The 56,092-nt window shown below is 43.6% G+C and overlaps 4 protein-coding genes and 1 long non-coding RNA gene across 5 annotated transcripts; 2 read left to right on the top strand and 3 right to left on the bottom strand.

Annotated features, from left to right (window-relative positions):
- Positions 1-1,767: 1,767 nt before the first annotated feature.
- Positions 1,768-10,247, bottom strand: LOC124038611 (rho-related GTP-binding protein RhoU-like). The gene is made up of 3 exons (XM_046354671.1): positions 9,132-10,247; positions 8,695-8,753; positions 1,768-2,749 (listed from the first exon to the last, which is right to left on the bottom strand). Exons 1-3 carry the CDS (start codon positions 9,379-9,381, stop codon positions 2,297-2,299), a joined length of 762 nt encoding a protein of 253 aa, XP_046210627.1. The 5' UTR covers positions 9,382-10,247; the 3' UTR covers positions 1,768-2,296.
- Positions 10,248-11,089: 842 nt separating this feature from the next.
- pdcd2 (programmed cell death 2) lies at positions 11,090-18,622 on the top strand. The gene is made up of 6 exons (XM_046354668.1): positions 11,090-11,456; positions 16,577-16,816; positions 16,922-17,062; positions 17,215-17,315; positions 17,749-17,862; positions 18,134-18,622. Exons 1-6 carry the CDS (start codon positions 11,168-11,170, stop codon positions 18,290-18,292), a joined length of 1,044 nt encoding a protein of 347 aa, XP_046210624.1. The 5' UTR covers positions 11,090-11,167; the 3' UTR covers positions 18,293-18,622.
- On the bottom strand, positions 18,312-27,624 carry LOC124038610 (TATA box binding protein). Its single transcript, XM_046354669.1, has 8 exons — positions 27,512-27,624; positions 26,825-27,032; positions 26,381-26,706; positions 26,114-26,201; positions 21,918-22,009; positions 21,663-21,830; positions 21,391-21,485; positions 18,312-19,822 (listed from the first exon to the last, which is right to left on the bottom strand). Exons 2-8 carry the CDS (start codon positions 26,873-26,875, stop codon positions 19,743-19,745), a joined length of 900 nt encoding a protein of 299 aa, XP_046210625.1. The 5' UTR covers positions 26,876-27,032; positions 27,512-27,624; the 3' UTR covers positions 18,312-19,742.
- Positions 27,625-33,837: 6,213 nt separating this feature from the next.
- Positions 33,838-36,045, bottom strand: LOC124037326 (proteasome subunit beta type-1-B). Its single transcript, XM_046352039.1, has 6 exons — positions 35,847-36,045; positions 35,376-35,483; positions 34,973-35,054; positions 34,730-34,859; positions 34,487-34,593; positions 33,838-34,227 (listed from the first exon to the last, which is right to left on the bottom strand). The coding sequence occupies exons 1-6, from the start codon at positions 35,942-35,944 to the stop codon at positions 34,042-34,044; spliced, it is 711 nt and encodes a 236-aa protein (XP_046207995.1). The 5' UTR covers positions 35,945-36,045; the 3' UTR covers positions 33,838-34,041.
- A 14,893-nt stretch (positions 36,046-50,938) lies between these two features.
- On the top strand, positions 50,939-53,988 carry LOC124037325. The gene is made up of 5 exons (XR_006839158.1): positions 50,939-51,252; positions 51,360-51,923; positions 52,781-52,850; positions 53,167-53,328; positions 53,474-53,988. It is a non-coding gene; the product is annotated as an uncharacterized LOC124037325 (long non-coding RNA).
- The last annotated feature ends 2,104 nt before the right edge of the window (positions 53,989-56,092 follow it).

Below are 56,092 nucleotides of genomic sequence, written 5' to 3'. Positions count from 1 at the left end.
CCATACTCGTCCTGAGGTGCATTTTAGTTGGCTGGTGAAAAATGTGCCAGCCTCACGCACCAGGCCTCCTGTGTACCTACCTAGCCTTGCACGTCCTGTGCCAGTCCTGCTCTCAGGCTCTTCTAGCCACCTTCACAGTCCAGTCCATCCTGTGCCACCTCCGGTAGCAGCTCCCCGCACCAGGCTTCCTGTGCGTGTCCTCGATCCTGTAGCACCAGTTCCAGCACCACGCATCAGGCCTACAGTGCGCCTCGCCTCTCCTGTGCTGTCGGAGTCTCCCGCCTGTTCAGCGCTATCAGAGCCTTCCTCCTCTACAGCGCTGCTGGAGTCTCCTGTCTGTTCAGCGCTATCAGAGCCTTCCTTCCCTCCTGCGCTGTCGGAGTCTCCCGCCTGTTCAGCGCTATCGGAGTCTTCCTCCTATACAGCGCTGCTGGAGTCTCCTGTCTGTTCAGCGCTATCAGAGCCTTTCTCTTCTCCTGCGCTGTTGGAGTCTCCCGCCTGTGCAGCGCTATCAGAGCCTTCCTCCTCTACAGCGCTGCCGGAGCCTCCTGCCTGTTCGGAGCAGCCTGAGCTGTCACTCTGCATGAAGCAGCCAGAGCTGTCAGTCTGCATGAAGCAGCCAGAGCTGTCAGTCTGCATGAAGCAGCCAGAGCTGCCAGTCTGCATGAAGCAGCCAGAGCTGCCAGTCTGCAAGGAGCTGTCAGCCTGCATGGAGCAGCCAGAGCTGTCAGTCTGCATAGAGCAGCTAGATCTGCCAGTCAACCAGATTCTTCCAGATCTGCCAGTCAACCAGTCTCTTCCAGATCTGCCAGTCTACCAGAAGCTTCCAGATCCGCCAGCCAGCCAGGATCTACCGGAGCCGGCTACCTACCTGAGCTTCATCTCAGTACTGGGCTTCCTCTCAGTACTGGGCTTCCTCTCAGTACTGGGCTTTCTCTCAGTACTGGGCTTCCCCTCAGTCCCGGGCTGCCCCTCAGTTCCGAGCTGCCTCAGTCCCGAGCTGCCCCTCAGTTCAGTGCGGTTCTGGGTGAGGACTATTAGGCCATGGTCGGCGGCGAGGGTGGATTATCCCAGGACGCGAAGGGGAGGAACTATTACTGTAATGGAGTGGGGTCCACGTCCCCAGGTAGTTAAGAGTTAACGTTGACTCAGCTGCAGTCAGCCCTGTACAGAGTAAGGTAGTTAAGAGTTAACGTTGACTCAGCTGCAATCAGCCCTGTACAGAGTAAGGTAGTTAAGAGTTAACGTTGACTCAGCTGCAGTCAGCCCTGTACAGAGTAAGGTGGTTAAGAGTTAACGTTGACTCAGCTGCAGTCAGCCCTGTACAGAGTAAGGTAGTTAAGAGTTTACGTTGACTCAGCTGCAGTCAGCCCTGTACAGAGTAAGGTAGTTAAGAGTTAACGTTGACTCAGCTGCAGTCAGCCCTGTACAGAGTAAGGTAGTTAAGAGTTAACGTTGACTCAGCTGCAGTCGGCCCTGTACAGAGTAAGGTGTTTGTTTAAAACTCCTCAGGTGGTGCTATGGTGAAGTGAACCAAAGGTCAACAAGTCTAGTTAGAATTCCAGCACATAGCTAGAGACTGTGACCCTCATATGAGCTTAGAAGCCATGTCCTAATGTAAACAACAGTTGGAAATTCTGAAAAACTATCTTTGAAAACAAAAATTATGTTTCTGAGTGGTTTGTACATTAGACAACAAGCCAAATGAGGCTCTCCAATATGGGCTGGAAGAACAAGCATTCAAATAATGAACGTTACACAGTACTCTCCTCGCATTATCCGATTACCGCACAGATTGTTTTTATTTTTACCATAGACACTGCTAAATCAAAGAGATGTTAAATCCCACATCGGAAAGTTGACTCAATCTCATATGCTAAATGAATCTGAGTTTACATACTGTACACTTACCATGGGAAAGGTCAGAGTAAACCAGGTTAATAAAACAATGATATAACAACATAAGCCCTCCTGGTTATCAAGAGGGCTTCATCTTCCACAGTCGTCCATGTAGAAGCTGCCCCCCCCCCTAGGATCATGGATATAAGGCAGTGGAAAGTCAATGAGTATTCTTTGAGTGAAGTCAGCTCTGTCTCCAGTGCAGCTCACGTTGGTAAAGCAAAAATAGCATGGGGTCATTGAGGCCTAACCTACACATAACTCAGATACTCCAGACCAAACCTGCATCCATATTCCAGTCACTGTTTTCCTTACTGCCCCTGAAGTCTGTTAACGTGCTGACATGGAAGCAAAATTGGAACCTTTGCGTCCGTCCTGTCACACACACAGATAGAGGCTAAACCACGCAACAGTACTTCTTCCACCATGATTTAGAAAGCTTCTTCATCTTGTCTGGAGTCCGTTTTTTCAGTCGATGCTGCTGCTGACTGTCAGAGTGCTGGATGCTGGCCACAATGGCTGCGTCAAACACCTCTTTGAGGTTCTTCTGGGTGAGTGAGGAGCACTCCATGTATGACACGGCCCTCATGTCATCGGCACACTGCTGGGCCTCCTGGGGCTCCACTGGCCTCTCTTTGTACTTAGCCAGCTCAATCAGAACATGAACATCCTCCCGCAGGTCTGACTGGGTGCCCACCAGAACCACCGGCGCCTGCGGGCAGTGCCGGCGAATCTCCGGCACCCATTTCTCTGTTATGTTCTGGAAGGAGGAGGGGCTGACGACACTGAAGCACAGCAGGAAGACGTCTGCGTTGGTGTAGCAGAGCGGACGCAGCTTGTCAAACTCATCCTGCAGGGAGGAATGGAGAGGAGAGGGGGGTTCATGACACCACATGATAACAAGCAGAACCGAGAATGGGCAAGCTCAACTCAATAGCCCTCCTTGTGAAAAGGTCTTTGAGTACACTTAGAAAAAAAGGTGCCATCTAGAACCTAAAAGGGTTATTTGGCTGTCCCCATAGGAGAATCCTTTGAAGAACCTTTTATGGTTCCAGGTAGAACCCTTTCCACAGAGGGTTCAACATGGAACCCAAAAGGGTTCTACCGAACACCAAAAAGCGTTCAACCTGGAACCAAAAAGGGTTCTCTTATGGGGACAGCCGAATAACCCTTTCTTTCCAAGAGTGTATAGGGTTGGCAAGGGCATCATCATAGCCAAGAGAAGGAAAATCCTGCCCTCATTGGCTATGTCACCATGTGCATGTCTGTAACTAGTGGCGCCCTCAGCCTCATGACAAAGTGTCTCTGGCATGCAGGAACACACAATCTGCGTCCACATCCTGAAAACCCATGACACCTGTATCAGTTTCAGTTAGCGTGACATGCCGTAGCGGTTCTGATTAGGGACAGCTCTTTCAGCGTAGCCTACAGTTGATTTGAATTTCCTCTAATGTTGCTGACTGACATGCAATTTAGTACTGAAGGTACTGTTCATGCCGACCAGCATATAATACACTAGCATGAATGCTAAATAGAAAAACTACCAATAGCTAAATTGTAGAGAAAGAGCATTGTTAAATTGCTAGAACATGACTATATTAGATTTAAATAATTACTCTGAACATAAAATATAAACGCAACATGCAAGAATTTCAAAGATTTGACTGAGTTACAGCTCATATGAAGAAATGAGGCCCTAATCTATGGATTTGACTGGAAAGGTGTGCAGCCATGGGTGGGCCTTGGAGGGCATAGGCCAACCAACTAGAAAGCCAGGTCCAGCCAATCAGAATAAGTTTTTCCCCACAAAAGGGCTTTATTAAAGACAGAAATACTCCTGAGCAACCCCCTCCCAAATGATCCTGCAGGCGAAGAAGCTGGATATGGAGGTACTGGGCTGGCGTGGTTACACGTGGTCTGTGGTTGTGAGGCCGGACTGCCAAATTCTCTAAGATGACGGAGGCAGCTTATGGTAGAGAAATTAACATTTAAATATCTGGCAACAGCTCTGGTAGAAATTCCTGCAGTCATCATGCCAATTGCACACTTCCTCAAAACGTGAGACATCTGTGGCATTGTGTTGTGTAACAAAACTGCATATGGCCTTTTATTGTCCCTAGCACAAGGTGTACCTGTGAAATAATCATGCTGTTTAATCAACGTCATGATATGTCATGATAAAGGAGAAATGCAACACCTGTTTTAGATGCAGTAAAGTGGTTCTACTGGATGTCATAAGGTTATCTTGGCAAAGGAGAAATGGTCACTAACAGGGATTTAAACAAATTAGTGCACAAAATTAGAGAGAAACAAACATTTTGTGCATATGGGAAATATCTGGGAATTTTTATTTCAGCTCATGAAAACAACACTTTATATTTTTGTTTAGTATACATAAGACCATGTACCATAGTCCACACTTTGTCTGCCCCTGGAGCGGTGACATCATTTATATCACCAGTTAAAGAGCCCCTGAGTGGAGTGGTGACATCATTTATGTCACCAGCAAGAGTCCCTGAGTGGAGTGGTGACATCATTTATATCACCAGCAAGAGTCCCTGAGTGGAGTGGTCACATCATTTACAAATCAATTTACATTACCAGTTAAAGGGCCCCTGAATGGAGCAGTGGCATAATTTACATTACCAGTTAAATAGCCCCTGAATGGAGCAGTGACATAATTTACATTACCAGTTAAATAGCCCCTGAATGGAGCAGTGACATAATTTACATTACCAGTTAAATATCCCCTGAATGGAGCAGTGACATAATTTACATTACCAGTTAAATAGCCCCTGAATGGAGCAGTGACATAATTTACATTACCAAAAATAATAATTTACATTACCAGTTAAATAGCCTATGAATGGAGCAGTGACATAATTTACATTACCAGTTAAATAGCCCCTGAATGGAGCAGTGACATAATTTACATTACCAGTTAAATAGCCCCTGAATGGAGCAGTGACATAATTTACATTACCAGTTAAATAGCCCCTGAATGGAGCAGTGACATAATTTACATTACCAGTTAAATAGCCCCTGAATGGAGCAGTGACATAATTTACATTACCAACTATAGAGCCCCTGAATGGAGCAGTGACATAATTTACATTACCAGTTAAAGAGCCCCTGAATGGAGCAGTGGCATAATTTACATCACAGTTAAAGAGCCAATGTTAAATACCAGTTAAAGAGCCCCTGAATGGAGCAGTGACATAATTTACATTACCAGTTAAAGAGCCCCTGAATGGAGCAGTGACATAATTTACATTACCAGTTAAAGAGCCCCTGAATGGAGCAGTGACATAATTTACATCACCAGCTAAAGAGCCCCTGAGTGGAGTGGTGACATAATTTACATTACCAGTTAAAGAGCCCCATCACCAGTTAAAGAGCCCCTGAATGGAGCAGTGGCATAATTTACATTACCAGTTAAAGAGCCCCTGAGTGGAGTGGTGACATAATTTACATTACCAGTTAAATAGCTCCTGAGTGGAGCAGCGACATAATTTACATTACCAGTTAAAGAGCCCCTGAATGGAGCAGTGGCATAATTTACATCACCAGTTAAAGAGCCCCTGAATGGAGCAGTGACATAATTTACATTACCAGTTAAAGAGCCCCTGAATGGAGCAGTGACATAATTTACATTACCAGTTAAATAGCTCCTGAGTGGAGCAGCGACATAATCATCACCAGTTAAAGAGCCCCTGAATGGAGTGGTGACATAATTTACATTACCAGTTAAAGAGCCCCTGAATGGAGCAGTGACATAATTTACATCACCAGCTAAAGAGCCCCTGAGTGGAGTGGTGACATAATTTACATCACCAGCTAAAGAGCCCCTGAATGGAGCAGTGACATAATTTACATTACCAGTTAAAGAGCTCCTGAGTGGAGCAATGACATAATTTACATTACCAGTTAAAGAGCTCCTGAGTGGAGCAGTGACATAATTTACATCACCAGCTATAGAGCCCCTGAGTGGAGCAGTGACATAATTTATATCACCAGCTATAGAGCCCCTGAATGGAGCAGTGACATAATTTACATTACCAGTTAAAGAGCCCTGAGTGGAGCAGTGACATAATTTACATTACCAGCTATAGGGATGATGCGGAATTGAGTTCCTGTGCAGGAACATCAATCAGCGGAAATTTCAGAGCGCCACCTATAGTTTTCGATAAAACTCAAACTTTCATTAAAACACACATGCAAGGTACTGAATTAAAGCTACACTCATTGTGAATCTAGCCACCAAGTCAGATTTGTAAAATGCTTTTCGGCGAAAGCATGAGAAGCTATTATCTGATAGCATGCACCCCCCAAAATACCTGAACGACACCTAAACAAAAGATTTTGCGGTAGACGGCGCTACACAAAACGCAGAAATAAAATGTAAAACATTCCTTACCTTTGACAAGCTTCTTTGTTGGCACTCCTATATATCCCATAAACATCACAATTGGGTCTTTTTCCCGATTAAATCGGTCATTGTATAGCCAAAATGTCATTTTATGAAGGCCAGTCTGATCCAGGAAAATTCACCTTTACAAGACGCAACGTCACTTTTTAAAATGACAAAAGTTGCCTATAAACTTTTACAAATCACTTGAAACTACTTTTCTAAACCAACTTTAGGTATTAATAAACGTTAATAATCTATCAAATTGTTCATGGGGCGATCTGTATTCGATAGCAGCAAGTCTTGAAATCATCGTCTATGTTTTCACTTTCATAACATCCTGCGGTGCGCCCCAAGACAGGAAGTGCCTATACGTCATCTCACCAAGGATAGGGATTCAAATCGGATCCTCATCTATTTTCTCTCGCCTTAAACAATACATTGACTGGCGGATGAATATTTTTTTTGTGTTTTTGGTGAACAGTTTTCCCAGGGATTTTTACTCCTAAACATGTTCTGTTATAGCCACAGACACGATTTAACCAGTTTTAGAGACTTGAGAGTGTTTTCTATACACACATACTTATCATATGCATATACTATATTCCTGGCATGAGTAGCAGGACTTTGAAATGTTGCACGATTTTTAACAAAAAGCTGAGAAAATTTGCATCATCCCTAACAGGTTTTAAAGAGCCCCTGAATGGAGCAGTGACATAATTTACATCACCAGCTATAGAGCCCCTGAATGGAGCAGTGACATAATTTACATTACCAGATAAAGAGCTCCTGAGTGGAGGAGTGACATAATTTATATTACCGGTTAAAGAGCCCCTGAATGGAGCAGTGGCATAATTTACATCACCAGTTAAATAGCCCCTGAATGGAACAGTGACATAATGTACATTGCCAGTTAAAGAGCCCCTGAATGGAGCAGTGACATAATTTACATTACCAGTTAAAGAGCCCAAGTGGAGCGATGACATCATTTATATCAGGTATAAGTGTGTGCTTATCTTCGCTAATATGTGTTTTGCTATTTTATCTGGCAAACTTATTACACAACGTTCATGTTACGTTTGCATATCTCCAATACATCTAGTTCTATAGGAGGCAAGATAACGGTGGCATTCCACTAAGATTATATTTAGTTGTTAATTGACAAAAGTGCATTCTATCACTCTCTCATCTGTTTCTCTGATACACCCAGCTTGTGTGTACCCATTGTTTCATGAGATTTTAATAGTGCATTTCCTTCCTCAGATGGTAGCAGCAAAGGGTCTCCAGATCATTTCTGATTGGCTGGGAGTTAATTAGCGGTATCAGAAACCCAATGAGGTCAACAACATCCCCAGGAAGAGTAGCTGCTGCTTCAGCAACAGCTAATGGGGATCCCAATTAAATACTAAAACATTGACAGTGAGGGATCCTGTATTTGGTATTCAGACAGTCTTCTGCATGCTTAGTATGCTAAATACATGGACGCAGTTATGCCCAGAGGAGCAGGGTGACATTGAGCATTGAAAAGGTAATAAATATTATTTTGTTGAATTGGCTCAGCCATTATCTCATATTTGTAGCACATCATGGGGTTGGGCGGGCAGGTGGCGCATGTGCTTTCACAATTATTTTGGGCTGTTTCATGAAAGCAAAATATTAATGCAAACGGAAATGTCATCTTGATTATATTTCAATGTAACCTAGGTTTAACTATGTTATAACAAAGTTATAACTATGATATTGCTTGCATTGTCTTGTAAAACATTATTTCAAAACAATTGAAAAGATCATTGGTGTCTAATGAAAAGCCCATCGCCGCAGAGCCTCGCTGCTCTTTCTGCAAAGAGACAAAGCAGAAACCTATGAACCCACAGAGCTCAGCCTCCAGCCAGGGACTCTCTCTGTGTCTAGACAGAACCGCTCTGGATCTCTCTTTGCCTGCGTTCCTGGGTTGTTTTCCACTTCGGACTCTCTCCAGCCTGCTCTGCTCCTCAGAAACAGACCCATCTCGTGTTTCCTTTCCAGGCTCAGATTCAATTCATTACACTTAGAAAGTTTCCTCTCTGTAATCCCCCCAAGCCTGTTACCCCCTCACATGTGGGGAAGACAGTATTTATCTGAGTAAGCTCATTTCTGGTGCAGACTCATGACTGGACAAAAACACTACTGTAGAGCATCAATTTAGACAGACAGATCCCTTATCTTCCCTACACTAGTAGACCATTTGAACCCATTCCGTACGTGTAGTTGCCTAGGGGGTTAGAAGACGTTTGAGACATTTAGGAAAAGCAAAAAGGTCAACTTGTTTATTTTTTATGAATCCTTTACACTTCCAGGATTGTAGCGATCATATGAAACTGTCCTATAGGTGTATTTGAATGACAAACCTGCCCTGCTGTGTCACAAAGCTGCAGTTTCACTGGCTTGCCATCAACTGCCACGACCACTGAAAGAAAAAAATAACAAATTATACATTTAAATCAGCCACTATAACAAAGAATAAATTGGTAACCACAACGCAATTAAATACTTTTAAGGCCAGAATAGTGTTGTTATGGACAAACTATTGAGTATAACAATTACCATAGTGTTCCTGTTGCCAATGTAAGGCAGCAGACAGTTGACAAAAAAAAAAAAAAAACAGATTGTTGTAAATCAGGCTGAGTTCAAATATAGAATTCATAGAGAACAATACCTGTTTTTCAGGTAACACCTATGCTGTTAAAAGTGCCAGATAAAAACAATTAATTGCATAACCCAAATAGGACGACAACAGGTCCTAATAGTCTACCCGATTTAAAAAGGCACATATTTGTCAAGTTACCTGAAAAATTATCAAAGGCAGTTGGGACATATTTAGTTGGATATCCATTTGTGGTGTAGCTGACAATCAAGCTCGTCTTCCCAACTGCGCCGTCACCGACAAGCACACACTTCACTTTGCGCTCTCCGCCACCGGGCCGACACTTGGAGCCAGAAAACGACTCTCTGCTCCGAACCCTCCGAGGAGGAACCGGTGGGACCGCCGCCGACACCGCTACAGGTTTATAATCTCCGTCGCCCTGGGGTGGCATCGCCTTGTGGAACTGTCCAGCAACCAGTTAATCCTAGTTACGCCAAACCATTCGTTTCCTAGATTTGACATCAACGGGACTTTCACAAAAACTGTCCCTTATATTCTGTAGCGTTCCATGGCTGGAAAAAGTCTTGCCTTTCTACAAAGACGATGTAGACACCTTGATGTCAATCCCTCATTGTACAGAAATAAATTCCTCAAGCAATAAATCCAATAGATGAAAATGTTTCCACCCCGTAGGATTAGAAATGTATTTCCTGAATATTTTCGAAAGTTGTAGTTTGCACTCCACTCACCTACTCAGCCCTTTGACTCTAAAAAAAAATCAGCCTTCTACTCGTGAGCAACATGACATCATCAAACACCACTGAGTCAGAAAAAACATTGCACCATTGACCAATAGCAACAAGCAAGCCCCCCGTAGACTGCACAAATATCCTACGCCGGTGGTAGAATTGGATTATTTTTGTGCAAAAATGTTTGTTTTTTTATGAACTAATTTATAAGGCTTGGTCTGTTCAATGGTTTCCAATGCTCTACTATTGATGGTTAAATTGTTACATAAATTGGGCACAATTCTTACAATTGTATCCCTCAGCCTGTTTGATCTCACCAACAATACTTCTCTCGGATGAAATGGCGAGCGATGATACAGTAGCTCAAGTCTGCCATCTTGTGGACTGTGACATGAAAGACGCTATATTGAAAATCTCTAAGAACAAATTCGTATTTACAATGACGGCCTACACCGGGCAAACTGTCCCCTAACCCGGGCAACGCTGGGACAATTGTGCGCCACCCTATGGGACTCTCGATCCCTGGTATCTTTCAAAAATAGAGTGGTGTCATCTGCAAACTCACATGATAATATCTGTCAACAATAGATATCCATTTTATATCGCTGGATTTAAAAAAAAAACAGGTAAGAAGTTGGGTTGCAAGTAAGAGGAAGTAAGAGGTCAATCAAAATTGGGCATCCTTGCCTAATTCCTCTTTTCAAATCTAGGAAAAGTGCCATGCTTTCATTTAACGGAACTGGTCCCATTCATATAAATAATTTTAATAGTGCTACAAAATAATTCCCCCAAACCAAATTTCTCAAAGGAGAGAAATAGAAACTCAAGTTCCACCGTATGAAGGCTTTATAAAAAAGTTTAAGAATACAATGAAGCTATCATGGAAGTTTAGATCAGAATAGTTAATAAGGTCTAACACCAGTCGGATATTATTAGATATATGTCTATTCCTCATGAAGCCATATTGGGTATCTTCTTTAATTGAGCCCAACATTGCCTTCCTTCTTTTTGCAAATATAGAGGCTCATATTTTGTAGTCGTTATTGAGCAGACAGATTGGACGCCAATTGTCGAGAAGCAAATATTTATTGGGCTTAGGTATTAATGTAATCAGACCTTCGAGTCAAACTGGGAGAGCATTATTTGCAATGCTTTTAGAAAAGACCTCCAACAGAAATGGGGCTAACTGTTGATAAAACGTTTGTAAAACTCAACAGATATACCATCAGTCCCAGGAGACTGATTTTTAAGGTGTTAATTTATTCGATTGAACTCTTCAACTATAATAAGGTCATCACACTGTTCCCTCTCTAGTGTTTTAATTGCAAATAGGCGATATGGCAGGAGCGCGAATTACACGGAACGGTTGCCTCCAAAAAGTACTGTTCCACTCCGGATATATTTAAAAGCGACAACAGTGACGCACGTTGGAATTTGTCGTGACAGACAGCTAGCCAGCGATTGAAAGAGTACGATCAAATTAACACTATGGCAGAAACAGGGGTTGCTCTTGGCTTTTTGGAGGAGGCCGAAAACTGGCAACTACAGAGTCATCAGTTCCCCAGCAAAGTTGGAGGCAAACCTGCATGGTTGAGTCAGTTGGACATCCCAGGTCTTCCTGAGTTAGAATGTGGGAAATGCCATCTTCCTACCGCATTTCTCATGCAAGTTTACGCTCCAATAACTGGACAGGATAGAAGTTTTCACCGAACTCTTTTTGTATTCTGCTGCAAGACACCAGACTGCTATTCACGAAACGACAGTCGTTGTCTGAAAGGTAAATGGCTGTTCGCAAACTAGCTATTGCATTCCCATCAACATTACACCCATAGTCACATGGTCAGGGAAGGAGAGGGACACACTAAAAGGCTGGGATTATCCACCGCTCCCACCAGTGTAAAGTTAGCTACAGCGGTGCAACAGTTGGAGTGGGGTTTGAATTTGCAAACCTGTTAGAGGGCAAGCACATTACCACAGATGGAGCAATGAGCCAGATATTTCACCGATTGGATGTGTGAAGCATCCGGTTGACGTTTCCACTCACTACCAAATATAGTGAGAGGAAGCCCAGTGGTCGGCAGTGGAAGATGGAGCCAGGTGGATTTTGGCCGACATAATGCCAATTTACTCAACGATGAAACGTCAATAGTTTTCTGTTCTCAAAACTATAATCAAACAGGGTGGACTAAGTTTAGTAGATTTGACCTTTTTCCAAAGGTTAAAAAAAAAATAGTTTAGAAGTAGTGCACGTTGAGTTATTTCACACGTGCACTTCAGAGTAGGCGTTCCCTAACAGAAAAATGCTAATACATGCTACAACGCACCAATAGGATCTCGCTAGCTCCTGCTTGGCTCTGCCCCCTCTGACTCATTTGCTCCCTTTTAAAATTCCAGGCTTTGGCCATAGGCGAGTTAAACAAATCTTTGACACTACCCCAGGTCGTCTCTTGGCAAGAGGAAGTGGTTTGGTAGTTGCAAAAAGCTGCTGGGATCCATAGTGAGCTCCTTATCCAGCTGAGCCTTGAGTGTAGTTATGTGCAACATGAGTGATTATATTAATCAGAGGCAGGAATATGCCCGATCCACATCAACAGGACTGCAGTAGTCAGCAATTTTAAGTTCCTTGGCATCCACATCACCAAGGACTTGACATGGACCAACACCACCACCCGTGTCAATATTTCCAAAGGCAGCTGATGAAATTTGGCATACCACCCCAGGTCCTCTCCAAATACTGCTGCACCATCGAGTGTCCTGACCGGTTACATCACAGCCTGGGACAAGCAAATTGCTCTGTCCACGACCTTCCAGCATGTGGTGAAGACAGGCCAGTACATCACTGGGGCCGTGTTCCCACCCATCGAGGACATCTACTTGAAACAATGCCTGAGGAAGTCCCACAGCATCATCAAGGACCCCACACACCTCAGCCACGAGCTGTTCATTCCCTTACCATTGGGCATACAGTATTGGAGCATGAGGACTGATACTAACAGGCTCAGAGACAGTTTATATCTACAAGACATTAGAGTAGCACTTCCGGCGCCGACTGAGATGGCCGCCTCGCTTCGCGTTCCTAGGAAACTATGCAGTTTTTTGTTTTTTACGTGTTATTTCTTACATTAGTACCCCAGGTCATCTTAGGTTTCATTACATACAGTCGAGAAGAACTACTGAATATAAGATCAGCGTCAACTCACCATCAGTACGACCAAGAATATGTTTTCCGCGACGCGGATCCTGTGTTCTGCCTTACAAACAGGACAACGGAATGGATCGCATGCAGCGACCCAAGGAAACGACTCCGAAAAAGAGGGAAACGCGGCGGTGTTCTGGTCAGACTCCGAAAAAGGGCACATCGCGCACCACTTCCCAGTATTCTTCTTGCCAATGTCCAGTCTCTCGACAACAAGGTTGATGAAATCCGAGCAAGGGTGGCATTCCAGAGGGACATCAGAGACTGCAACGTTCTTTGCTTTACGGAGACATGGCTTACTGGGAAAACGCTATCCAGGGCGGTGCAGCCAACGGGTTTCTCCACGCATCGCGCCGACAAACAAACATCTCTCTGGTAAGAAGAGTGGCGGGGGCGTATGCCTCATGACTAACGGGACATGGTGTGATGAAGGAAACATACAGGAACTCCAATCCTTCTGTTCACCTGATTTAGAATTCCTCACAATCAAATGTAGACCGCATTATCTTCCAAGAGAATTCTCTTCGATTATAATCACAGCCGTATATATCCCCCCCAAGCAGACACATCGATGGCTCTGAACGAACTTTATTTAACTCTTTGCAAACTGGAAAACATTTATCCGGAGGCTGCATTCATTGTAGCTGGGGATTTTAACAAAGCCAATCTGAAAACAAGACTCCCTAAATTTTATCAGCATATCGATTGCGCAACCAGGGGTGGTAAAACCTTGGATCATTGTTACTCTAACTTCCGCGACGCATATAAGGCCCTGCCCCGCCCCCTTTCGGAAAAGCTGACCACGACTCCATTTTGCTGATCCCTGCCTACAGACAGAAATTAAAACAAGAGGCTCCCACGCTGAGGTCTGTCCAACGCTGGTCAGAACAAGCTGACTCTACACTCCAAGACTGCTTCCATCACGTGGACTGGGACATGTTTCGTATTGCGTCAGATGGGAATATTGACGAATACGCTGATTCGGTGTGCGAGTTCATTAGAACGTGCGTCGAAGATGTCGTTCCCATAGCAACGATAAAAACATTCCCTAACCAGAAACCGTGGATTGATGGCAGCATTCGCGTGAAACTGAAAGCGCGAACCACTGCTTTTAATCAGGGCAAGGTGTCTGGCAACATGACTGAATACAAACAGTGCAGCTATTCCCTCCATAAGGCTATCAAACAAGCTAAGCGTCAGTACAGAGACAAAGTGGAATCTCAATTCAATGGCTCAGACACAAGAGGCATGTGGCAGGGTCTACAGTCAATCACGGACTACAAGATGAAATCCAGCCCAGTCACGGACCAGGATGTCTTGCTCCCAGGCAGACTAAATAACTTTTTGCCCGCTTTGAGGACAATACAGTGCCACTGACACGGCCTGCAACGGAAACATGCAGTCTCTCCTTCACTGCAGCCGAGGTGAGTAAGACATTTAAACGTGTTAACCCTCGCAAGGCTGCAGGCCCAGACGGCATCCCCAGCCGCGCCCTCCGAGCATGCGCAGACCAGCTGGCCGGTGTGTTTACGGACATATTCAATCAATCCCTATACCAGTCTGCTGTTCCCACATGCTTCAAGAGGACCACCATTGTTCCTGTTCCCAAGAAAGCTAAGGTAACTGAGCTAAACGACTACTGCCCCGTAGCACTCACTTCCGTCATCATGAAGTGCTTTGAGAGACTAGTCAAGGACCATATCACCTCCACCCTACCTGACACCCTAGACCCACTCCAATTTGCTTACCGCCCAAATAGGTCCACAGACGATGCAATCTCAACCACACTGCACACTGCCCTAACCCACCTGGACAAGAGGAATACCTATGTGAGAATGCTGTTCATCGACTACAGCTCGGCATTCAACACCATAGTACCCTCCAAGCTCGCCATCAAGCTCGAGACCCTGGGTCTCGACCCCGCCCTGTGCAACTGGGTACTGGACTTCCTGACGGGCCGCCCCAGGTGGTGAGGGTAGGCAACAACATCTCCTCCCCGCTGATCCTCAACACGGGGGCCCCACAAGGGTGCGTTCTGAGCCCTCTCCTGTACTCCCTGTTCACCCACGACTGCGTGGCCACGCACGCCTCCAACTCAATCATCAAGTTTGCGGACGACACAACAGTGGTAGGCTTGATTACCAACAACGACGAGACGGCCTACAGGGAGGAGGTGAGGGCCCTTGGAGTGTGGTGTCAGGAAAATAACCTCACATTCAACGTCAACAAAACTAAGGAGATGATTGTGGACTTCAGGAAACAGCAGAGGGAACACCCCCCTATCCACATCGATGGAACAGTAGTGGAGAGGGTAGCTAGTTAAGTTCCTCGGCATACACATCACAGACAAACTGAATTGGTCCACTCACACTGACAGCGTCGTGAAGAAGGCGCAGCAGCGCCTATTCAACCTCAGGAGGCTGAAGAAATTTGGCTTGTCACCAAAAGCACTCACAAACTTCTACAGATGCACAATCGAGAGCATCCTGGCGGGCTGTATCACCGCCTGGTACGGCAACTGCTCCGCCCTCAACCGTAAGGCTCTCCAGAGGGTAGTGAGGACTGCACAACGCATCACCGGGGGCAAACTACCTGCCCTCCAGGACACCTACACCACCCGTTGTTACAGGAAGGCCATAAAGATCATCAAGGACATCAACCACCCGAACCACTGCCTGTTCACCCTGCTATCATCCAGAAGGCGAGGTCAGTACAGGTGCATCAAAGCTGGGACCGAGAGACTGAAAAACAGCTTCTATCTCAAGGCCATCAGACTGTTAAACAACCACCACTAACATTGAGTGGCTGCTGCCAACACACTGTCATTGACACTGACCCAACTCCAGCCATTTTAATAATGGGAATTGATGGGAAATGATGTAAATATATCACTAGCCACTTTAAACAATGCTACCTTATATAATGTTACTTACCCTACATTATTCATCTCATATGCATATGTATATACTGTACTCTACAACATCGACTGCATCCTTATGTAACACATGTATCACTAGCCACTTTAACTATGCCACTTTGTTTACTTTGTCTACACACTCATCTCATATGTATATACTGTACTCGATACCATCTACTGTATGCTGCTCTGTACCATCACTCATTCATATATCCTTATGTACATGTTCCTTATCCCCTTACACTGTGTATAAGACAGTAGTTTTGGAATTGTTAGTTAGATTACTTGTTGGTTATCACTGCATTGTCGGAACTAGAAGCACAAGCATTTCACTACACTCGCATTAACATCTGCTAACCATGTGTATGTGACAAATAAAATTTGATTTGAGTCTGCTGAACACTTGAACTGGACTGACCACCTGCTCTGACTGCGCACACACACCACAATGGCTGCTAGCAAACGCTTATTTACTATTGCCAATACTGCACAATTTAAACACTTAACCCCCAAGTCCCTCTCTTCCCCAATACACATACATATTGGACAATTAAATTGTCCCTTCCTGTATTATACTTGTGCTAAAATGTTTATTCTATTGAGACATTTATGTTCATGTTATTTTATTTCTTGTTACATTGTCCAGAAGGAACCTGCAACTAAGCGTTTCGTTAGACGGCGTATACCATGTTTATCCTGTACATACGACTAATCAAACTTGAAACTAATGATGTTCATCTGCTTTTATTCTGCTCAAGCTGACATTGAGATTACTCTTTTCTAGTATTTCGTAGCCAGTTGCCAAGGAGAAACGACTTTTATCCCTACAATCCTCCATCTGATGAAGACCCCAATTGGACTGAGCGTGACCCCTGTGTCCACGGTTCAGGGGTTAAACTATGCAAGCTCTGTGGCTGTCCCGGTCAAAAAGTTTGCTCTAAATGCCATGCAGTGTCCTACTGCAGCAAAGAACACCAGACCATAGACTGGAAACACTGTCACAAGAAAGAGTGTTGCAAACAAGGTAATTATACTGCTACCATAAACTGTTACACTATTTGTAATAATGATGAAATTGTGTTTTCTGCTCGCCTGAAAGATAAAAATTTAACTTTCAATACATGTTTAGTGCCGTCCAGTGCAGTGCCTTCCCCATTCCTGTTCCCCGAGTTGGAACTGGTCACAGAGCCTGAGGAACATCAGAAAGAAGAGTCTAGTCAAATGGTGGGGGATGCACAGAATAATGTGGAATGCTCCTCCTTAGTTGATGGTAAGGCTGCATTGCATTTACATGCCTAGTCTTTTCAGATCCATTAAGACGCCAAAAGGAGGATGAGAGAAAATGTTGACGTTGGATCCAACCTAAGAGTCTATACATGATTACAATTTCTGTTGTATAAAAGCATACTTTCTATTCCACAGATTTGGCTGAGACAGAACTTGAAAACATGGCCATGCAGGAAACCGAAGATGGCAAAGTGTTCCAGAAGTTTAAACGGAGGATTGCATCAGAGCCACATCAGGTAACAACTCTTCAAGCAGAATCCTCAGACATGAAGAGCATCAGAATTACTCAAATATATATTTGGCCATCGTGTAGATAACTCTGAAATGAATATTTTTTACATTTTTTACTTGAAACAAATCGCTTGTGGACAGACACCATCCTAAATGATGTGCATCGTAGCTTCTGTCAAGACAGATGCAAAGACTATTTTTTTCTGTCAATGTTCATTTGGACAAATCACGATTTCGCAGGTATTCACAGCTTTTGAATTTCATAAGGGGAGGTGACATTCGGCGAATGCTCTGGCTGAGTTTCCATTTAGCCGGGTGGAGACTTATTAGTATATTCTCATACATCTCCCTCAGAACTTAATCGGGCACCTGATTAAATTATTATTTTAGTTCTGGGTTTCCTAAATGACTGAAGACCATAATATTGTGTTATTGTAGGTTTTGCGATATTTCAGAGATGGCTCTCCTCTTTGGGTTTCATCTGAACATGTTCCTGTGGAGAAGAGCATCCCGCATTGTTCATGTGGTTCCAGTCGTATCTTTGAATTTCAGGTAATTGCAACAAAAACAGTTTCTATTAAACAAATTGAGGTAGGTCCCTCAATTTCTTTGTTTAGATCCTAGAGTAAATGGTTTGCAGTGGTCTGCGACTAATGAATACACCCCGTAAGCCTAATCCTGGACTAAACCACACTTTCAGTGGAGATCTTTGATCCAGGACAGAACTTAGTCTGGGTCCGGAAAACCAGTCCTTAATGTTTCAACGTCTAAGGCTTGCTGTTTATAAATGACAATGTGCTGATAGTGTTTTGCATCGCAACAGGTCATGCCCCAGCTACTGAATGATCTGAAAGTGGACAGCACTGATGCCAGTATAGACTGGGGAACCTTGGCTGTCTACACATGTGCTGACAGCTGTGACCAAGGCAACAAGTACTCTTCTGAATTCATCTGGAAACAAGATTTCACAGAACAGAAATAATTGTAATAAAATCCAAATGTACCTAGTCAAGAAAATATTTAGTGGGGTTTTTGCATAGTTATACTGTCCTTTTGTCTCAGTGGCTATTTCCTTTCCTAGAGAAACTACGCATAAACAGTCACTCTGTTCCAAATCGCTCATACATTTTGTTTTGAGGAATCTTACTTCAGGTTGTTACATTCTTACTTTATCACCATAAGCAAAAAACATGTCATTTGTTTTGCCATAGGACTAGTAGTTTGCATAGCTTCAACTGGTTTAAAAACATTTCTGTAATGCAATGTCATTTTTTGAGCATTAAAACTCAAATTAAAACGCATGTTAATGTCATGTGACATTGTGAGTCCATTCATTACTGGTCATGCTATCTCAAATCCATGTACAGTCATTCCCTGGATTGTTGTAAATCTTGCCATACCCTGAAGACAAAGCTTTTTAAACTAAAGGAGGGAGATCAGAATTAGTAAGGAAACATTTAACTGTGCACAAGGTAGCAAAATAACATTTAAAACAAACAAATTACTGACAGGGCTTTCATGGTAGACCAAAAATACAGTGTGTAAAATGAAACAAAATCCATGGTGAATTAGGCTAGTTAGTCCATTATAGCATTAAAACATGAGGGTTCTTCAATCATGACCAAAAACTGAATGAGAAATAAGACATGAGGTACATACAGAGAAGACTAACATTCCAAAGATGCAGAATAAGGCATTAATGTTCCATTTTCTTGCCTTCAGTACCAGTCGTCCAAACAATGTTAAAATAATGACAAATTGGGTAGTTAAGCCTTGCTGCGATACAATCCCAAGTGAGATTCTTCATACAATGAAAAAGACTAAAAACCATTTAAATTATGAATCTTAAAATGTCTAGGGAATGTGTGGACAAAGATGCACTGAGAAACTGTAGGTTAACAATAAAACCTACTTTAGAAAAATTAAAGAGCCAGCCAAGACTGCCTTATTTAATAAGCAAGTCACTTAAATAAAATAAAAAAAACTGCTAAAATACAGCATTTCTCCAAGTATCACCTTTATCTACTCCCCCAGATTCAGATCTACTCATAAATACCATGCATGTCCAGTATGAAGGAAGTTGTGGTATTTTCGTGAGCCAATGCTAACTAGCATTAGTGCAGTGACTGGAAATCTACGGGTATCTGCTAGCATGCTAAAGCTAGTTAACATTAACTCAAGAAACTACATTTAACTTCCTTCATACTGGAAACAGACATAAAAATGGTATCCACGAGGTCATCTGACTAAGTAGATAAAAGGCCTCATTGCCAACATCTCAGAATGATCCCTTTAAGGTGAATAGGAGTGGTCCCTGCTTTGTTGATTAAACTGTGCAGGTCCAATCAGAGTCCCAAAGGAACGGGTCACAACAAAGGACAAGTGTCCCTGTGACTATTAAAACACATTTAAAAATAATGTCAGACAAATATTTACGTCGTCTTCCTGAATCCTTTCAAGATTGGGTAGATGTTTTCAAATGCTTCATAAATTTCTCCTCTCACCTTCGCACCTTGAAATAAGCAGCAACAATAGGAAAATACGCAAGTTACATTTGACAACAAATTCCCTTTTTCTACCGTTGCTTGCCAAAGTATTCACCCCCCTTGGCATTTTTCCTATTTTGTTGTCTTACAACCTGGAATTAAAATGTATTTTTGGGGGTTTGTATCATTTGATTTACACAACATGCCTACCACTTTGAAGATGCTAAATATTTTTTAAATGTGAAACCAGACAACAAAAAACATAACTTGTGTGCATAACTATTCAACCCCCCCCCAAAGTCAATACTTTATAGAGCCACCGTTTGCAGCAATTACAGCTGCAAGTCTCTTGGGGTGTCTCTATAAGCTTGGCACATCTAGCCACTGGGATTTTTGCCCATTCTTCAAGGCGAAACTGCTCCAGCTCCTTCAAGTTGGATGGGTTCTCAGTTGGATCGAGGTCTGAGCTTTGACTAGGCCATTCAAAGACATTTAAAATGTTTCCCCTTAAACCATTCGAGTGTTGCTTTAGCAGTATGCTTAGGGTCATTGTCCTGCTGGAAGGTGAACCTCGATCCCAGTCTCAAATCTCTGGAAGACTGAAATAGGTTTCCCTCAAGAAGGTACCTGTATTTAGCGCCATCGTTTAATTCTGACCAGTTTCCCAGTCCCTGCCAATGAAAAACATCCACACCACCATGCTTCACTGTGGGGATGGTATTCTCGGGGTGATGTGGTGTTGGGTTTGCACCAGACATATTGTTTTCCTTGATGGCCAAAAAGCTCAATTTTAGTCTCATCTGACCAGAGTACCTTCTTCCATATGTTTCGGGAGTCTCCCATATTCCTTTTAGCAAACACCAAACATGTTTGCTAATTGTTTTCTTTAAGCAATGGATTTTTTTCTGGACACTCTTCCGTAAAGCCCAGCTCTGTGGAGTGTATGGCTTAAAGTGGTCCAATGGACAGATACTCCAATCTCCACTGGAGTTTTGCAGCTCCTGCAGGGTTATCTTTGTTGCCTCTGATTAATGCCCTCCTTGCATGGTCTGTGAGTTTGGTGGGCAGCGCTCTTTTGGCAGGTTTGTGGTGCCATATTCTTTCAATTTTTTAATAATGGATCTAACGGTGCTCCGTGGGATGTTCAAAGTTTAGGATATTTTTTATAACCCAAACCTAATCTGTACTTGTCCACAACTTTGTCCCTGACCGGTTTGGAGAGCTCCTTGGTCTTCATAGTGCCGCTTGCTTGGTAGTGGGGCCTTTCAGAACAGAAATCATGTGACACTTAAATAAAGTCCACTTGTGTGCAATCTAACTTATGTGACTTCTGAAGGTAATTGGTTATTTCTTATTTAGGTGCTTCTTAGCAAAGGGGTGAATACATATGCACGCACCACTTTTCCATATATCTTTTTTTAAACAAGTTAGTTTCTTAATTTCACTTCACCAATTGACTTTGTGTTTGTCCATTACATGATATCCAAATCTATTTAAATTACAGGTTGTAAAACAACAAAATAAAGAAAAACACCAAGGGGGTGAATACTTTTGCAAGGCACTGTATGTCATTAGGAAAAGGAGAAAAACTCACCTGTTAATACAACTTTGCCTGAAACGAATATCAACAGGACAATTCTGGGTTTGATCATTCTATAGATTAGCCCAGGGAACAACTCCGGTTCATAACTGAAAAACAAGAAAACGATTAGGCCTACTTATGATCTTTGCTCTCAGTACTAAATCACTTTAGGAATACCAATCGCAGTATTATAAATAATGAACAAAATGACAGAATACCAAGTATGACAATGCATCTCCTCAGCTATTACAGACTTGAATATTGCAGTAGTGAATTTTACAAACCTGCTGAACTGCTGGTGAGTTAGTACAAGTCCCTCTAACCGAATGGGGAATTTGACATCACAGCTGCCCACCATGTTCTGTATCTTGAAATCAAGGAATTTGGCTGGGAAGCCCAACTTCTGCACGACTCTGGCATATTTCCTGGCCGCCAGGCGGGACTGCTCTTCACTGGGAGGGGGAAGAGGGAGCATGAGGCCTTTAAATAGATGTTCTCATATGTTTTGTGTTTTTTCTTTGTTGAAAGAAGATACTAACCTTTTGGCTCCTGTGCACACCATTTTCCCAGAGCTGAAGATAAGTGCAGTTGTTCTTGGCTCTCGTATTCTCATGATAACAGCAGCAAATCGCTGTAAGACAAAGTTGCAAATTTGTTCAATAGAACAACAGTGTTTTGGTGGGACATTCTCGGACCAGAAGCAACATGCCTTTCAGGCCCATTCTAGTTGGCATTTTAGCTTGGTCCCATTTCACCTTTCCCTGGGCCCTGACAATGATTTGGAAAAGGTAGTTATTATATAGGATGAGCTGTGTATTCGACATGGGGTCTGAATAATTTCCGAATTCCTTTTCCACATGTTTAGAATTTGTATTTATTTATTTCACCTTTATTTAACCAGGTAGGTAAGTTGAGAACAAGTTCTCGTTTACAATTGCGACCTGGCCAAGATAAAGCAAAGCAGTTCGACAGATACAACGACAGAGTTACACATGGAGTAAAACAAACAGTCAATAATACAGTATAAACAGGTCTATATACAATGTGAGCAAATGAGGTGAGAAGGGAGGTAAAAGACAAAAAAGGCCATGGTGGCAAAGTAAATACAATATAGCAAGTAAAACACTGGAATGGTAGTTTTGCAATGGAAGAATGTGCAAAGTAGACATAAAAATAATGGGGTGCAAAGGAGCAAAATAAATAAATAAATTAAATACAGTTGGGAAAGAGGTAGTTGTTTGGGCTAAATTATAGGTGGGCTATGTACAGGTGCAGTAATCTGTGAGCTGCTCTGACAGTTGGTGCTTAAAGCTAGTGAGGGAGATAAGTGTTTCCAGTTTCAGAGATTTTTGTAGTTCGTTCCAGTCATTGGCAGCAGAGAACTGGAAGGAGAGGCAGCCAAAGAAAGAATTTGTTTTGGGGGTGACTAGAGAGATATACCTGCTGGAGCGTGTGCTACAGGTGGGAGATGCTATGGTGACCAGCGAGCTGAGATAAGGGGGGACTTTACCAAGCAGGGTCTTGTAGATGACATGGAGCCAGTGGGTTTGGCGACGAGTATGAAGCGAGGGCCAGCCAACGAGAGCGTACAGGTCGCAGTGGTGGGTAGTATATGGGGCTTTGGTAACAAAACGGATTGCACTGTGATAGACTGCATCCAATTTGTTGAGTAGGGTATTGGAGGCTATTTTGTAAATGACATCGCCAAAATCGAGGATTGGTAGGATGGTCAGTTTTACAAGGGTATGTTTGGCAGCATGAGTGAAGGATGCTTTGTTGCGAAATAGGAAGCCAATTCTAGATTTAACTTTGGATTGGAGATGTTTGATATGGGTCTGGAAGGAGAGTTTACAGTCTAACCAGACACCTAAGTATTTGTAGTTGTCCACGTATTCTAAGTCAGAGCCGTCCAGAGTAGTGATGTTGGACAGGCGGGTAGGTGCAGGTAGCGATCGGTTGAAGAGCATGCATTTAGTTTTACTTGTATTTAAGAGCAATTGGAGGCCACGGAAGGAGAGTTGTATGGCATTGAAGCTTGCCTGGAGGGTTGTTAACACAGTGTCCAAAGAAGGGCCAGACGTATACAGAATAAGGCTATAATGTAACATAAGGCTGTAACGTAAAATTGATTAAATTGTCTCTTCAATCTACACACAATACCCCATATTGACAAAGCAAAAACAGCTTTTTAGAAATGTTTGCAAATATTTAAAACTGAAATATCACATTTACATAAGTATTCAGACCCTTTTCTCAGTATTTTGTTGAAGCACTTTGGCAGCATTTACAGCCTCGAGTCTTCTAGGTTATGACGCTACAAGCTTGGGGCACCTGTATTTGTTGAGTTTCTCCCATTCTTCTCTGTAGATCCTCTCAAGCTCTGTCATGTTGGAAGGGGAGCGTCGCTGCACAGCTATTTTCAGGTCTTTCCAGAGATATTTGATCGGGTTCAGGTCCGGGCTCTGGCTGGGCCACTCAAGGACTTGTCCCGAAGCCACTCCTATATTGTCTTGGCTGCATGCTTAGGGTCAATGTCCTGCTGGAAGGTGAACCTTCAATCCAGTCAGGTCTTCATCAAGGACCTCTGTACTTTGCTCCGTTCATCTTTCCTTTGATCCTGATGAGTCTCCCAGTCCCTGAAAATTATCCCCACAGCATGATGCTGCCACCACCACCATGCTTTACCGTAGAGATGCTATTGGCCATGTGATGAGCGGTGTCTGGTTTCCTCCAGACTTGACATTCAGGCCAAAGTTTAATCATGGTTTCATCAGACCAGAGAATCTTGTCAGAGCCTTTTGACAAACTCCAAGTGGGCTATCATGTGCCTTTTACTGAAGAGTGGCTTCTCTTCATCTGGTCACTCTACCATAAAGGCCTGCTTGGTAGAGTGCTGCAAATATGGTTGTCATTCTGGAAGGTTTTCCCCATCTCCACAGAGAAACTCTGGAGTTGTCATAGTGACCATTGAGTTCTTTGTCACCTCCCTGACCAAGGTCCTTCTCCCCTGATTGCTCAATTTGGCCAGGCAGCCAGCCCCAGGAAGAGTCTTGGTGGTTCCAAACTTCTTCAATTTAAGAATGGAGGACACTGCATTCTTGGGGACCTTCAATGCTGCATTAATTCTTTGGTACCCTTCCCTTGATCTGTGCCTCGACACAAGTCTGTCTCTGAGCTCTACGGACAATTCCTTCGACCTCGTGGCTTGGTTTTTGCTCCGACATGCATGGTCAACTTTGGGACCGGTGTGTGCCTTTCCAAATCGGGGGTAGGGTAGCCTAGTGGTTAGAGCGTTGGACTAGCAACTGCAAGGTTGCAAGTTCAAACCCCCGAGCTGACAAGGTACAAATCTGTCGTTATGCCCCTGAACAGGCAGTTAACCCACTGTCCCTAGGCAGTCATTGAAAATAAGAATTTGTTCTTATCTGACTTGCCTAGTTAAATAAAGGTAAAAATAAAATTTTCAAAATCATGTCCAATTAATTGAATTTACCACAGGTGGACTCCAATCAAGTTGGAGAAACATCAAGGATGATCAATAATAACAGGATGCACCTAAGCTCAAGTTTGAGTCTCATAAATACTTGTGTAAATAAGGTATCTTTTTTTATTTGTAATACATTTGCTTGAAATAAAACTTGATAACAGATTGTGTAGACGAGGAAAAAAAATCTAATATAACCCATTTTAGAATAAGGCTGTAACAAAATGTGTATAAAGTGAAGGGGTCTGAATACTTTATGAATGCACTAACTACATTTTAATAATTTAGCAGACAAACTTATCCCGAGTGACTTACAGGAGCAATTAGGGTTAAGTGCCTTGCTGAAGGGCACAGACAGATTTTTCATCTAGTCAGCTCTGGGATTTGAACCAGCAACCTTTCAGTTACTGGCCCAACACTCTTAACCACTAGGCTACCTGACTACTGATGTGCATAACCATTACTTATATATTGTCCATACACACACTGCATATTTATATTACGGACTGACACCGCTTCTTCAGATATTTCTTGATTCTTTTTTTTGTCAAGGCCGGGGGGATTATTTGTGTATTAGCACTGTACTTTTGGACACACCCTGCTGGAGCTAAAATCAAAATGATCAGTTTCCCTGAATTGCATTGTGAAAGCCTAACACTGTTGTGTCCTATATTATAACTTAGCTAGTCATATTGACAAGAGAACAGGTTTTCAAATGATTTCAAATGATGCCCATCTGACCCAGATTGCAATTTATAATGGACCACTTTTGGATTGCATAAACAGTAATTGTGTTATGGCGGGAATGTGTTCCAAACAAAACAACCACAAGTGTGCTGCTCTAGTTCCTCAACGGCACAGCCAGGAGAGCTAAAAAATACATTTTTAAAAAGCACCTTATATTTTAAGATTCTTTGAGTCAACTGTGCATTGAAATTACTTAGGAATTGTGCACATTGGAGAGGTGTGTGGCCACTTGGAGACACCAGTTAGTCCTCAAAAAAAAACTTTGTTACTGAATGTATTCAGAGTATTTTCAGATTTAGTTATAGTACAGCAAATGTAAAATAGACATCAAATCAACAGTGTAATGTTTAGATTCAGTCATGAGTCAGATTAACTGTTGCCAAAATTCCAATAACCTCTAAACTGTTCCCATTCCATTGCTACCATGGTCAATTCACACAACGGTAAATGGTTAGCATCTGCTAATCTGTGTATGTAACAAATTAATAATAACAATATGCTTACCTTTGGATTGTACTCAGCATTTCTAGCTCGGAGTGCTATTGTTTTTAAGTCAAGTTTACAGCCCAAGTTCACAGTGGATACGATATTCCTAGAGAGAAGGAAATAAACCATGCAATCAGGATGGGAGATTCTCCTTGTTGATATGGTCACATCACTATAAAAATCATACCGTCACTATTCACCTTAATCTTTTAGCTTCTTGTGTTTCAGGTTTATAGCAGTACCTACATAGTGGTTGAGACTAACACATTATTCAAGAACACTTACTGTAGTTGTGGGACAATCCCAGAGCTCTCAGAGGCAGGTGTGGCAGGTGTGATGGGTGTCATGGGGGTTAGCGGTGTAGTGGTGTAGAGAGGGGTGTTTCCTGGCAGTGTGGTGGTGGTGACCGTTTGGGAGTGATAAAGCTGTGGCGTCTGTCCTGAGCCCCCTGACACCCCACCCTGCTGAGTCGAAGCCTGCTGCTGCTGTTGTTGCCGATGCTGCTCCTCCAGGAGAGACAGGCTGTTGGTGTTCGTCACAGGTTGGGGAGTCAGACCACTGCCATAGGGCATCATGGGGCTGAAGATGGGCATTCCAGGTGTCATTGCCCCCTGTAAAAGACGTGAGAACAAGCCCTCCATTAGGCTAGTTGAATCTAGAACATGTGAGCAAAGCTGTGTTGTCAACAAAAACATCTCACTGACATGTATTATTAGTCAAATTAGTTACCTGAGGGGAGGCAAGACCCTGGAAAGGAGGCACACTGTTGTTCTGCTCCATGTCCTCAAATTATGAAGTTGGACAGTTTGTTGACCGTCTCAAAGGAAATAAATTCAGAGACCTATGACTAGGAGCAATTCTGTATTTGAAAATGCCGACAAAAGTCATGTGTTGGAACAGAGCGTAGCAGGGAACCCCTTAGCTAGATAATTTTGACCTGAAAGAATATTAGAAGGAAAAAAACATACATGAAGTTAGCTAAGCATCGAGCCCGGTGAAATTGCTACCAAGTAACCCTGCGGTCAAGAAACTTGATCATGACTCAACTAGACCACATTATGCAGCAGTAGCTAGCTAAAAACTAACGACCGCTAACGTTAGCAAGCTAGTTAACAAACGTAGCCTTTGCAAACCTTCAGCTAGCTACAGACAGCAATAGTGGCGCACGAAATCCCTCTTAATATAGCTAGCACTAACATTACACATTGGAATAATTAAATCCAACGTTAACAGAACGCGTACAAATTGTTTGGCGCAAAAATCGCAACCGAATTGATGATTGGCAGAGCTGGCCAGTCTAACGTTAGCGTAGTATTTACGCTAGCTAGCTACTTCCATGTCAACACTCAGGTGGTCATAAGTGTTTTGCACACAAAGTAGTGAAGTTGAGATGGGACAACATTTTCAAATACTCACCACGTCCCTAAAACGGCACTTAAAATGTGACATTAAAAACCTAGCCGCTGCTTTCACTGGTTCATGCGCTCACTCGCTCAAAAGTTATATCCGGTATGGTACTTAAACACTTCCGGCGTCAAAGTTCACATAACATTTTGGGTTATTTTATCTGGCAGGAGCAAAGGCAAAGGTTATCCAAAATTCAAAACAGAAATTGCTGTTCAAGAAAAAAAGTTTGGCATTATGCATTTTCTTTCGTGATTTTCTTTGATTCAATCCCTGTTTCAGCAGTACCCCTCAACCCTTACATATGTGGCAGCAGAAAGATAATCCCTGGTTTCTGGCCTTTGTCAGAAGCGTTACCCCTGGTTGCATAGGGGCAGTACCGATTTTAGCATGTACATCTTGGTCGATTATTGGTCGATTATTTTTCGCCCTCCCGTGTAATTTTATACACAAGATATTCACTGAACATAGCATCATGTGGTTTATTAGCCTGGTTCGCGCCCATACCCGGGCGCGAACCAGGGTATGGGCGAGGGGACGGTATAAAGTTATACTGTTACACTAGGCTACACATGAAATATAGACACATTAGCCAACAGAGTATACAAGTAGCAAAATATAACTCAATTTATTGAGCATGAAATTTGTCAATTTAATGTCAGTATGTCTATAACCTATTGTATTATTTTATTGCACTCATCTCGGTTTTAATTTGAAGCATTTTTTATACGTCGCTGGCTTGTTTTATTTGTAAAGACATTGGCAACTTTATTTGTAATGAATTGTTCTGAAGTTATCGGCGGGAACAGAGGCTAATAAACCACATGATGCTATGTCAACAACAGTCACCCACGAAGCATTGTAACTCATCGCTCCACCGGCACTTGCAGAGCAAGGGGAACCACCCCCCAGTCCCCACCCCCCAATGAGTACTCTGGAGCACAGCCTCCCGCAATGCTTTTGGGACCACCACCTGCCACCTCTCCTCTCCCGTAGCTGACTCCTTCCATGCCCGCTGTAGCACGCCATCAGCCAGCCGCAGTCTCTCAAACTTTGACCACAACCCTTTGGTCGCGAGTGAGAGCGCTGTCACCTCTTCCCATGGTGGCCTCACCTGCGCTTCTACCCACTGTAGCACTGGCTGTAGGTCTGTGTCCCGTCCCTGCTGCTGCCCCCATTCAGCCACAGTCGACAGTCTGCAGCTCACAGCAGACAGGCCCGCTCGCCCGACACACTGTGGCATAGACCCCCTCCTCTGCACACAGCGCTCTCTCCCGTCCTTCCTCTCTGCTCACAGTAGCGGCAGCAGTCTGAAGTATAGGGCCGACGGGACATGGTGTTGGAGTAGCGTGCCCCTGCCCTGTGCACCACTGTGAAGTCATACGGCTGAAGCTCCTCCAACCAGCGTGCCACCTGCCCCTCTGGCTCTCTGAACGACATGAGCCACTGGAGAGCAGAGTGGTCAGACCTTACAGTAAAGGGCAGGCCACCCGGGTAGTACTTGCAGTGTTTGACAGAGGCCACAACAGCCAAGAGCTCCCGCCGCGTGACACAGTAGTGGTGCGCATGTTTGTCAAATGTTTTGCTTAAGTAGGCCACCACTCTCTCCCCCTCTGGCCCCACCTGGGCCAGCACCCCACCCATACCCACATTGCTTGAGTCTGTGTCCAGGATAAAGGGCAGGGTGAGGTCAGGGGGGGCAAACACGGGGGCCTCGATCAGTGCACGTTTGAGGGTGTTGAACGCCTCCTCACACTCCACTGTCCAAGTGAAAGCCTTGTCCTTCGGCAGCATGAGGTTCAAGGGAGCAGCGAAGCTTGAGAAGCCCCGTACAAACCTCCTGTAGTACGAGGCCAGGCCCAGGAAGCTCTTCAGCTGACGCTGGTCGGTGGGGGTGGGCCAGTCTCTGACAGCCCCCACCTTGTCCTCCATGGTGCTGATCCCCTCCTTCCCCACTCGGTGGCCCAAGAAGGACACCTCTCTCCTCATGAAGTGGCACTTCTTAGGGTGGAGCTTCAGACCTGCGGCAGCCACCCTATCCAGCACACGCCGTAGCGCCCCCAGCGCTGACTGGAAGGAGCTGCCATGGGCCAGGATGTCATCGAGGTATACAAGACACTGCTGTCGGGGGATGGCATCCAGCACGCTGTCCATCAAACGCTCAAAAGTAGCTGGAGCGTTGCACAGGCCGAAGCACAGGACCTTGAACTGCCAGTGTCCTCTGTTAGTGGAGAATGCAGTTTTGGCTCCTGCCTCTGGGGAGAGGGGCACCTGCCAATAGCCACTGCGGAGGTCTAGTGAGGAACCCCCTAACCAGGTCCAGCGACACTACGTTCTGAATGTGCTCTCACAACTCATTGCACAGTGCCTGTCTTCAAGTTATTCTGTGTTTTTCCATCACGTGAAAGGCCCATGGTCCTGAAACTGTTAACAATGTCTCAAGTCAGCTATGTTGCATAACACATATACCCACACAAGCCAACAGCAAATAATATTCCATCACATATGATATGGTAAGGGCTATAGTGTATAACACAGAACCTCACAATCACCCTTTTTACACCCCTGTGGGGTGTAACCACACCATCCGATATACTAGGTTGCTGATGAACCCAGGAACTTTAAACCTTTATTTTGTGAATACATGAAGTGATGCACGTCCCTTTGTTGATTAACATATATGTAAACTGGAGTTTTTGATTCCCCCTTTTGACACCCACAATCATTATCCTTTATTTCAGCGGTCCCAACATAGTAATATGTTAATAGCATTTCATGAAAATAATAAAAAGTTTATTATTCTTTTTTTTAACAGAAAAACAGAAAAAAAATCAACAAATTATATATTATTTTCGACTCCCCCTTTTGATACCCACAAGGGTGTTACTTACCAAAAATAGAATAAAACTTAATTGTTTATTGACATGTTAGATATAGGATACAACATTGGTCATGGAAAACAGCGTAAAGTAGAGCAAAGCATTATTATAAACCATCTGGTCCTCTCAGCTACTCCTATCCTGTACCAGGTGGGCTCCTTGCCACCCAGGGACTCTAAACCTTCACATAAGAGAGGAGAAGTTATATCGTTCACGTTATGTATTTAAGAAGTTATCATTCCACGACCTCACCCACAGCAAACCAGGGGTCATCCTCAGTCAGCCCCATCTTTCTCCGGAAGTTAGATTCTGTATCTGCATCTCCTTCAGGAGCATCAAGCAAGGGCATCATACCTGAAGCCTGTACCACATCTGTAACAGACTTCTTCAAACAAGGTATGATGCAAGCAACAAACACATCAATAATAAAAATACAAGAATTAGGGTCAGAAATCCAGTAACCACCAGTGATGCATACTCACCAAGCCACACCCCCATCCAAGACATCCAGCCAGACTCCTCCACCCCAGCCACGCCCTTAATTTCTGCCGAAAGCTCGTCCAACCCAACCAATGCTTTTGATATGCTCCCATCTGGGATATTATTAGGTATAAATGTACAACATTATTCACCAACATTTTTGCAAACCCCTCCCTGACTGGCCAGGATCAAATCTAAAGTCAATCTATTCTGCCTGGCGGTCCTTGTAGTAGCCTCCAATTGCTCAGCCATACCAGTAAGGGCAGAGCAGGTATAGTTAACAAAACGTTGTTGATTATAGTATATTTATCCATGAGGACTGTTTGGCATCCACAATAGCGGGGCCAAGAATTGGTAGTAGATGCCATAAACCATCATTCTTGTTTAGGGCCTGGAATTCCTGAGGAACACCTACTGGCACACATAGTAGGTTGAAATGTATATTATCTGTTTCCTCAGACCAAGGTGCATCACGCTTGATTTAATTTTAAAAGGTCAGGTAAGGACAAATTCTTATTTACAATGATGGCCTATACCAGCCGAATTCGGACAATTGTGCACCACCCTATGAGACTCCCAATCCCAGCTGGTTGTGACACAGCTGGTTGTGATTTGAACCAGTTTCTCACTAGTCACGGCTCTAGCACTGAGATGCAGCGTCTTGCCCCACTTGGGAGCCCCAAGTGTGACGGCACTTCAACTTTCAAAGCTCTTGAAATTTTCCTGACTGACCTTGACTCGAAGTTGACTGTGATTTCTCTTTGCTTATTTGAGCTGTTCTTGCCATAATATGGATTTGGTCTTTTACCAAATAGGGCCATTTCTATATACAATCCCTACCTTGTCACAACACAACTGATTTGCTCAAACACATTAAGGGAAGAAACTTCACAAAAGAATTTATGGTGCATTTCAGGTGACTACCTATTTCTGAAACTATCCGCCGCCATTGTCGCAACCCCTATTACCAGCCTGATCAAACTCTCTTTCATATCGTCTGAGATCCCCAAGGATTGGAAAGCTGCCGCAGTCATCCCCCTCTTCAAAGGGGGAGACACCCTGGACCCAAACTGTTACAGACCTATATCCATCCTGCCCTGCCTATCTAAGGTCTTCAAAAGCCAAGTCAACAAACAGATCACTGACCATCTCAAATCCCACCGTACATTCTCCGCTGTGCAATCTGGTTTCTGAGCCGGTCACGGGTGCACCTCAGCCACGCTCAAGGTACTAAACGATATCATAACCGCCATCGATAAAAGACAGTACTGTGCAGCCGTCTTCATCGACCTAGCCAAGGCTTTCGACTCTGTCAATCGCCATATTCTTATCGGCAGACTCAGTAGCCTCGGTTTTTCTGATGACTGCCTTGCCTGGTTCACCAACTACTTTGCAGACAGAGTTCAGTGTGTCAAATCGGAGGGCATGTTGTCCGGTCCTCTGGCAGTCTCTATGGGGGTGCCACAGGGTTCAATTCTCGGGCCGACTCTTTTCTCTGTATATATCAATGATGTTGCTCTTGCTGTGGGCAATTCCCTGATCCACCTCTACGCAGACGAGACACCATTCTGTATACTTCTGGCCCTTCCTTGGACACTGTGCTATCTAACCTCCAAACAAGCTTCAATGCCATACAACACTCCTTCCGTGGCCTCCAACTGCTCTTAATCGCTAGTAAAACCAAATGCATGCTATTCAACCGTTTGCTGCCTGCACCTGCACGTCCGACTAGCATCACCACCCTGGATGGTTCCGACCTTGAATATGTGGACACCTATAAGTACCTAGGTGTCTGGCTAGACTGTAAACTCTCCTTCCAGACTCATATCAAACATCTCCAATCTAAAATCAAATCTAGTCGGCTTTCTATTTCGCAACAAAGCCTCCTTCACTCACGCCGCCAAACTTACCCTAGTAAAACTGACTATCCTACCGATCCTATACTTCGGCGATGTCATCTACAAAATAGCTTCCAATACTCTACTCAGCAAACTGGATGCAGTTTATCACAGTGCCATCCATTTTGTTACTAAAGCACCTTATACCACCCACCACTGCGACCTGTATGCTCTAGTCGGCTGGCCCTCGCTACATATTCGTCGCCAGACCCACTGGCTCCAGGTCATCTACAAGTCCATGCTAGGTAAAGCTCCGCCTTATCTGAGTTTACTGGTCACGATGGCAACACCCACCCATAGCACGCGCTCCAGCAGGTGTATCTCACTGATCATCCCTAAAGCCAACACCTCATTTGGCCACCTTTCCTTTCAGTTCTCTGCTGCCTGTGACTGGAACGAATTGCAAAAATCGTTGAAGTTGGAGTCTTATCTCCCTCACCAACTTTAAACATCTGCTATCTGAGCAGCTAACCGATCGCTGCAGCTGTACATAGTCCATCGGTAAATAGCCCACCCAATTTACCTACCTCATCCCCATACTGTTTTTATTTACTTTTCTGCTCTTTTGCACACCAGTATCTCTACCTGCACATGACCATCTGATCATTTATCACTCGTTAATCTGCTAAATTGTAATTATTTGCCTACCTCATGCCTTTTGCACACAATGTATATACACTTTCTTTTTCTGTGTTATTGACTTGTTTACTCCATGTGTAACTTTGTCTGCTCACACTGCTATGCTTTATCTTGACCAGGTCACAGTTGTAAATGAGAACTTGTTCTCAACTAGCCTACCTGGTTAAATAAAGGTGAAATAAATATTTTTTTTAAATGAAGCTGGTTGAGAATGCCAAGTGTGCGCGCAAAGCTGTCATGAAGGCTATTTGAAGGATCTCAAATATATTTTAATTTGTTTAACACTTTGTTACGACATGTGTGTTACTTCATTGTTTTGATGTCTTCACTATTATTCTACAATGTAGAAAATAATAAAAATAAAGACCCTAGAATGAGCAGGTGTTCTAAACTTTTGACCGGTAGTGTATGTTGGAGCAAGAATTGTCTTGATACATTTGGAAACTGTTCAGACTTCACTGTAATCAAATACATTTAACATTTCATGTTTCTTTAAAAAAAAATGTTAAACTGACATGAGAAAATTAACTACAGGGAACATTTTTATTCTTCAGCATGAATGTAAAGAGAAAAGCAGGGGAAGGGTCCAAAATATGAAAAATCCAGACAAAAGCAGTAGCTTGAAATGGTGGCAGAAATAAGTTGTTCAGTCCTTCCTGAGTGGGACTGTTTCTTCTTTGATGCCCTCCTTGGTGACGATGCAGATCCTGAGTGCATCTCCGGTGTACACGTCTCGCTCAGCAGCAGAGATGAAGACATCTTTGACCAGCTGCACAGCCTTCTCCTGGTTCAGGGGCAGGTGCTGCACACCCTCCATATTCTTGAATCCAATCTAATTGTAAATTAAGAATAAAAGACAGACTAAGGGGCAATACAGAAACAAAGAGGTGGTTTGTCCCGAACCAAAGATATCTTGGTCACTAGAATGTCTAGGTTTTCCCTGCCACTGCTAAATTCTGCATACACATTTGGCATACAAACATTCAAGCCATATTGTGCTGTCAAATTGGACAGAGGTGCTTTGGGGGGGGAACAAAGCCCTCAAAAGCTATTAGCAATGCTCAACTTATACCACTTTTTGGTTTCTTTACCTGATTGTCAAGCAGAGGTTGCAGCATGGCACTCGCTGAGCCACCAGCTTTGTATGTGTCTCTCTGATAGGATCCCACAGGGTCAAAACTGTAAACAGCTCCTTTACCTGAAAAGCAAAAACAAACCAGCTCACTTTAGAGTCATAAATAGTGGACTAGACTTAACACATGCAGTGAATACCTTACACATATGGAACCAAGCATCTGATAATAGTAATAGCAGCAATAGAGCAGGAGTCATACCCTCCTCATCCAAGCCACCGATGATGTTGTAAACGTAGTAGGGGAAGAATCTTCTACCGTACAGGATTGTTGACAGCATGGCTGCGATGGCTCCACTTGTCATGCTCTTGTTGTTTGAATGCTTGTACATCTAAAAATACATTCTCCCATCAGATATTGGCTGATGTTAGAAAATTATACATTTACAAACGTTAAGTTATTGTGTACGCCATAACTTTCAGCTCAACTAACAAATGATCTCACCTTCAATCTTGCATCAATGATTTTGGTCAGAGTCAAGCAATCCCCATGGAATCCACTGCAGCCTATGACAGTCGTATTTGTTCTGTGAGAAATTAAACATGTATTAGTCACAGTATCGTAACTTACTGGTGAAATATTTAACATGTAATTTATTATGATGTTCACAAGCATAGACAGGCAGCCCAATTATGATTTCTCCACGACTAATTGTTTTTGTGTTCAGCTCAGAAAAAGATCTGTGATTGATCGGATTGGTCAAATGATCAATTAGTGAAAAAAATAGCAGAATTTAGCTGCCTGTCTAAACACAGCAATAGTGAGGCAGTAAATGGGGTTGAACCACACCATCTGGCAATTTTCCTTCGGTCATCCTTGGAAATACAGTTGTGTGCACTTGACTTACAACTTGTAACATTTTGGAGAGTCACGACTGTGGATTGAATAGCCTTCACTCAAACGGGTGTCTGAGGCCACAATGGCGAAGTCTTCACCTGCAACGGCAAGCACAGTCCTGGAAACAAAAAAAGTTAAGTGTCAGTTGACATGATGCCCTAACAAACAAGTTGACGTTAGTTTTGGCAAAACCTTAACTCAACTACCAGATAATTAACTTTAGCTACTGTAGCTAACTGAAATCGAAACCAGATAAACATGTATTGTTGGTCACGTAGTTAGCTAACGTTACTTAACTACGAACATCTATTGATTAAGTGTTAGCGATTTGCACAATGACATATTACTAGTCAGACGCTATCTCCAGTCAGTGTCTATTCCTGCTGAAAACAATTATGTACAGCATTAGCTAGGTAACGTTACTGTAGCTTGCTATCATTTGGGCTACCAAAACGATTGTTAGTTGGATATTGACGCTTACCCTCCGTTGAAGGAATATGGAGAGAATCGGTGCTCTACTGGTCCAGTATAGTGATACTCCTTCATTTTCCCATTATCTCCACAAACTTGTGTAAACATTATGGCAGTTTGCAAGAAAACCCGAACTCTTCAAATTGCTGAGACAAATGGGAAATCTCGCTGTATCACTGCAATATGGCGGACGGAAATGCATCATCATCATCATCATCATCATCATCAACAACCGACAAAACAAGAAAAGTTGTCTTTCCTACCACCCAGTGGCTGGAGTCATGGAGGGAGTTCGAAAAAGCGGTGAGGGAGGAGCGCTTTCAAATCGAACAGTAATCTGTGCAGCTCAACAATGTTACCAGCAAATCAGCAGAAACAATGTCCAGAAACCATTTTAAAACATATTTTCATTGGGAAAGCAGATAAAGCATTTTTTAAATAAAAAAACATCAGCATATGAAAATACAGAACCCTACGTAATTACGTCACTTTTGTCTTGTGCCGACTTCGCTGCTTGGGCTGGGGTGTATTCATCACGTCTTACATCGGAAACCGTTAAGAACAAAACGGAAGCTAACGGTAACGAAACGGCGAGGGACCGACCTGAATTTGTCCAATAGAATCTCGTTTTCATTGCTAAACTTTTTCCTTTCGGAGTAAACGTTTTGCAACAGAATAAACGTAATGAATACAGTTGTGTCTCTTTCAGTGTGTCTTCGTCCGCAGAGATGAGGGTAAAGCCATTTAGGTTAACATTTTGTAACAAATTTGCGATTCACTTTGAGCTTGGCCTTTGGTGTTGCTACCGGTATCTACGTTTTTCGTAGATGTATACACTAGCTTTTTATTGCTGTATAACTATAACGTATCAATCTACCAAGCTAGCTCGCCTTTACCTTAGCTAGCTAGGTAAGTTAACGTAAACTCGTACATCGCCTTGGTCCGTACAATTTCCCTTAATTTAGCGCCCCCAAAACGTAATACTTCCAGATCAACTGTAATGTCAATACCATTGTAAAGCACAATTTCTCCCCTTTCCAACATAATCAATTACATGACGTAAACGTTGCCCGTTTCTGCATAATTCAAGCAGGCAAATAGCCCCGTCGGGTCTTTTTTTTTAATGGCGGGTGGGTAAGAGATGTTGAGTGGGAAAATTGCTTTTTTAAAACTCGATCTGTCCAACTTATCGCCTCTCAAATGTAAATAAAACACTATAAATAGTTTATATAATGTGTCATTACATACCTATTTAAAGGTTTGTGTCGAATTTGAATCAGGGTTTTAGGGCGGTGCTAAAGTGATTTTAGAAGTAAACAGAGGCTTTGAGAATGATGATTGCATGCAATGAAAATTTAAAAAATGACTAGGTATCCCCCTTACCCCCTTCACTGTTCATTTCTTGTTTTTAAAGGATGATAGAAATGTTACACCTGGTGGAGAGAGATTGTAAGACCGAAAAAGTAGCTTTATGCGTGCTGTACGTTACGACATGACACGTCAAGATGTAACGGATGGTCAGTTTCTTTCAACTTTTCTCTAATACTATAGAGTCCTTTCCATGTCGATCAACGCTTGAATAGAAACCTAGTTCACACCCCCGATTTTGACGTCAACACAGTCGCTAAAGTCCCATTAGTTTTCTTTGTAGCCTTGTTTAAATGTTGCGGTTTACCTTACCCTGGGGACAAGACAAGGAGTTTGGGCTATTCCTCGCTTTGGGACACTACATCGGGAGTCTGTGTATTCAGCCTGATCTCAGACAAGACGTAACATAATAAATGTAAATCTGGAACACTCATTTGTATTATATGTTACTTTTGGTATGTGTCATGTTTTGTCTTATATTGTCTTGTCATTTTGCTTTTCCTTCTGTTCGTTTTCCCCCTGCTGGTCTTTTTAGGTTCGTTCCCTTTTTTCTCTCTCCCTCCCTCTCTCTCTTCTCTCTATCGTTCCGTTCCTGCTCCCAGCTGTTCCTATTCCCCTAATCAATCATTTAGTCTTTCCACTCCTGTTCCCTATCTTTTCCCCTGATTAGAGTCCCTATTTCTCCCCTTGTTTTCCGTTTCTGTCCTGTCGGATCCTTGTATATTGTTCACCGTGCTGTGTCTTTGTATCGCCCTGTCGTGTCGTGTTTCCCTCAGATGCTGCGTGGTGAGCAGGTGTCTGAGTCTGCTACGGTCAAGTGCCTTCCCGAGGCAACCTACAGTTTATGATCGAGTCTCCAGTCTGTTCTCGTCATTACGAGTGGAATTGTTTGTTATGCTTTATTTACCGCTCCGATTTGTCTAGGAGTATTGCATATTTCCTTTTCTGGATTAAAGACTCTGTTTTCGCCAAGTCGCTTTTGGGTCCTCATTCACCTGCATAACAGAAGGATCCGACCAAAGAATGGACCCAGCGACTACAGACGCTCGTAACACTGCCGTCGAGATCCAAGGAGCCATGCTCGGCAGACACGAGCAGGAATTGTCTGCTGCTCGTCATGCCGTGGAGAACCTGGCCGCTCAGGTTTCCGACCTCTCTGGACAGTTCCAGAGTCTTCGTCTCGTGCCACCTGTTACTTCCTGGTCTGCCGAGCCTCCGGAACCTAGGGTTAATAACCCACCTTGTTACTCCGGGCAGCCCACGGAGTGCCGCTCCTTTCTCACCCAGTGTGATATTGTGTTTTCTCTCCAACCCAACACATACTCTAGAGAGAGCTCGGGTTGCTTACGTCATATCACTCCTTACTGGCCGGGCTCGAGAGTGGGGCACAGCTATCTGGGAGGCAAGGGCTGATTGTTCTAACAATTACCAGAACTTTAAAGAGGAGATGATTCGGGTTTTTGACCGTTCAGTTTTTGGTAGGGAGGCTTCTAGGGCCCTGGCTTCCCTATGCCAAGGTGATCGATCCATAACGGATTACTCTATAGAGTTTCGCACTCTTGCTGCCTCTAGTGACTGGAACGAGCCGGCGCTGCTCGCTCGTTTTCTGGAGGGACTCCACGCAGTGGTTAAAGATGAGATTCTCTCCCGGGAGGTTCCTTCCAGTGTGGACTCTTTGATTGCTCTCGCCATCCGCATAGAACGACGGGTAGATCTTCGTCACCAAGCTCGTGGAAGAGAGCTCGCGTCAACGGTGTTTCCCTGCTCCGCATCGCAACCATCTCCCTCCTCTGGCTCAGAGACTGAGCCCATGCAGCTGGGAGGTATTCGCATCTCGACTAAGGAGAGGGAACGGAGGATCACCAACCGCCTGTGCCTCTATTGCGGACTTGCTGGACATTTTGTCAATTCATGTCCAGTAAAGCCAGAGCTCATCAGTAAGCGGAGGGCTACTGGTGAGCGCTACTACTCAGGTCTCTCCATCTAGATCCTGTACTACTATGTCGGTCCATCTACGCTGGACCGGTTCGGGTGCTACATGCAGTGCCTTGATAGACTCTGGGGCTGAGGGTTGTTTCATGGACGAAGCATGGGCTCGGAAACATGACATTCCTTTCAGACAGTTAGACAAGCCTACGCCCATGTTCGCCTTAGATGGTAGTCATCTTCCCAGTATCAGATTTGAGACACTACCTTTAACCCTCACAGTATCTGGTAACCACAGTGAGACTATTTCTTTTTAGATTTTTCGTTCACCTTTTACACCTGTTGTTTTGGGTCATCCCTGGCTAGTATGTCATAATCCTTCTATTAATTGGTCTAGTAATTCTATCCTATCCTGGAACGTTTCTTGTCATGTGAAGTGTTTAATGTCTGCCATCCCTCCCGTTTCTTCTGTCCCCACTTCTCAGGAGGAACCTGGCGATTTGACAGGAGTGCCGGAGGAATATCATGATCTGCGCACGGTCTTCAGTCGGTCCCGAGCCAACTCCCTTCCTCCTCACCGGTCGTATGATTGTAGTATTGATCTCCTTCCGGGGACCACTCCTCCTCGGGCTAGACTATACTCTCTGTCGGCTCCCGAACGTAAGGCTCTCGAGGATTATTTGTCTGTGTCTCTTGACGCCGGTACCATAGTGCCTTCTTCCTCTCCGGCCGGGGCGGGTTTTTTTTTTGTTAAGAAAAAGGACGGTACTCTGCGCCCCTGCGTGGATTATCGAGGGCTGAATGACATAACGGTTAAGAATCGTTATCCGCTTCCCCTTATGTCATCAGCCTTCGAGATTCTGCAGGGAGCCAGGTGCTTTACTAAGTTGGACCTTCGTAACGCTTACCATCTCGTGCGCATCAGAGAGGGGGACGAGTGGAAAACGGCGTTTAACACTCCGTTAGGGCATTTTGAGTACCGGGTTCTGCCGTTTGGTCTCGCCAATGCGCCAGCTGTTTTTCAGGCATTAGTTAATGATGTTCTGAGAGACATGCTGAACATCTTTGTTTTTGTCTACCTTGACGATATCCTGATTTTTTTCACCGTCACTCGAGATTCATGTTCAGCACGTTCGACGTGTTCTCCAGCGCCTTTTAGAGAATTGTCTCTACGTGAAGGCTGAGAAGTGCTCTTTCATGTCTCCTCCGTTACTTTTCTCGGTTCCGTTATTTCCGCTGAAGGCATTCAGATGGATTCCGCTAAGGTCCAAGCTGTCAGTGATTGGCCCGTTCCAAGGTCACGTGTCGAGTTGTAGCGCTTTCTAGGTTTCGCTAATTTCTATCGGCGTTTCATTCGTAATTTCGGTCAAGTTGCTGCCCCTCTCACAGCTCTTACTTCTGTCAAGACGTGTTTTAAGTGGTCCGGTTCCGCCCAGGAGCTTTTGATCTTCTAAAAGAACGTTTTACGTCCGCTCCTATCCTCGTTACTCCTGACGTCACTAGACAATTCATTGTCGAGGTTGACGCTTCAGAGGTAGGCGTGGGAGCCATTCTATCCCAGCGCTTCCAGTCTGACGATAAGGTTCATCCTTGCGCTTATTTTTCTCATCGCCTGTCGCCATCTGAACGCAACTATGATGTGGGTAACCGCGAACTGCTCGCCATCCGCTTGGCCCTAGGCGAATGGCGACAGTGGTTGGAGGGGGCGACCGTTCCTTTTGTCTTTTGGACAGACCATAAGAACCTTGAGTACATCCGTTCTGCCAAACGACTTAATGCTCGTCAAGCTCGTTGGGCGTTGTTTTTCGCTCGTTTCGAGTTTGTGATTTCTTACCGTCCGGGTAGCAAGAACACCAAGCCTGATGCCTTATCCCATCTTTTTAGTTCTTCTGTGGCTTCTACTGATCCCGAGGGGATTCTTCCTTATGGGCGTGTTGTCGGGTTGACAGTCTGGGAATTGAAAGACAGGTTAAGCAAGCACTCACGCACACTGCGTCGCCGCGCGCTTGTCCTAGTAACCTTCTTTTCGTTCCTGTTTCTACTCGTCTGGCTGTTCTTCAGTGGGCTCACTCTGCCAAGTTAGCTGGTCATCCCGGCGTTCGAGGCACTCTTGCTTCTATTCGCCAGCGCTTTTGGTGGCCGACTCAGGAGCGTGACACGCGCCGTTTCGTGGCTGCTTGTTCGGACTGCGCGCAGACTAAGTCAGGTAACTCTCCTCCTGCCGGTCGTCTCAGACCGCTTCCCATTCCTTCTCGACCATGGTCTCACATCGCCCTAGACTTCATTACCGGTCTGCCTTTGTCTGCGGGGAAGACTGTGATTCTTACGGTTGTCGATAGGTTCTCTAAGGCGGCACATTTCATTCCCCTCGCTAAACTTCCTTCCGCTAAGGAGACGGCACAAATCATCATCGAGAATGTGTTCAGAATTCATGGCCTCCCGTTAGACGCCGTTTCTGACAGAGGCCCGCAATTCACGTCACAGTTTTGGAGGGAGTCTGTCGTTTGATTGGTGCGTCCGTCAGTCTCTCTTCCGGGTTTCATCCCCAGTCTAACGGTCAAGCAGAGAGGGCCAATCAGACGATTGGTCGCATACTACGCAGCCTTTCTTTCAGAAACCCTGCGTCTTGGGCAGAACAGCTCCCTGGGCAGAATACGCTCACAACTCGCTTCCTTCGTCTGCTACCGGGTTATCTCCGTTTCAGAGTAGTCTGGGTTACCAGCCTCCTCTGTTCTCATCCCAGCTTGCCGAGTCCAGCGTTCCCTCCGCTCAAGCGTTTGTCCAACGTTGTGAGCGCACCTGGAGGAGGGTGAGGTCTGCACTTTGCCGTTACAGGGCACAGACTGTGAGAGCCGCCAATAAACGTAGGATTAAGAGTCCAAGGTATTGTTGCGGCCAGAGAGTGTGGCTTTCCACTCGCAACCTTCCTCTTACGACAGCTTCTCGTAAGTTGACTCCGCGGTTCATTGGTCCGTTCCGTGTCTCCCAGGTCGTCAATCCTGTCGCTGTGCGACTGCTTCTTCCGCGACATCTTCGTCGCGTCCATCCTGTCTTCCATGTCTCCTGTGTCAAGCCCTTTCTTCGCACCCCCGTTCGTCTTCCCTCCCCCTCCCGTCCTTGTCGAGAGCGCACCTATTTACAAGGTACGTAGGATCATGGACATGTGTTCTCGGGGACGGGGTCACCAATACTTAGTGGATTGGGAGGGTTACGGTCCTGAGGAGAGGAGTTGGGTTCCGTCTCGGGACGTGCTGGACCGTTCACTGATTGATGATTTCCTCCGTTGCCGCCAGGATTCCTCCTCGAGTGCGCCAGGAGGCGCTCGGTGAGTGGGGGGGTACTGTCATGTTTTGTCTTATATTGTCTTGTCATTTTGCTTTTCCTTCTGTTCGTTTTCCCCCTGCTGGTCTTTTTAGGTTCGTTCCCTTTTTTCTCTCTCCCTCCCTCTCTCTCTCTCTCTCTATCGTTCCGTTCCTGCTCCCAGCTGTTCCTATTCCCCTAATCAATCATTTAGTCTTTCCACTCCTGTTCCCTATCTTTTCCCCTGATTAGAGTCCCTATTTCTCCCCTTGTTTTCCGTTTCTGTCCTGTCGGATCCTTGTATATTGTTCACCGTGCTGTGTCTTTGTATCGCCCTGTCGTGTCGTGTTTCCCTCAGATGCTGCGTGGTGAGCAGGTGTCTGAGTCTGCTACGGTCAAGTGCCTTCCCGAGGCAACCTACAGTTTATGATCGAGTCTCCAGTCTGTTCTCGTCATTACGAGTGGAATTGTTTGTTATGCTTTATTTACCGCTCCGATTTGTCTAGGAGTATTGCATATTTCCTTTTCTGGATTAAAGACTCTGTTTTCGCCAAGTCGCTTTTGGGTCCTCATTCACCTGCATAACAGTATGTATGGTTCAGTGCTTAATTTGGTAATTGGGAGATGCCGGAACAAAAAGTGAGAGGGGGATGATCTGGAGAGCTCTGCAGTACCAGGGGTGCAATTACTTACTTTTTCTCACCTTCATAATAATATCATTGCATTTGCTTTGTGGCATAGATCAGTAGAGGCACTTACAGTCGCACACATGGGGAACATTTTAGTAGCCTAAGGGTCAGGGAAAATGTGGCTTTTCTTAATGGATTTAATGCAATTCTCTGTCATTTTACATGACTGGAGACTTTGGCAGATTATTTTTTTAATACTGTAAATGAAATGACAGGCTCCTTTGACACTGACAAATTGAAAATCTCAGATCAATGAAAACGACCATGTGTGTGGAGACATATGTTGTAGGCTACAAAATGAGGAGGAAATTATAGTCCTACAAATGCTTTACAGTTTCAGACTCACCCAATGATGTGCAGCTCACTCACCGGTGATGGCCGACGCTCTCGTGCCAAAAGCCTATATCTCTCGTTTTACTTTGTAAAACAATATTTGGAAGTTGATCAAATATTTTGTTAGCCTACAGCAGACAGATTAGTGTTCTTTTTTTCAGATTCAGCCATTTGCTTTACAAACTGTGTTTTCCCTTGATTGTAATTTGAAATATTCCTTAAATCCTGTTTTATCTGCATGCTGTTTGTTCAATGACAGATTTGCCATGCATTCCTGACTTTAGCCTATTCCTTGTTATTGGGCTACAATCTACAGCTAGGCTAAGAGAGAGACCAGCTTCTCTCTCACCACAGCGATGGCCATGCGTTGGCTACAATGTTGCGCAAATGTTTTAACGAAGAGGCAACTCGAATTAACTTTGATAGGTGCTGGATCCTGTTCCAATTAAGCACGGGTATGGTTACATATGACAGAAGGTTACTTAAGGCAAAAAACGAAAGGATGGTGGTTGGTAGTGGTGGTCATAAATGTGAACATCTAGCAACCCAAAGGTTGCGTGTTCGTTCAAACCTCATCACAGACAACTTTATAGCATTTTTGCTAATTAGCGACTTTAACTACTTCTTAGCTACTTTGCAATGACTTAAAACATTTATGTGGAAACTGTTAAAAGTAGTCCTGTGCATAGAGTTGTATAGTTCGTTTAACTTTGCAATCATTGTTATTTATTTTGTTACTACCGTGGAATTACCCAGTTATTAATATCCCGTCTGGAACATAAGTGTTTGACAATTGTAGACAACCTGAGAGGACCATTTCCAGAATCAAACACTGTCATGTTCCAGACGGTGTATTTAGAAATTCAGTCTGGTCCCCAGGCAACTAGCTAGCTATCATCACTAAGAGTCCGTTTGCTGTTGAGTGACTGCTTAAGTTAGCTGTTAGCTAATAATAATACACAGGGGGGTGTAGAGACTGTCACCGCTTTTTGAGTCATCACCGCTCAACGTGATTGATTTATGGGATCAATATCATGCAAAATGTATTCGCAAATGTAAGATACCAATCCACAAATGTAAATCACTTTCCACAAATGTAAATCACCAATCCAAAATGGCGCGATGGGTAACGATGCTTCGATGGTGTCTTGTCGATGTGTGCAGAGTGTCCCTGGTTCAATGCCAGGTTGGGGCGAGGAGAGTGACGGATGCAAAAGTTTGATCCCATATCCTCCACCGAGGTAAAGACAGTTTCAGGTTGGATATTCGCCTGTAGTTTTCCTTACGTCCACCAACAGCAGTTAGGGACCGTCAACATAGTGACAAATCACATTTTTTGAATTTCAATAGCTCTTTAACCATTACTCCAAACATTTTCAAAACTGGTTGGAGCTAACCCAATGGCATGAGAGCTGGTGAGGTTGGCTGCAGTGGGTTTGCTGGTCAATACATATACTGAACATGTAACCACAGTAAAGGTGGCCAGTAAATCAATTAATAAAAATATAATATTGACGAATTAAACATTAGACCTTTTCCAAAATGTCAACAGACACTTAACTTCAATTAAGTATGAAACATTTCACCGTGTTAACTTCCTCTTTATCCCTGGTTGATGTACATGTCAGAGCCTCTTCAGTGTGGATGGGGTATAGCATACATTTTCAACAACAAAGACTACACTTCCAGTTTGTGTTCTTTACTCTGTTGAACTCTTTTGTCTTCATTCCTAGGCACAGCACATGGAACCTCAGTTGGCATGCAAAACATTCAATCAAAACAAAACAGGACAATAAAAGTAGCATATAAGATCCAACCCTATCACAGAGTGAATAAATGTACGGCCGTGGCCAAATGTTTTGAGAATGACACAAATATTAATTTTCACAAAGTCTGCTGCCTCAGTTTGTATGATGGCAATTTGCATATACTCCAGAATGTTATGAAGAGTGATCAGATATTCATTAGGCCCTAATCTATGGATACAGGCAAGGATATTGCTGCCAGTAAGATTGCACCGAAATCAACCATTTATCGAATCATCAAGAACTTCAAGGAGAGCTGTTCAATTGTTGTGTAGAAGGCTTCAGGGCACCCAAGAAAGTCCAGCAAGTGCCAGGACCGTCTCCTAATGTTGATTCAGCTGTGGGATCGGGGCACCACCAGTACAGAGCTTGCTCAGGAATGGCAGCAGGAAGGTGTGAGTGTATCTGCACGCACAGTGAGGCAAAGACTTTTGGATGATGGCCTGGTGTCAAGAAGGGCAGCAAAGAAACCACTTCTCTCCAGGAAAAACATCAGGGACAGACTGATATTCTGCAAAAGGTACAGGGATTGGACTGCTGAGGACCGGCGGACTGTCATTTTCTCTGAATCCCCTTTCTGATTGTTTGGGTCATCCGGAAAAAAGCTTGTCCGGAGAAGACAAGGTGTGTGTTACCATCAGTCCTGTGTCACGCCAACAGTAAAGCATCCTGAGACCATTCATGTGTGGGGTTGCTTCTCAGCCAAGGGTGTGTGGCCTCACTCACAATTTTGCCTAAGAACACAGCCATGAATAAATAATGGTACCAACACATCCTTCGAGAGCAACTTCTCTCAACCATCCAGGAACAGTTTGGTGACGAACAATGTCTTTTCCAGCATGATGGAGCACCTTGCCATAAGGCAAAAGTAAGTGGCTCGGGGAACAAAAATCAATATTTTGGGTCCATGGCCAGGAAACTCCCCAGACCTTAATCCCATTGAGAAAGTGTGGTCAATCCTCAAGAGCCTGGTGGACAAACAAAACCCACAAATTCTGACAAACTCCAAGCATTGATTATGCAAGAATGGGCTGCCATCAGTCAGGATGTGGCCCAGAAGTTCATTTGACAGCATGCCAGGGCGGATTGCGTCTTGAAAAAGAAGGGTCAACACTGCAAATATCGACTCTTTGCATCAACTTCATGTAATCGTTAATAAAAGCCTTTGGCACTTATGAAATGCTTGTAATTATACTTCAGTATTCCATAGTAACATCTGACAAAAATATCTAAAGACACTGAAGCAGCAAACGTTGTGGAAATTAATATTTGTGTCATTCTCAAAAAGTTTGGCCACGACTGTAGAGTGTTTGTAGACTTTAAGAAATAAATTTCAAGTGACAGTTTCAGCAGTACGTGCTTAAAGAAAGTCATATCACAAAGATCCCAGATGACAGTGCCCACCAACTCTATGACAATAACAAATTGTAAGCACCAAAGTGTGTTTGTCAAAATAATATCTGAAAATGTCAGTTGTTGAACATAATACTTCTATTTGCAATAGCAATTTATGATACAGTGCCTTGCGAAAGTATTCGGCCTCCTTGAACTTTGCGACCTTTTGCCACATTTCCCGCTTCAAACATAAAGATATAAAACTGTATTTTTTTTGTGAAGAATCAACAACAAGTGGGACACAATCATGAAGTGGAACGACATTTATTGGATATTTCAAACTTTTTTAACAAATCAAAAACTGAAAAATTTGGCGTGCAAAATGATTCAGCCCCTTTACTTTCAGTGCAGCAAACTCTCTCCAGAAGTTCAGTGAGGATCTCTGAATGATCCAATGTTGACCTAAATGACTACTGATGATAAATACAATCCACCTGTGTGTAATCAAGTCTCCCTATAAATGCACCTGCACTGTGATAGTCTTAGAGGTCCGTTAAAAGCGCAGAGACCATCATGAAGAACAAGGAACACACCAGGCAGGTCCGAGATACTGTTGTGAAGAAGTTTAAAGCCGGATTTGGATACAAAAAGATTTCCCAAGCTTTAAACATCCCAAGGAGCACTGTGCAAGCGATAATATTGAAATGGAAGGAGTATCAGACCACTGCAAATCTACCAAGACCTGGCCGTCCCTCTAAACTTTCAGCTCATACGAGGAGAAGACTGATCAGAGATGCAGCCAAGAGGCCCATGATCACTCTGGATGAACTGCAGAGATCTACAGCTAAGGTGGGAGACTCTGTCCATAGGACAACAATCAGTCGTATATTGCACAAATCTGGCCTTTATGGAAGAGTGGCAAGAAGAAAGCCATTTCTTAAAGATATCCATAAAAAGTGTTTTTAAAGTTTGCCACAAGCCACCTGGGAGACACACCAAACATGTGGAAGAAGGTGCTCCGGTCAGATGAAACCAAAATTGAACTTTTTGGCAACAATGCAAAACGTTATGTTTGGCGTAAAAGCAACACAGCTCATCACCCTGAACACACCATCCCCACTGTCAAACATGGTGGTGGCAGCATCATGGTTTGGGCCTGCTTTTCTTCAGCAGGGACAGGGAAGATGGTTAAAATTGATGGGAAGATGGAGGGAGCCAAATACAGGACCATTCTGGAAGAAAACCTGATGGAGTCTGCAAAAGACCTGAGACTGGGACGGAGATTTGTCTTCCAACAAGACAATGATCTAAAACATAAAGCAAAATCTACAATGGAATGGTTCAAAAATAAACATATCCAGGTGTTAGAATGGCCAAGTCAAAGTCCAGACCTGAATCCAATCGAGAATCTGTGGAAAGAACTGAAAACTGCTGTTCACAAATGCTCTCCATCCAACCTCACTGAGCTCGAGCTGTTTTGCAAGGAGGAATGGGAAAAAAATTCAGTCTATCGATGTGCAAAACTGATAGAGACATACCCCAAGCGACTTACAGCTGTAATCGCAGCAAAAGGTGGCGCTACAAAGTATTAACTTAAGGGGACTGAATAATTTTGCACGCCCAATTTTTCCGTTTTTGATTTGTTAAAAAAGTTTGAAATGTCCAATAAATGTCGTTCCACTTCATGATTGTGTCCCACTTGTTGATTCTTCACAAAAAATACAGTTTTATATATTTATGTTTGAAGCCTGAAATGTGGCAAAAGGTCGCAAAGTTCAAGGGGGCTGAATACTTTCGCAAGGCACTGTATATGCAGTTGAGAAATATTCCATGTACCAACACTACATGTAGGACGGACATAAGACATTCCAACATACAGTATTTTTTAAATTTTACCTTTATTCAACCAGGTAAGCCAGTTGAGAACAAGTTCTAATTTACAACTGTTACCTGGCCAAGATAAAGCAAAGCAGTGTGACACAAACAACAACACAGAGTTACACATGGAATAAACAAATGTACAGTCAAGAACACAACACAAAAGTCTATATACAGTGTGTGCAAATTAAGTAAGATTAGGGAGGTAAGGAAATAAAATAAATAGGCCGTTGTGGCGAAATAATTACAATTTCGCAAATAAACACTGGAGTGAGATGTGCAGAAGATGAATGTGCAAGTAGACATACTGTGGTGCAAAGGGGGGGAAAATATATATATAAATAAAATAATTAACAATATGGGGATGAGGTAGTTGGATGTGCTATTTACAGATGGGCTACGTACAGGTGCAATGATCTGTAAGCTGCTCTGACAGCTGATGCTTAAAAATAGTGAGGGAGACATGAGTCTCCAGCTTCAGAGATTTTTGCAATTCGTTCCAGTCATTGGCAGCAGAGAACTGGAAGAAAAGGCAGCAAAAGGAGGATTTGGCTTTGGGGGTGATCAGTGAAATATACCCCTGCTGGAGCGCATGCTATGGGTGGGTGCTGCTATAGTGACCAGTGAGCTGAGATAAGGTGGGGCTTTACCTAGCAAGGACGTATAAATGACCTGGAGCCAGTGGGTTTGGCGTGACGAATATGAAGCGAAGGCCAGCCAACGACAGCATACAGGTCGCAGTGGTGGGTAGTATACGGGGCTTTGTTGACAAAATAGATGGCACTGTGATAGACTGCATCCAATTTGCTGAGTAGAGTGTTGGAGGCTATTTTGTAAATGACATCGCCAAAATCAAAGATTGTCAATTTTACGAGGGTATGTTTGGCAGCATAAGTGAAGGATGCCTTCTTGCGAAATAGGAATATGATTCCACATTTAATTTTGGATTGGAGATGTTTAATCTGGAAGGAGAGTTTACAGTCTAATCAGACACCTAGGTATTTGAGGTTGTCCACATATTCTAAGTCAGAACCGTCCAGAGTAGTGATGCTACGCGGTTATAGATCATTTGTAGCCAGCAATAGGGGACTGATTGCTTCCTACAAGAGCACAAAACGTGTGCATTGCTAGACATTTTTGAAAAGCCCGTTTTTTTGTTGTTGTATTTTGAGACAGGCTTGAATAAGTAGCCAATAGACAGAGGGTAGCATAATTTGTCTGATTCTCTGTAATAATGGTATGGGGAAAATAATGCATTTTATTTTGTAAAGTGTGTTCTCTTATCAAACAACACAACATTTTCAGTCACCTCCTTGTCTGAAGGACAAGTGGATAAACTGGTTGTCAAGCCCTGCATGTTGTCAAGTCCTGCAAGTCTCATGGAATGTAGGCCTACATTGAGCACCACACATTGGCTGCTACTGTAGGCTGAATGATAGAACAGCTATTTCCATGTTAAAATGTTATGGGATGCATTTTCTCCATTATTTTTTATGGTAGGCCACTCTGTTAGCCACTCTGGTAGGTCTACATTATGATCAAATAGCCTCAGTAGCCTACTTGGCCACTGTTAAAACTAACATAAAGCGGATACAGCCTCAGTGTTCAGCGCTGGACGTTGCACAGAATTTTCACAACTGTGAATTTTGCGCTCAGCAGACCTGACATTTCCTCAGTGTCTAATTGTTTTTGAGGGAACATTGGCTTTAGGCCCATTCGTTGCAGACCTGTTTGAACGCAAAGTTACGCTAACTCCTTATTCATGATGTACAATACACAGTGAGGCAACATTATTAACTCACCTAGCTGACTTGCTGAACTATACGGAACAAAAATATAAACGCAACATGTAAAGTGATGGTCCCATGTTTCATGAGCTGAAATAAAAGAAAGCATACATTTTCCAAATGCACAAAAATCAGTAATGTCCAACAGAGCTGTTGCCAGAGAATTTTATTAATTTCTCTATCGTCATTTTAGAATCCAACATGCCTCACAACTGCAGGCCACGTGTAACCACGCCAGCTCAGGACCTCCACATCTGGCTTCTTCATCTGCGGGATTGTCTGTGGAGGGGGAAGGGGGGTGATGGAGTATTTTTTTTCATCTTTTTGTGTGTTTTTGTTGTTGTTGTATTGTACTCCCTTTTTCTCCCCAATAATTGATTTCCAATTGCAATCCAATTATGATCTTGTCTCAAAGCTGCAACTCCCTAGTGAGGCAAAGGTTGAGTCACGCGTCCTCCAAAACATGATGCTGGGTCAATTGGGGGTGACCCGGACTATGCTGCACCGCCCTATGGAGGTCATGGCCAGTTGTAACACAGCCTGGGAACGAGCCCCGGTCTGTAGTGACGCCTTATTAAGCACTGCAATGCAGTGCCTTAGACCGCTGCGCCACTCGGGAGGCTGCTCATTCTGATTAGCTGGGCCTGGCTTCCAAGTGGGTGGGTCTATGCACACCCATGGCTGCACCCCTGCCCATTCATGTGAAATCCATAGATTAGGGCCTAATGAATTTGTTTAAGTCTTCTATGAACTGTAACTCAGTAAAATCTTTGAAATTGTTGTGTTTATATTGTTGTTCAGGATATTTGTAATTTGTGTTTGACAGCATATCACTGTGCGGAAAGCAGCTGATGGCCGTGTTGTTTTATCCAAGTTCCAGAAGTACCAATTGTATCATTGCCCCTTCTGCCAGCTCTCCATTTTCAAGCCCCGAGACTATGCCAGTGTGTCGGCACACATTGAGTCTCACAGATTGAAGGCTGTGCTGCATAGAGGTAATCTCATCCATTAATTATGCTAGTTTAGCACATGATACCATGCTTTTTATCAACTGGGGAACTTTGGGTCCTGGATGCTGATTCTTTTTTTCCCCCCATTTCAGAGTTCACAATATTCATGTGCCATTTGGAGTGCATAGAGCAGCAAAGCATTTTCACAGCCCATACTGCCCCAAGATCTATGTAAATAGGAGTGATTTTACCAAACACATTCTACAATGTGAGTCAGTATATGGGCGAGACCCAGGTGCAACTGCGAGAGGCCCAGATGTAACCAGTGCAACTGCGAGAGGCCCAGATTTAACAAATGCAACTGCGAGAGGCCCAGATGTAACCCGTGCAGATGTAACCCGTGCAACTGCGAGAGGCCCAGATGTAACCTGTGCAGCTGCGAGAGACCCAGATGTAACCAGTGCAGATGTAACCAGTGCAACTGCGAGAGACCCAGGTTCAGCGTGTCCAGCTATGAGACCTGCAAGCAAGAGGAAAATCAAATGTCGTAACTGCAGTTTATGGCTTAACAAAAATGATGAAGAAACATCAATTAAGGAAGCATACATCTGCTGAGAAGTACATTACAGCTCACTCCAATCTCAAAAAACAGTGCTTTGACCAGGACAATTGGGTGTTTGCAAAGGATCAACACATTTTACCTGTCTCTCCTTCTGGTGAGCAGCAATACATAATATATACACTGAGTGTACCACCATTATGAACACCTTCCTAATATTGAGTTGCACACCCCCCTTTTCCCTCAGCCTCAATTTGTCGGGGCATTGACTCCACAAGGTGTCGAAAGCGTTCCACAGGGATGCTGGCCCATGTTGACTCCAATGTTTCCTACAGTTGTGTCAAGTTGGCTGGATGTCCTTTGGGTGGTGGACCATTCTTGATGCACACGGGAAACTGTTAAGCGTGATAAATCCAGCAGCGTTGCAGTTCTTGAGACACAAACCGGTGCGCCTGGCACGTACTACCATACCCTGTTCAAAGGCACTTAAATATTTTATCTTGCCCATTCACCCTCTGAATGGCCCACATACACAATCCATGTCTCAATTGTGTCAAGGATTAAAAATCCTTCTTTAACCTGCCTCCTCCCCTTCATCTACACTGATTGAAGTGGATTTAACAAGTGACATCAATAAGGGATCATAGATATCACCTGATCAGTATGTCATGGAAAGAGCAGTTCCTAATGTTTTGTAAAATCAGTGTATATGATGATGATGATAATAAAATATATAGTATATTCCATTTACATATTTCAATACCTCACTCATGTTTCAGTACCAGCAGTGGAGGGAGAGATGGGAAGGATGTGCCTATTCTACACTGAGGATACCCACTGGGCACAGACGTCCACGTTGATTCAACATAATTTCATTGAAATGACATGACATGCAAACAATGTTGATTCAACCTGTTTGTGCCCAGTGGGTAGACGCATCTTCCATGTCTCCCCTGCTCCTGGTGGGCAGCAATATACACTTACCTCATTCTTCTCCACCTTGTTGTGTTATAGATGAAGGATCAGCAAGGTCTCCAGAGCCTGGAAACTGATCTTCAGGGGTCTGACTTCAAACTTAAAACTGGTGAGTTTCATTCCACTTTGTATCTTATGCTCTTTTTGAGAGATTCAATGGGAGTTTATGAGAATAAAATAATTGTTCAGTTAAGCAAGACAAAAAAAGTATGATTTATGTCCACAAAATATTGTTTATGAAAAGGCGTCTCACTCCCCTGTAAAAACATTTCAACTTGATGTAGGATAAAAGCATAATGTTTTGATGCTCAGAATAAGCATATGTGTTTCTTAGAACCATGCATCTCTCACCTGGGGAAAAGCAGTCACTTGTGGCTTAAAGTTTTATGTCAATTGATACATTATTCAAATGTTTTTTCCTTTAGATGAACCATTTGAGCCTAATTAGCGGATGCGGCGTGAAAGATGCTGTGTGGCGTTTAATGAGGCGCACAATTTCCAACACGCTGGCAAAAAAACATGAATTGAAGAGGAGTAAATAGAAAAATCCCTCTTGCATCCCTTTCTACTGAGGGAGGTTTTGATTGGTAAGGATTTCTCATATTTACAAATGTCTCAACGCGACACATAGCTTCCTGCAGTGCAATTACCATGGCATTTTACAGTATTCCGTTCTCCCTGTTGCAACTGCCTTTTCACATCTTTGCAACCACTTGTGCTCTTGTTCATTAGCTGTTGTCCGAAGAATCCGTTAACATATAGAGCGTCTGAAAGCGATGTGGAGTCGGCCATGAAAAAGTGGTTGCAGCTGGCAGCATACCGGGAAGGAGTGTGGTGGCCCCTGTGCCATGATGGACTTGGGAAATGGGTGGATTTAAGTGATAATGCCCAAGAAGCCGTGGTGTGTAGATTATATATATGTCAAGGGCCAGCAAACCGTGCCAATATAACCTCCAACAGCTTGGAGGGCATTATCACTTTTATACAACGGTTACCGACCTATTCAAATAATGATTGACTTATTTTCATTAAAAACGTTATTTTTGATGAATTGATTCATACTATTTCCTTCCTTCCATAAGATATAGTCCCAACACAAATCTAAGGTGCTTTTTTCCAGCCAAGCCAACTGGTTGTTAGTTCTATGCCATGCTATCTAAGCTAAATGGCTATACTAGACAAAATAAAGAGATAACTATGCTCTGACGAAGACACAACCCCTTTTTGTTCCCTTGCATGAATTAAGTAAGGGAACAGTGAAAAAGACAGTGATGTGTAAGTTAGAAGTTAATATATTAATGCATAATTCTTATAGCCTATATATTAGTGTCCAGTGCCTTCAGAAAGTATTCAGACCCCTTGAATTATTCCACATTTTGTTGTTAAAACCTGAAATCAAAATGGATTCAATATATTTTCTCACATCTACACAATACCCCATAATGACAAAGTGAAAACATGTTTTTAGACATTTTGGCAAATGTATTAATTTACAGAATTATCTAATTTACTTAAATAAGTATTCACACCCCTGAGTCGATACATGTTAGAATCAACTCTGGCAGTGACTACAGTTGTGAGTCTTTCTGGGTAAGTCTCTAAGAACTTTGCACACCTGGATTGTACAATATTTGCACATTCTTTTAAAAATTCTATGAGCTCTGTCAAGTTGGTTGATTTGTTAAATACTACTGCACTGTTGGAGCTAGGAACACAAGCATTTCGCTACACCTGCAATAACATTTACATTACATTACATTTAAGTCATTTAGCAGACGCTCTTATCCAGAGCGACTTACAAATTGGTGCATTCACCTTATGACATCCAGTGGAACAGCCACTTTACAATAGTGCATCTAAATATTTTAAGGGGGGGGGGTGAGAAGGATTACTTTATCCTATCCTAGGTATTCCTTAAAGAGGTGGGGTTTCAGGTGTCTCCGGAAGGTGGTGATTGACTCCGCTGTCCTGGCGTCGTGAGGGAGTTTGTTCCACCATTGGGGAGCCAGAGCAGCGAACAGTTTTGACTGGGCTGAGCGGGAACTGTACTTCCTCAGTGGTAGGGAGGCGAGCAGGCCAGAGGTGGATGAACGCAGTGCCCTTATTTGGGTGTAGGGCCTGATCAGAGCCTGGAGGTACTGAGGTGCTGTTCCCCTCACGGCTCCAATAACATCTGCTAAATAAGCCGATTCGTAAAAACTGTAACTAGGCCACATGAACAGTTAATGACATCTTGGTAAGAGACTCCAGTGTATATTTGGCCTTGTGTTTTCAGTAATAGTCCTGTTGAAAGTTGAATTTGTCTCCCAGTGTGTTGGAAAGCAGATTTAACCAGGTTTTCCTCTACGATTTTTCCCGTGCTTAGCTCTATTCCATTTATTTTTATCCAAAAAAACTCCCTAGTCCTTGCCGATGACAAGCATACCCATAACATCATGCAGCCACCACCATGCTTGAAAATATGGAGTGGTTCTAAGTGATGTGTTGGATTGGCCATAACGCTTTTGTATTCAGGACAGTTATTTTCTTTGTCACATTTTTTTGTAGTTTCAGTTTAGTGCCTCATTGCAAATAGGATGCATGTTTTTGAAAATGTTTATTCTTTACAGGCTTCCTTCCTCCTTTTCACTTTGTAGTAACTCCACAATACTAACCTAAATGTTAATGTTGTTGAGCCATCCTCAGTTCTCCCATCACAGCCATTAAACTCTGTAATTGTTTTCATGTCGCCATTGGCCTCACAGTAAAATCCCTGAGTGGTTTCCTTCTTTTCCGGCAACTGTGTTAAGAAGGACGCCTGTATCTTGGTACATCCAAAGTGTTAGTTAATAACTTCACCATGCTCAGAGATATATTCAATGTATGCTTTTTTTTTACCCATCTACCAATAGGTGACCTTTGCGAGGCATTGTAAAATCTCCCTTGTCTTTGTGGTTGAGTCTGTGTTAGAAATTCACTGCTCAACGGAGGAGACCTTACAATTATCTGTATGTGTGGGGTACAGAGATGAGGTAGTCATTAAAAAATCATGTTAAACACTTATTGCACACAGTGAGTCCATTGAACTTATGTGACATGTTAAGCACATTTGTACTCCTTTACGTTGACTCTGACAATTGAGTACCTTTTCTAGCATTGATGAAACAGACCTTTTCTGAAGTAGTTCTATAATCCCCTATAGGGAAAATGAATGGTGAAAAAACGATTGGAACCATTTAAGTGTTTGACCAAACACACATGTATACACTCATGCAACTCACACATCACAATTGCTGGGTGTTAAGATTGCTAAATACTGCACAATTTAAAAAACACTCACCACCCTATCCCCCTTCCCCAAAACACGTGTTA

This window comes from Oncorhynchus gorbuscha, linkage group LG06 (genome assembly GCF_021184085.1).
Source record: "Oncorhynchus gorbuscha isolate QuinsamMale2020 ecotype Even-year linkage group LG06, OgorEven_v1.0, whole genome shotgun sequence".
NCBI classification, from domain to species: domain Eukaryota; kingdom Metazoa; phylum Chordata; class Actinopteri; order Salmoniformes; family Salmonidae; genus Oncorhynchus; species Oncorhynchus gorbuscha.
The sequence above is the reverse complement of the archived record's forward strand: the minus strand, read 5'-3'. Positions and strand labels throughout refer to the sequence as shown.

Coding starts and splice junctions, on each gene's coding strand:
- LOC124038610 (XM_046354669.1), bottom strand. CDS start 26,875: ATGGAGCAGAACAACAGTGTGCCTCCTTTCCAGGGTCTTGCCTCCCCT. Junction 26,202..26,380: donor GGGATTGTCCCACAACTACA/GTAAGTGTTCTT, acceptor CCTTCTCTCTAG/GAATATCGTATCCACTGTGA. Junction 22,010..26,113: donor ATGCTGAGTACAATCCAAAG/GTAAGCATATTG, acceptor TTTGTCTTACAG/CGATTTGCTGCTGTTATCAT.
- pdcd2 (XM_046354668.1), top strand. CDS start 11,168: ATGGCAGAAACAGGGGTTGCTCTTGGCTTTTTGGAGGAGGCCGAAAAC. Junction 16,817..16,921: donor GAAAGAGTGTTGCAAACAAG/GTAATTATACTG, acceptor ATACATGTTTAG/TGCCGTCCAGTGCAGTGCCT. Junction 17,063..17,214: donor ATGCTCCTCCTTAGTTGATG/GTAAGGCTGCAT, acceptor TCTATTCCACAG/ATTTGGCTGAGACAGAACTT.
- LOC124037326 (XM_046352039.1), bottom strand. CDS start 35,944: ATGTTTACACAAGTTTGTGGAGATAATGGGAAAATGAAGGAGTATCAC. Junction 35,484..35,846: donor CCATATTCCTTCAACGGAGG/GTAAGCGTCAAT, acceptor TTTTGTTTCCAG/GACTGTGCTTGCCGTTGCAG. Junction 35,055..35,375: donor TCTCCAAAATGTTACAAGTT/GTAAGTCAAGTG, acceptor AATTTCTCACAG/AACAAATACGACTGTCATAG.
- LOC124038611 (XM_046354671.1), bottom strand. CDS start 9,381: ATGCCACCCCAGGGCGACGGAGATTATAAACCTGTAGCGGTGTCGGCG. Junction 8,754..9,131: donor TGCCTTTGATAATTTTTCAG/GTAACTTGACAA, acceptor TTTTTCTTTCAG/TGGTCGTGGCAGTTGATGGC. Junction 2,750..8,694: donor TTTGTGACACAGCAGGGCAG/GTTTGTCATTCA, acceptor TCCTCCCTGCAG/GATGAGTTTGACAAGCTGCG.